Genomic DNA, 71,585 nt, shown 5'->3' with positions numbered 1-71,585 from the left:
CTACTAGCTGGCCTGAAACAGAGGCAAGATGCAGGTACAACAGAGACCCTGTCTAAGCTAAAACTAGGGTGGAGAGCAATAGAAGATGACTGAAGTTGACCTCTGACCTCCACACATGACAGCTCAGGTGAGCACACCAGCATGTAGGTGTTATACACATACCACCACCACCACCACCACCACCACCACCACCACCACCACCACCACCACTACACTCTGGCATTAAGCAGTGAAGGTTAAACTCTGTAACTACCTGCAAACCATTAAAAGTGTATACCTTGCCGGGCGGTGGTAGCACATGCCTTTAATCCCAGCACTCGGGAGGCAGAGGCAGGTGGATCTCTGTGAGTTCGAGACCAGCCTAGTCTAGAAGAGCTAGTTCCAGGACAGCCTCCAAAGCCACAGAGAAACCCTGTCTCGAAAAACCAAAAAAAAAAAAAAAAAAAAAAGTGTATACCTTACCCTATGTGTGTTTTATTTGCAAATTAACTATGAAAAAACAAACAATGGTGCCGAAATGGAGAAGGAGCACCGACAGACCTCAATAGAATGTTCTTTATCTCAGAAGCTGGGCTCTGTGCAGGAAGGCTCGCCTGCCTTTGTTCAGAATCTCAGGGTCTCCATTTAAGAACCGTCAGTCAGGAAGCTGGGAGAGCTGTGGGCGGAAGTGATTTGCAAAGGAATGGAGAGATCAAAGGAGGTACCGAGGTCAGAGATGGGGGGGCAGAGGTGGGGTGGGGAGTGGGTGTGAGGGGTATTTGTCCTTGATCAGCCCTTCTCTGTTGGGGAATATTATTTTAAAGTGGGTTATTTTTGTTTATGTTGCATTTGTTTAACTCTGTGAGGCTGGGTTACTGTGCCTGTCTAAAACACCTGACGGTCTAATAAAGAACTAACAGCCAATAGCAAGGCAGGAACGAGGACAGGTGGGGCTGGCAGGCAGAGTAGAAATTGAAGGAGAAACCAGGAAGGAGCAAACAATGAGAGAAGAAGGGGGGTGGCGGGGAGGGACTAGTCACCCAGTTATCTAGCCAGCCATGGAGTAAGAGTGAAAGTAAGACATACAGAAGTAAGAAGAAGAAAGAAGTCCAGAGGCAAAAGGTAGTTTGGATAATTTAAGTTAAGAAAAGCTGGCTAGAAACAAGCCAGGCTAAGACTGGACATTTGTAACTAAGAATAAAAGAATGAGCTTTCGTGTGTGATTTATTTGGGAACTGGGTGGTGGGACCCTCAAAAAGGCAAAAACAGTAAAACATCACACTACCACTATTCTCCCCAGCAGTTGTCTCCATCTGTGGGACCCCCCCCCCCTGCATTCCTTGCCTTACAGTTTCCTCAGGAGCAAGGTTGTTGAGAAGAATCAGGACCTTGCATTTCTTGAGAGTGCCAACTGTAGCTGGCTGCCCATTGCCGGTCATTTATCTTAAAAGGTAATGTTTTTAAAACCCTTTGGAAACACTGTTCAGTCGCTGAGACTTTGTATTCCCAACAACTGGCCTAGCATCCTGGGGGGAACTCATGGATCTAGAGCCTCACCTGGTCCAGGCCTTCTGCCTTTTCAGGCTTTCATTTCTCCTTGCTCCCTTTGGCCAAAGCTCTTTAATATTCTTTGAAGGTGCCATTTTTGCCCACACTTTGAATTGTTAGTGACAGGGAGAACACGGAAGGAAATGAGAGCATTTGGCAAGGTTTGAGAAATGTAGCCTCCTGAAAGGCATATTCGTCTTCTGGTTAGGCACCTGACCACTGACTGTCCTGGAGAACTGTATGTACCCCTGCTTTGCTGCTGCATCACAAACATGACCCACTTCAACTGTGCTCAGGGTCGGAAGCCAGAGAGGCCTTATGCCTGTGTAGGAGTCATCTCAGGGGTCAGGTGTTTGATGTGTCATGTGTTGAAATGTCCCCCAGCCTCCCCCTCATTATTAACATTTTCCTTGTTAAACAGACAGAATTCATCAAAGAGTCGAACTCTGCAGGAGTTTCTGTGTCTGGTGATAAAACACAAATATTTCTCTTTCCAACACCTCCTGAACTCTCAGTTATATATCTATGGCTGTCATTCTCCTACTCACAAAAATAAACCCGAGCCGTGTTAAGCTGCCCTTCCTCCCTTGGCTTTTTCAAGTCTGTGTCTGAAATAGCTGTGTTTGTTGTAGCAGCACGTGGTTACATTGTCTGCTGTGACGAATGGCCCCTTCCCCCCAAAGTGGCCATTGCACCTTGTGAGAATGTCATCCCTAGTCCTCTAATGGGGGAGAGTCTCTGTGGCCTAGGAGAGGGATGTCCAGGCTGTCCTGAACTATAGGACTGGGGGAAGGTTGTAAAATCAGACTGACTTCAATAGATTGGCCTGTCAACCACCCAGCCGTAGACAAGCTGTGGACCACTTGGCTTACATTTTTGGGGTGAATACTGAGATAATGTATGATCAGCCCTTTAATTAATAGTAACTCATTGCTATAAGCCTCTTTGCCTTGGCAAGCAGCTGGGTGGTTCTTGCCTACACTCAATGCCTGCTCTTTCTCACCTGCCACTGCCTCCTGCCATGACCTCATAGATGAGCTTACAAAGGGAAGTCCAGGGAGCTGGACCCATCCCATATCCTGCCTGAGTGTACTTCCTGAACCAGGCCCGTGGACTCCTCCTATCATCTTCTGTTCAATAAACAGTACACAAGTTTGTGCTCAGCCATGAGGCTTTGTGATGCTGTGGTAATATGAAAACAAAAAGACACACCAGGGCTATGGAAATTTCTCAGTCAGTATAGTTGATGCTCAGTCAGTATAGTGCCTTCCAAAGGAGCATAAGTACCTGAGTTTGGATTCTAAGGGCCCATGTAAGAAAGCTGGATACCTTGGCATGCACCCAGAATCCCAGAACTAGAATAGCTAAAGGCAAATGGATCCCTGAGGATTTCTGGCCAGTTGGCCTAGCCTCAGTGAGCTCCAGATTCAGTGAGAGATCATATCTTAAAAAGTAAGTTATACAGCCTGGTCTCCAGAGCAAGTGCCAGGATAGGCTCCAAAGCTACACAGAGAAACTCTGTCTAGAAAAACAAAACAAAACAAAATGTTGTAAAAGAGATTGAAGAAGACTACTAGTGTTGACCATGTTGACCACTGGCCTCTGCAAACAGGTAAACATGTATTCTCTGACCCCAAAGACATATTCCTTGTCTTCATATACATAATTTCCACAGGACACGAGACACCAAACAGATCTATGTAGTCTATGAGTTCAATAATACCATGGGTTAGAGGGAACATCTGAAGAGTTCTACATGAGGGAAGTTCTCTAGAAGGTAGACCAGTTGTCCACATGGATGGCCAGTTTTCTTCCAGGGGCTATCTGAAACTGGCCTCTGTGAGAGAAGAGAGGCACAAGATGGAGGCTGGAAGATGCCATCCTAAGGGTGGAGTCCCTAGGCTGTGAGGATTTATGGAATGTCACAAGAAGAGCATAGAGTGTAAAGTACAACAAAAGGCAGACCAATTGGGAAATGGCATCTGCATCAAAGGCAACTGTGATGTAGATACCCAACTCTGTTCCTATTTTGGTCTGCCTGGTACAGGGTAGCACAAGTCTAAGGTTACAGAGTGGGATTTACAGGAGAGTCACAGCAGTCATATTCCAAAGGGAGACCCTTGAGAAGTGACTGGGGGAGGCCTTTGCAAGGCCTAGCAAGAGCTAGCCTTGATTTCTCCATAGGTATCGATGGGGTTCCTGTGTTCTGAGAAGTGTCTTTGGCTCTGACATTTTAGAGCCCTGTAACCCTAACAACTGATTATTTTAAAGCCATCTCAACTTTGGGTCTGCATTTCCTGGCAGCTAAGAAGAAGGGAGGAATACACTGAGTTACATACTTTTTTTTTTCTGACAAAAGAATGCATACAAATCGATTCGCAAGAGCTCTGGCATTTTCCTGGAATGAAGCTTCTGCCAAAACTTCCTCTGAGTGTCCCTGTAAAAAGGACACTGGGTAATGGAATGGCCCGTGGCTTCCATCACAGTATTGCAAAAGAGTCGGAGACACTTGCTGTCCAAATAGGCAATGCTATTTGGCATTTACAAAGAGGCAGAGGCCACGGGGAAGATCGCAACTCAAGAGCAGTGTTACTGCTTGTGTTTTCCCTTAACAAGTACAGAAGAGACCAGCCAAAGTATCGCTTTGCCCACTGGGCTGGACCTCAGCAGAATCCTCTAGGGGTTCTTGTCACAGTCCATCAATGACCTGAGGATGGCTTGTGTTTTATTTTAAGACAATCAAATATACATATGCATACACACACACACACACACACACACACACACACACACACACACACACACAAACATATGGATATATGTGCATATGCCTATATTTGGGTTCCAGGGATTGAACTCAGGTGGGCAGACTTGTGTGTCAAGAACTTTTACTCACTGATCCATCTTGCTGGCCAATTTTTATGATTAAAGCCATTCAGTGTTGTAGAAAATCTGAACTGCAAAATAATTGGGGGGATGGATGAGGACTAACTGAGGGAAGATGATTCACCTGAATACCGGGGGCAGCATCTCATGGGTCAGAGCCCAGATAGAATAAAAGGGAAAAGTGAAGGCCAGGCAGAACCTTTACCCCTCGTCCCCATGATGTCATTGGAACTTCTCTGCTGCGTGTTCCCATCCCAGTGGGCCGAACGCTATGAAATGTGAGCCAAAATAATTTTTTCCGCCTTTAAACTGCTTTGTCAGTGTTGTGGCCACTGCCATGCAAAAGGAATGAATACAATGTGATGTTTTTACATGTATATGTCTGAGTGTGGTCATACATTCATTTTCTATGTCTTCTTTCCCTACCTGCCCTCTCTCTCTCTCTCTCTCTCTCTCTCTCTCTCTCTCTCTCTCTCTGTGTGTGTGTGTGTGTGTGTGTGTGTGTGTGTGTGATGTTGATCAGACAGTGTGTTCTCGCCTTCTGCCTTGTAGGGCAAGGGTCCCTCCTCCTAGCACTCAGAAGGAGTGAACCTGTTGGTACTGAGGATCATCTTAGACTTTCTGCCCTCAGAGCTGTGAGGAAGGACAGTTCTGGTTTGTTTGTTCGCTTTTTCATGTTTACTCTCCTGGTTCTCATGCATAGGTTGGCTCTATAGCTGAGAATGCCCCGGAATATCTGGTCCTCCTACTTCGACCTCCTGAGTGCAGGGATGGCAGATGTGTGCTGCTACATCCAGTTTATGAGGTGCTGGTGATGGAGCCCAGAGTTTCACTGACGCTAGGCAAACATTCTACCAATGAACTGCAGCCACAGCCTATAAACTCTTCTGTCATGAAACTATCCCAATCTGTGGGATTTGGGTAAAAGCAGACTTCATTACCTTCACTCTACCTTTTCACTTCAAGTTACCTTCACTCTACCTTTTCACTTCAAGTTTTAAAACTCAGGTTTATTTTACTTTTACTTATGTATACTCTGTGTATCTGCCATGTGTGTGCAGTTACCCTGAGAGGCCAGGATAGGACTTGGGTTCCTCTGGAGATGCAGTTAAGGGTTGCTATCAGCTGTTTGACATGTGTGCTGGGAACTGAACTTGGGTCCTCTGCTAGAGAAGCACATGCTCTTCTTAACCAACGAGCTATCTCTCCAGGCTCCAAAATTTATGTTATAATTTTGTGTGTACGTAAGTGTGCACACATGTGCCTGCACGAGTACATGTATGCATGCTTGCCTGCCTGCTTGTTGTGTGGGATTGCACATAAGTGTAGGTGTCTATGGAAGGCAAAACAGGACATCCGCTATTTTGGAGCTGGAGCTGCAGGCAATTGTGAGCCACCCGACTTGAGTGTGGGTGCTGGGACCCAAACATGGGTATGTGCTAGGTACTGAACCTGGGTTCTTTGAAAGAGCGACATGTGCTCCTAACTGCTGACCTAGGTCTCCAGTCTCTGCCTTTTCGTTTTTGATCTCCCAAACCCATCTCTTTATTTGCAAATCTCTAAGAGCCCAGTTCAGTGAGTTGGGTGTAGTCTCAGCTGGTACTGCTTGTGAGCACAGCCAACTGTTTTCTAGCTTACCGTTTAAAAAGAGTTCAGAACAATGCAGCTGGATGAGGTGGCTCCTGACTGCAATCCCAATCCTGAGGAGGCAAATGCAGGACAATCATTCATTTGAGGGCTTAGGCTACCCAGTGAGCTCCAGGTTAGCCTAGGCTGTAAGACACTGTCCTTCACAAAACAACAGGGCCAAGGAGATGGCTCATCAGATACAGGCACCTGCTGCTAAGCCTGATGACCTGAGTTTGATCAACAACTCCAACAGGGTGGGAGGAGACATCCAACTCCTGTGAGCTGTCCTCTAACCAGGGACATGCCTGTCCAGCATTTGCCTCCAGAGAGCTGAGGTTACAGGCAAGAAAAAGCCCTCTTCCCAAAAGAAACAAATGAACAAACAAAAAACCTTGAAAAAAGCAAAAAAACCAACCAAACAAACAAAAAAACAATCCTTCAGTTTCCTGCCTGAGCTGTGGAACAAGACTGTGGCTTGGAATCTTCCAGCAATTCTGTTTATAACAGCGTTTTTAGGTTACCAGGAATAAAAATATTCTGCTTCCTCCCACTTTCAGCAAACTTGGGTGGCAAAGATGACTTCAATTCTCCCAATTATGAGAGCTGCTAGGGGCTGGTCTTGCCCTCAAGATGGCTTTGATTGTGTTTCAGTTCTCTCTCTCTCTCTCTCTCTCTCTCCCATTTCTCTCTCTGTCTCTCACTCTCACTCTCTCTCTAACACACACACACACACACACACACACACACACACACACACACACACACACACACACACAGTGTGTGTGTGTGGCCAGGATCACTGGAATGACTGAGTCTAGGCAGACCTTGGCCAGATCTTGAACCAGAGCCCAGCATAGTATATTCCCATCTTCCTACCCAGAAGCCAAGAACCTTTGCACATGGTGCTGCTGTGGTTCTGGACTTGGTGTCTGGTGTTCGTTAGGCCCTGACAAATAGAATTAATGGCCCTCTGGTCAGAACAATAACTTTTACAGAATCCGATGTGGCTGAGTGGTTAGCAGGAAAGGCAGACAGCTAACACTCTCTGCATCCTCCTTCTCTGTCAAGGACAATGCCAATCACATGTGTTAACTTTCAGGGTCTCACGATGTAGCTCTGGGTGCCCTAGAATTCACTATGTAGACTGGCCTCTAACTCACAGAGATCCACCTGCCACTGTGTCATCTAGAGTGCTGGGATTAAAGTCCAGGGTGCTAGGATTAAAGGTGTGCACATTACACCTGGCAACATGGGTTAAGTTTTAAATCTCATATCTACACTGTAAGGTAAATAACATGGTGATCATTTTCAGATTTGGCTCTGAGAGGTTTAGAAATTTTACCAAGGTCACATGGTCAGGAAGCCCAAAGTCAAATACAGGCTTTTTAATTGCTAGACTAGCATTATTGCTTGAGTTTCTGTTTTGTTTTATTTATTTTGTTTTAGTGTCACATAGGCAATTTCAGAGACCATCTTACCCTGAACTCCTATCTCTCTGAAGGCTGGATCACCCTTGCACATAGGAGTAGGAACTGCCCCTGGGTTCAAATACCAGCTCAGATCTTAGGACAGGACAGTTGGCACAGCAGCTGGGCAAAAGGCTTACTGTCACAAGTGGGCTCAGAGCATTAAAAGACAAATGTGGGCACATTGAACATTTAAAGTGTTTATGAGCGCCTTCGGTAACCTGCACACAGGGCAGCACCCAGCTGCAGGTGCTCCACCCAGGGGTGTGGGCAAAACTTTTATAAGGTATTTGCAAAATCGAGGCAGAGATTTGATTGGTTCAGCTGACTGGTGCTCTCTGGTTGGTGGAGCTTAAGAAACATTTTATCGTCAGTGGGCGTGGGTGGGGTGGGGGATGGGGGATGTCTATTTGTTTCCGTAGGAACAAGGCCCGACTTCCTGTTGCTCTCTGTGACTGGTTTCTACCCTGCTTTCTTAGGAGAAATTCCTTGGTGGACATGCTTGCTTCCCAAGCTACTGGGATGGCTGTTGTTTCTTTCAGGGTTTGCTTCAACGGCAGATGGCTTGCTAGTCCAAGGTCATAATGTTTTGGGGTGACCTGAATTCGTGATGGGGAATATAAAACGGTGTGGCCAGTTGGCTAGACAATGTGAAGGTCATCTCAGTTCCCGGTCGCCTGTTGTTGGGCCTCACCTTCTCTATGTGCTTGGTCTTGCTTCTACCATGTTCTTCCCCAAGTCAGTTCCTTGGCCCTAATAAGCATGGAGCCTCTGATTCCCATCTCCTCCTCCTCCCCCAGGACACACAGTCTTTTTGAGCCTGGAAAAGCAGCCTTGCACCCCTAGACTCCCTCGTCTCCAAGCCATTCCAGCCTTGGCACAGCTCTGGCTTCTGAGTGTGCTGCCCTGCCATCTTAGTCCTTCTCCCTATGGCTTCTGAGTCACAACCCTGGGGCTGGTGAGGATGGATGACTGGTGCTGATGGATGGCTGGTGTTCTGGGATAGTCCCAAGTACAGTCCCAGTACACTGTCCATCCAGCAGCTCCCAGCACTTAAGGAAGCACAGGAACTTATTTAATCTAAAGACCTCACCACAAGGCAGTATGAGTTCATGGTTCTAGCTTCCCAATGGTTGCTTGCACCTGAAGGGAGTGGATGGAGTCCTGAGTGGATATGTATTGTTGACATGGCTTAGGGATTGACCAAATTGGAGTAGTAGGGAATGAAGAAATGAAAGGTACATATATAAAAAAGTTGGGATTGGCTGGGCCATGGCCTTGGATGGAGAGACACTATCAGTAGCCTGGAAACTGAGGGACCTCAGCACATTTTTGTATACATCTGAATCTGTATTGAGAAGGTGGCATGTTGTGTATAGCTGAACGATGAGGCAAGCCTAGCTAATCTCACTCTGTGTATATGTGTGTGTGTGTCTTTGTAGGGGAGCAAAGTCAGGTTGTAGTTATCCAGGAGGAGGAAGACTTGGTTGCTAGTTTTTATAAACACTGTCAATATCCACATATGGACCAGGAGAAGGTGTTGCCATTCTCATGGATCCGAGACATTGGGATCCCTGACATGGCCATGCCCATGTGGACAATACATATTCACTCAGAACTTCATCTGTTGGCCACATGTACCTCAAGGGTTGTAAACTCACCTGGCATCAAAAGCTCAGAATGAACTAGATGTAGTTGTGGGGCTTTCTGAAAACAAGTCTTGTCTGCTTTAGCAGAAGTGTTGCTACTGAGGAGATCTGAGAAGAGGGAAGATCCTGCTGGTGTTTTTGCTCAGCTGTGGGAAGTGGCTATATAAATTACACTTCTTGAGGGGGGTTGCTGGACAGATGGTTCAGTGGTTAAGAGCACTAGCTGCCCTTCTGGAGGACCGGTGTTTAATTCCCAGCACCCACATGGCAGCTCACAACTGTCTGTAACTTCAGTTCCAGGGGATCTGACACCCCACACCAAAGCACATAAAATAAAATTAAATAAGTTATTTTTAAAAATTATGCTTTTCAAGGGAGCACAGCATTTTTCCTGCCCTTGCTCTGTCTGCTGAAAGGAAGTATATCAGTTAGGACCCTACTTGGTCTCTGTCCTGTTGTTTATTTATTTATTTACTTACTTAATAAATACCTGGTCTCATGTAGCCTAAGCTGGTTCTAAATTCACTATGTAGCCAAGAGTGACCTTGAATTCATGATCTTGCTTCTTTCTCTTCTCAGGTGTTGGTGTTTATAGGTGTAAAGCACCTTGTCTGACTTATGTGATATTGGAGATCAAACCAGGTTTTTGCATGTTAGTCATTCTACCAACTGGTCTATATGCCTTGTCACTCTGTCCTGGAATTCTGCATCTATGTATCAGTTAGCATGTCTATGTGTGCTCCAGTTGCATTCTGTTGCTATGACAAACACCATGACCAAAAGCAACCTGGGAAGGGAAAGGTTTTTCAGCTTATAACTCCAGATAATTGTCCATCATTGAAGGAAGTTAGGCCAGGAACTCAGACAGCCTTCCATGGACGAAGGCTGCTTGCTGTGAGTGAGTACTCACAGGCTCATGCTTAGTTTGCTAGCTTTTTTTTCTTTTTTTCAATATACAACCAAGGATCATTCTACATCAATTAATAATCAAGATAATCCCCCACAGACATGCCCACAGAATGGCTTCAAACTCACAGAGGTCTTCCTGCCTCTGCCTCTGGATTAAAGGTGTGCTGAGACTAAAGATTATGTATAAATACATACATACATACGTACATACACACATATTAGCATATATATTTTACATTATCTTATATTATATTACATATATTGTCATATCAATAACACATAATATGTATTATCATGGTGATACATATGTCTTAACAGTCATATATATTATCTCTTAATTGCACAAATATGTGGAGAGATAGTAACATAAGAAATTTATATATCAGGCTGAGCGATGGTGGTGCATGCCTTTAATCCCAGCACTTTTGAGGCAGAGGCAGGTAGATCTTTGTGAGTTTGAGGCCAGTCTGGTCTATAGGGTGAGATCAGGACAGCCAGGGCTATACAAACCCTGTCTCAAAAAACAAAAACAAAAACAAAAACAAAACAAAACAAAAAACAAAAACAAAAACAAAGACCACAACAACAAAAGGAAAGTTATATATCAGAAAAATGGTGCTTGGGAGGTTGACTCGCCCAAAGCCACACTGCTTGAACATAGCAGAATTTAGGCTTGGATTCTAAGCATCAGGTTGGTCTTAAAGCTGCTTGTCTTCTCAGGGATATGCCTTACTTTCTAAGCAACATAGCAGAACAAAGCCGTAGGAATTCATATATTGTGTGATTCAGGAAGGCTACGAGAGGCTCATCCATGAGAGGCTCATAATGGCCAAGTCACTCAATAACACAGCAGGGTACCTGCTAACCTTCTGGTAGCCTAGACTGTGGTCCACACTGATAATCAGGAGTTAACGGGTTGGGAGACATCACTGGATAAATTCCCTCCTCCTTCGTTATTGTACTTACTGAATGCATGCACGGCTTCTACTGTGAACTTGAGGCTTAGCGTGCAAAGCATGGGTTGTGTGTGGGGAAGGAGCAACTGTAGAAGCTCTGCTTTGGGGTCTCTGGGAGTTAAGGTGCAGAAACAAAGGCATCCTAGTCAGGCAAGACCGCAGTGTGGGGTTCATGGGTATGTTGCAAGAAAAACGTTGAGAGCCTGGAGAGATGGCTCAGTAGTTGAGAGCACTGGCTGCTCTTCCAAGAGGACCCAAGTTTGATTCCCAGCACCTACATGGTGGCTCACAACTGTCTGTAACTCCAGTTCCAAGGGATCTTACACCCTCTTTTTGGAACCTGTGGGCACAGACTAGGCATACATGTGGGAACAGACATATGTACAGGCAAAACATTTATACATATAAAATTAAATTAGTTTTAAAAAGGAGGGGGAAGAGAAGGAGAAAGAGGAGGAAGAGGAGGAGGAGGAAGAGGAGGGGAAGACTGGATCTTCAGTCCCAGTGCTTAGCTTTCAGTCCCAATACCAGATCTTGACCAGTGAGACCCAGGAAGCCCCACTTGGCCCCTGACCCCCAGCCTCCTTGTTTCTTGGATAATTTCATAAAATCTGATTTGCTCCCCTCTGCATGGCAGCAATAGTGGTAATTGCTGTGTGACAGTCATAGGTACTGAGCAATCAATAACAATGGTTTGCCGTGGGTGTCGCATACCTGATTTCATGTTGACATTTCTCAAAATCCAACTCAATTGCTTCTATTATTAGGGCCCATGTTATAGGTGAGAAACCAAATAATGAAATAATGTGCTCCAAGTAGTCTTTCTGATCCCAGAGCCCAGACAGAACAGAACACTGACCCTCTATCTCAGTAGCACGTGCCTTTATTGCCACATGGTCTCTGTGGTGAAGAAGCTGGGATGGGGGAGGGATCTTTTGAGCCCAGCTGCTTCTACCTTCCCACTGTTGCCAAGGAAACTACCACTCCTGTGTAGTTGCCATGGAAACGATCCAACCTCTCTCTCTCTCTTCTCACCTTCACCATGGAGACAGCCAACCTGGAAGCCTCCTTGAGTGGGAGGAGGTAGAGCCTCCAGCCCCCCCACACCCCTTCCAGTGCTGGAAATTCCCGAGGAGCAGAGGCATGCAGCCTTGTTCTTGGGGCTGCACAGAAGTGCATTGTCAAAGGCAGGATGTCCCTGGGAATGCAGGTTGGAATTATTTTCAGAATTCATCCTAAAGTCAGCTATTGTCTACACCAAGGGAAATCCCCAGATGCCTGTGTCTCACAAATGCCAAAGGTGCAGACGGTGGGTCTTCTTTTTATTTAGCACTGTGTCCATCTGGCCAGGATGATAATGGCTTACCCCTCCCCTCTTCCCCTTAAGCATCCTAAGTGGCTCTCAGGCCTCCAGATGTCCCAGCTACTGAAGTTTGTGAATAAACATTAGGTTAAATCTATCTTATTTATTATTATTCTTTTAGATGGTGTCTCACTCATATAACCCAAGCTGGCCTTGGATTCATCATGAAGCCAAGGATGACCTTGAACTTCTGATCCTCCTGCTCTTATTTCCTGAGTGCTCAGATTACAGCATGTGCCACCAAGCCTGGTATTTTGCAGTGCTGGGGGATAGAACCCAGAACCTCATGCACTCAAAGCAAGCATTTTAACTACATCTCCAGGCCCCTCCCCACCCACCATCCAGACCTTTATTCTGAGAGATTCAGACAAAAAGTCTAAGGCCACTTTTAGTCTACTGCAGCAGGATGATGGGATGGTAATGAGTATGTCTGATAAAATCAGACCAACTCAGGTCAAGTTCTGACTCAGGACATGCAGCTATGGAGACAGGGGCACACTGATCTCCCTAAGCTAGTTCTTTCAGAAGCAAAGTTGGGTTAACAATAGTGTCTATTTCTTAAGATGCTTACAGAGTGGTTAAATGACCACTCAGCACATGGCAACACCAAAGAACTGTGGGCCGGTATTATCATGGTTTCCATTGTTTCATAAAAGAGGGAGATTTTAATAACATCAATGAAGCAAGATACAACCTTAGCCAAAATGGAGACTCTCAAATTGTATACACTTCACTTTTGGAAAAAAAAGCCACTATGATATTCTCATTGATATGATTTTTAAAGATTCGTCTGGAAGAGTAAAAGTACTCTTTCTCTGTGGCTTTGGAGACTGTCCTGGCACTTGCTCTTGTAGATCAGGCTGGTCTGGAACTCACAGAGATCCACCTGCCTCTGCCTCCCGAGTGCTGGGACTAAAGGTGTGCGCCACCACCGCCCGGCCTAGTGAAAGTACTCTTAACTGCTGAACCATGTCTCTGGCCCATTGTTATATTTTAAATATGTGTGTATACATATGTGGGTATGTGCAAAAGTGGACGCGAGTACCCTTGGAGGCCAGAAGAGGGTGTCAGGTCCCTGGAGCTGGAGTTACAGGGAATCGTGGGCCACCTGATGTGGATGCTGGGCACTGAACCCAGATCTTCTCCAAGGGCAGTATGTGTGCTTAACTGCTGAGTCATCTCTCTAGCCCCTTGTCCACATTTTTATCTTTATTGTCCTTGTCAACACTTCACCAGAGTCAACCTTTACGAGTCACACCCTGCACTGACATCCAGGTCCTCTTTGCTCTCAGAGGCAAGGCTTTTATGATTTTACTCTAACACTTTAAAAATACACTTTGTTTGCTGAATTAGGGATCGAATCTGTGGGTTTACACAGGCCAGGCGAGGCTTCTGTGAGTCTCAAGAGCCCTGATGTACAAAAGGAGTGTCCACAGGCCCAAGGCCAAAGATGAGTGGCCAGTCAGGCCCCTTGGCAGCAATCCTAAACCTGGGTGTGGTCTTGGCTATAAACAGCTAAGGCATTTCTTTTGCAGAGCTGGGCTGTTTCAGGAGCCCGGAAGTACAGACATGAAGTCCTTCCACAGTCTGCCCTTGCTCTTCTTGGTCACGTGGAAGCCACAGTAGTGTTTCTAGGATGTCCAGGCAGGTCTGGGATGCAGAACTCCTGGCTGCACTTGTCTCACACCCTTGAAGAAGCTGGCTGTTTGCATCCCTTGGTTCTGGTTCGAGTTTCTTTATCCCCACCTCCCTGTATGGGCTGTAGTCGAGCTGGATGCTCTTGGCAGAGGCTTGCTCATCAAGGCCTCTTTCTCACGAGATCTCTTTTTGCTTTCCCTGTGGGAACTTGTGGAGTAGGAGTGAATGGAGGATCTGCACACAGACTGGCAGTCTTGAAGCCTGGAAATACCAGAATTTCACAGAAAACAACCCAGACTCAGAGTGATGGCAACCTCATCCCAGCCCCTGACTTTTCTGTAAACTAGGGGCAATCTGCTCTGCCTTCCAATGTCACAATCCTTTGCCGGGAGTGGATCCAGGTTTAGTGAGGCCTGAAGTTTAGTCACTATGGAGGGTCCCTTAAGAGAAAGAAGAGATGGCTGAGCGGTTTCCAGAATCCACATGGCAGCTCATAACTGTCTGTAATTCCAGTTCCAGAGACCTGATTCCCTCACACAGACATGCATGCAAGTCAAACCCCAATGCACATAAAAATTAAAGAAAAAGTCCATTTAAAAGTGATTTGATTGGGAAGGGTGCTGGGCCTGCACATGTTAAGCTACCACTAGTCTACATCCTTATCTTGTTGCTTGGGGAATTCAACAACAAATTACAGTTACATCATAAAGAGAGATCAGTGAGATGGCTTGGCAGGCAAGCCTGAGGACCCACAGATGGTCAGATGTGGCAGCTCCTATCTGTAATCCCTGCACTCCTGCTGTGAGATTGGAAGAGGAGTCAGGAGAATCTCTTGGAAACTCTCAGGTCAGCTAGCCTGGAGTATCCAGAGTGGTCCTCTCTCAGAAACAAGGTGGAAGGCGAGAACTGATTCCAGAAGGTTGTTCTGTGACCTCCACATGCACTCTGATCTGACCTCTCTCACAATAGTAAATGCAAAACAATAAAAAGCCTAAAAAATACTACAAATAGCCGGGCAGTGGTGGCACATGCCTTTAGTCCCAGCACTTGGGAGGCAGAGACAGGCAGATCTTTGTGAGTTCGAGGACAGGCTGGTCTTCAAAGAGAGTTCCAGGACAGTCTCTAAATCTACAGAGAAACCCTGTCTCGAAAAACAACAACAAAAAACAAAAACAAAAACAAAACTACAAATATCACAAAATCTAAAATAAACAGTGTTTATAACAGTCTCACTTGATTATTTTTTAGAAGTAACTTTCAGATAATGATAATTATTATTGTTATTATTGAGATAAGATGTCACTGTATAACCCTGACTGGTCTAGAATTTGCTATGCAGACCGACCTCAGACTCCCAGAGATCCCCTGATACTGCCTCCTGAGTTCTGGGATTAAAGGTCTGTGCCAATATCAGGCTATTATTATTATTATTATTGTTATTATTATTTGTGTGTGTGTGTGTGTGTGAGAGAGAGAGAGAGAGAGAGAGAGAGAGAGAGAGAGAGAGAGAGTTTCCAAGAGATTCTCCTGACTCCTCTTCCAATCTCACAGCAGGAGTGCAGGGATTACAGATAGGAGCTGCCACATCTGACCATCTGTGGGTCCTCTGTGGATCACTGTGTTTCAGTGCCTATAGAAGCCAGAAGAAGACATTGGATCTCCTGGAACTGGCCTAACAGGCAGTGTGAACTGCCCTATGTGGGTGCTGGGAATTGAACCTGAGTCCTCTGGAAATGCATTGAGTAATTTTAACCTCTGAGCCATCTCTCTAGCATCCTTACTTTTGCCTACATTTTTGATCTGATGCTTACAACTGATAGACTCTTCATATGACAACAATGAGGTAAAAATTTATGTAGATAATTAAGTTAATTCAGTCTCTTCAGCAGTATGGCTGTTCAAATTTTGTTTTTTATTACTAAGAATTATTAAGGGTTTAGCTTGCTTGTTTATTTATTTACTTACATATTTAGAGACAGGGTCTCATGTATTCCAGGCTGGCCTCAAACCTTTACTCTTGAATTTCTGATCGTCCATCTTCTGCTTCATAAGTGGTGGGATTAGCTGGGAGTTTGGGGCCAGCCTGGTCCACAGAGCAGGTTCTGGAACAGCCAGGACTATTACACAGAGAAGCCGTGTCTCGAAAAACCCAATAATAATAATAATAATAATAATAATAATAATAAGTGGTGGGTTTATTTTTTTATTTTATTTTTATAGAAATGGGTTAATTTTTTAAAAGATTTTATTTATTTATTATGTATACAACATTCTGCTTCCATGTATATCTGCACACCAGAAGAGGGCGCCAGATCTCATAATGGATGGTTGTGAGCCACCATGTGGTTGCTGGGAATTGAACTCAAGACCTCTGGAAGAGCAGTCAGTGCTTAACCTTTGAGCCATCTCACCAGCCCAAGTGTTGGCTTTATAATCATGCACTACCCTGCTCAGTTTATAAGATACTAGGAATTGAACCCACAGTTTCATGAATGTTAGGCAAGCATTCCACCAACTGAACTACATCACAGACCTAGGGGATTTTGATTGTTTCTTTTTGGCCTTGTTTTTAATTTTTTTTTTTCTGAGACAGGGTTTCTTTGTGTAGTCTTGACTGTCCTGGACCTAGCTTTGTAGACCAGGCTGACCTCAGACTCACAGAGATCCACCTGCCAAGTGCTGGGATTAAGGGTGTGTGCCACCACTGCCCAGTTTTCTTTTTGTTTTTGAGATAGGATCTTGCTATATAGCCTTGGCTGGTTTGGCAAGTTGGGGGCTTTGGTTTGTTTGTTTTCTGTTTGGTGGTGCTGGAAATGGGAACCAGAGACCTGAAAATACCAGGTACTCTGCCACTGAACTACTCTTCCCCACCTCCTCCCCCCTAACCTCCCACTATCTGTCCCCACATAGCTCTGAGAGCTTTGATTATGTGTAGGAGAAACAAATTTTCTGTTTACAATTTCAATTTATTCTCATTATTGGAAGACTCTCCCATGAACATCTGACTTGTTGCTTCACTTTAGACTCTACTTTAGTCATCTCAGCGTGACATTCAAGTCCTGCACTGTCTGTATGCCTAGTGAGAGGGTGTGACTGATCTCAGGAAGGTTGCAGAAGCCCTTCTTTCTGTAGGATGACTAGTGATGACTAGTGATGAAATCAGTCACTACATCCCACTGACCCAAGGAAATGAATCCCAAAGCCCACTCCTAACATTTTCAGGAGTTTAAATGTTTTTATTTTGAAAATACATTTCTATTATTTTTTAATCCATGTATATGTGTGTTAAGTGTGTACAGGTGCTTGTGTAAACCAACAGACCCCTTGGAGCAGAGTTACAGGCAGTTGCAAGCTGCCTGATGTGGGTGCTGGGAATTGAACTCAGATTCTCTGGAGAGCGGTACATGCTCTTAGCCACTGAGCCATCTCTCCAGTTTAAATGTTTAAAATAAACACTTGAGAGTCATCAGTCAAGTGAAGATACTGTTACATAATGTTCCACCCACCTATCTTGACACCCTGAAAGGCCAGATTCAAATTTAGAATTCTCGGAATCCTCAGAATTTCCTGCGAGGATGTGTCAAACAAGAAAGCTGGCTTCTCACTGTGGCTCTCTGCTGCCTCTTTCTCTTGGAGCAGACATCACGTTTGCACCCACAAGTGGCCTCATACACTCTGGGTCTGGATCTAACTACAGTTCTCTCTCTGGCCCGGTTGTCAGGTCAAGGGGTTTGCACACCAGAATATGAGCTAGTCTCTGGGACAAGATTAAGCAATGGCTCCCAAGGAACCTGTTAACAACTGGCACTATTGATGTCACTGCTAAGGAATTCCAGGTCACATGGACCATGGTATCATGTCACGGTCTTTGAAAAGCAGATACGGAAGCAGAGCGAGGGCTGCAAGGAGGATGTTGGTTCACTGGGAAGTGATATTTGTGAAAGGTCAAGAGGTCAGTAAAAGTCTCCAGACAGCCAAGCCGGTGTGACACCTGCCAAAGATCAAATGCAGAGAGCAGAAATGGATACTGCAGTTCCCCATTGCCGTGCAGGACCAGTGAACTAACTCATGGTCAGCCTGGCAGGCTGTTGCAGAGCACAGACTGCCTGTCCTAGGAGTCCTGCAGGATCAGAAGTGTTGCTAGGGCTCAGTCAAAGCTGAACTGCTTAGATGTTGCTGCAGGGACCCACAGGGCCTCAGCCTCAGTCTCCTGACTGTGGTCCTTGTAGCAGAGCAGCAGCTCTTGGTCCACAAAGGTGGTGTGAACTTGGTGAGTGGGGGTGATGTGGTTAACCTACCTGAGCTTCTGTCTCTGTGGCCATCTGTTTGTTTGTGATGCCAGTTTCAGGGCTCATTCTGCAATGGGAAATCTGTTTTACCTACATGGTTATTTAATAGCCTGTCATGACTAATGCTTCCTGCTAATATTAATGCAGGATAAAAACACATCAGTTCTCTGTACCCAATTTCATATACTCCAGTTATGAATATGTCCCTTTCTCAGACCCACTGCCCAATGTCTCCATCCTTTTATCTTCTGGGCTGGCCAGTATGTCAGGATATTTACCACTACCGTGTGGTCATATTCTTCTCACCTCTGGTAAATGACTCTCCCTTCTCTCTCTCTCTCTCTCTCTCTCTCTCTCTCTCTCTCTCTCTCTCTCTCTCTCTCTGTCTCTCTCTCTCACACACACACACACAGTGCATGCCTAGGGCACTGCTTGAATGGCCACTATTGTGAGGACTTCTTACCACGGTCATGAATGGCACATCCAGGGTGTTACTGTAAGGCAATTATCCTGCAGCTTCAGCTTGCAGCCACAGGCAAAGCCAACCCTTTTTGCAAATCAAATCCAGGCTCTTCCTCATCCTTCATCCAGTCTTCTGTGACTTTCTGCTTTTCTCCCCCCAATGGATGGCCATGGAAACGCTTCAATGAAGGAGGCATTCTGGCACAACTGTGGGCATGTCATGTCATATTAGTTACTTTTGTAGTGGTGCTAATAAAATACCCAAGAAAAGCAACTTAAGGAAGGAAGTGTTTATTTTGATTCACAGTTGGAGGATGTAGTCCATCATGGTGGGGGAAGGCGGTTGGTCACACCACATCATCGTTCACAGTCAGGAAGCAGAGAGAGATGAGCACTGTGCCAGCTCACTTTCTTCCTTTTATGTAGTCTGGGGCCTCAGCCCATCAAACACTTCTCTCTACAATAGGTCTTCTGGCCACAGCTAATCCAGTTCCAAAATTCCTCCCTGATTCCAGTTCCATTCAAGCTGATGGTATTAACCGTCACATACAGGTTTTTGGACACCTGTTCAGATAGCTTTCCTGATGCATCTCTTTTGGTTATTTATCCAGGTCACGGGACAATCCATGGATAACTCTTCCCTTTCTACCAGGGCCCAAAAACACAGCAGGAGCAATTTGGTAAAATGCATGCCTTCTCCCTACCACTAACACCTCCATTACTACAGGATCATCTAATTTACATGGTCCAAGCAGGGGGGCTGCTCCACAGCCTGAGTCTGATACAGACCCTGTCCTGCCCTGGGCCACTCAAACTTAGCAGACTTTCATGTCACCTTGAATCATATTCTAGCTGTGGGGCCCAGGATACCTGGGGAACATGGTGATTCCTTGGTGATGGGAGCTATAACATGCATCAATTCAGTTGTCTTCGGAGCTGCTCCCCAGCATGCTCCTGGCCACTGTTCCCATCAGAACTTTATTGATACTCTGGTTTCTAAATCTCCAAGAGCAGATATACATTATCCAGTCCTCCAGGCTACATACCCTTTTCTCATCCTGCCAAATTACAAAAAAGCATCGGTGCAACAGATGGGTGATATGTGGGGGCACACATCTGTAATCCCAATACTCAGGAGGGTGAGCAGGAGGACTGTCTATGTTGGAGGTCAGCTGGGGCTCTGTAGGGATTTCCATGCCAGCCTGGGCTGCATAGCGAGAGACCCTGTTTCAAAAACAAAACAACAAACAAACTAATGAAATGGATTAGTACTATGCTCCCTGACGCTTCTGATCCAGATTTCCCCACTGTCTTATGACAGAGATTAAATGAGCCCCAGAGTCCCAGGGTGGAACTATTAATGTATATTATTGTCCATTCCATATGAATGCAAAATGTCTCTGATCCTTTCTGATTAGCATGAACAAGAAGGCACTCATTAAATCAAAGGTCACATACCTGAGCTGAGATACAGGCTCTTGCAAAGCCACTGTGGGGTCATCTTTGGCTAAAAAGTTTGTGGTTGCCCATAGTCTTTCTCTAGGTTCCTTCTGGCTGCTTTGGAGGCCAGATGGGACAGTTAAATGGAGATACGATAAATCACCCTTGAGTTACTTAAGGGCACAGATGGAACATTCTTACCCCATCCCTGGGACGTGTGCTGCTTTTGTTTTATATTCCCTTGGCTCAGGCTCAGGATGGAGACTGGATCAAAGGCTTTCTTGTTTTTTTCCTGCTCTGATCGCCTTTACCCCACAGGCCATCATCAACCTATTTAGGAGTTTCTTCAAGGTCAGCCACATCACTTAGTACCAGTCTTCTTCTGCATCCCCTTTGCTGTTTTTTTTAAGCCTGAGTTGTTGCTTTACTCCTGTGTGTCCCCTCCCACATCCACTGCTACCATCATGTGCTCCACTCCCACCTTCATTACATTATGGGAAACAGACAAATGAATTCTCTAGAGCACTGAAAGAGAAGAGAGCCTAGAGAGGTCATGTAGTAAGGCAGGCCATCATGACTTTGACCCAGTGACAAGAATCTAGATGACAGCTGGGCGTTGGTAGTGCACCCGGGAGGCAGAGGCAGGCAGATCTCTGTGAGTTCAAGGCCAACCTGATCTACAAAGTGAGGTCCAAAACAACCTCCAAAGCAATACAGAGAAACCCTGTCTTGGAAAAAAAAAAAAAGAATCTAGATGACAACCTTGAGAGATACTGGTGTTGAAGTGGAAATAAAAGCAAATGGTGACATTGCCCCAATGGAAGCCCTGTGAACGCCCATGAAACCCCTGGGAAAACCTAGCGTTCTTGTTGTCTCGGGCAAAAACCACAGTGGATGAAGACCCTGAGTTTAATCCCTGGTCCTAACCCAAACAACAAAACAAAACACATTTAATATGTGGGTGGAGATAAGGTTTCTGTCTAAACCACTCAGCAATGTGAAGGTTCTATATAGAAATGAAATAAAATTCTAGAAAAACAAGGCTTCATTTTTCATGTGCCAGAGTTGGGCAGCTGAGATTCTGTAACCATGGCACAGGATGAGGGCAAAGGTGACAGGAAACCACCATGTAAACTCCCTGATGTGGTCTCTGCCATGAAATGAGTGCAAGATAGATCATTGTTGGATACCTTCCATTTCCTCTGGTCTGCTCTTGGAGCTTACGCACAAGCTCCTGGCTGTGGGAAGCTGACCTCACTGATTCAAAGCAACTGGCTTCCAGTTACTTTCAGCTAATGGGAGGCACCAACAGGAAGTGGGAGGGGTGAGAGGAAGGAAACTAACTGTTCCTTGCTCTTCTCCCAGCTCCTCCCCTAGTGGTCCTGGCCTATAGGCAGCACTCTAACAGGGAGTGGGTCTAGACCCTGTCCTCTCTTTTGGCTCCCCCAGGCACGTGGGTAGCAAGGGCTTTTTCCTGTTTCTTCTGGCCGACCCATCACTGCCCCTGCATGGGTGCCCTTAACTCTAGCCGCACTTTTGTAGAGTTCCTTCATCACTCTCCTGGAGATGACAGTAATGGCTGTGATGGTGATGGTATTGGTGGTGGGTATGACAGTTGTGGGTATGGTGGCTGTGGTGTGGATGTGGTGATCAATCTCCTCTTTATAGAGTGCCATGGTTGCCTGCTGGGGTGCTCATGGCACAATTGTTCCTCGTATTTACTTAGTTTGAAAATCCAGCCTGCTTTTCCTGCTGACCCCTACATAGCCAAAAACCCTTTTCTGAGTCTTGCTTTCTTCATTCCATGTCCATGAATACCCAGTGTGAAAATCAAAGGAGTGAATATTTATGAAAAAAACTCTGGGAAAAAACACACACTAATGACTCCACTACTCGCATTATTAAAAGCAACAACAGTAATAAGATTCTCCCAGGTTCATAGATCCCTCAGCCCCAGCCCTACCCCCACCAACAACATCACAGCAGTGACTCAGTCTTTGCTCATTGGCAAAACCATTGTTTTTTGTGCGTTTTTTACTCCCGAGAAGTCCTGCACCACTGTAAGACGAAGCTATGTGATCAGACATAGCACAAAATCCTCAGAGGTATTGCTACCATGCTCTGATAAATGCCACAGAGACACTTGTCTGCTGCAGTCCCTCTCAACAGCCTTTGTCATGCATGGGTCTTTTGCACTGTTTGCAGCACAGGGGACAGCTGAGAACCAGCCTGTAACCATGTGTGTTAGTTAGGGTTTTTTGCTTGTTTTTAAATGATTTGTTTATTTTTAATTTATGTGTATGTCTTAGGGTTGCTGTTGCTATGATGAAATACCACAACCAAAAGCAACTTGGGGAGGAAACTGTTTATTTGGCTTATGCTTCCACATCACTGTTTATCATCAAAAGAAGTCAGGACAGAAACTCACACAGGGTAGGATCTAGAATCACTTGGGCACTAGGTCTCTGTTAAGGATTAGCTTGATTATGCTAATTGATTGAGGTTGGAAGATCCACCCACTGTGGGTGGTGCCATTCTCTATGAGAATCTGGCCTGTATAAATGGAGAAAGGGACCTGAGCAGTAGCAGGCATTCATCACTCTCTGCTTCCTGTTGTGGATGTGGTGTGAAGACCTGCTTCAAAATCCTGCTCTATAGACTTCCCTGGCAGTCAGAAAGAAGCCCTTTCTCCCTTGAGTTTGTTTGTCAGAGTATTTTATCACAGCGACTGGAAAGGAGACCAAGACAAACATATACAGTCTAGTTTAGAAATCTAACCCCTCATTAATGACACCATACCTACGGGAAAGTCTCGAGATGTGGTTGACATTTTAAACATGGGCCAACTGCACACTGGGAAATGGCTGAATCAACTATAATCAGACATGTGGTATCGAGCATCGGGGCTAGATAGATTGGAAGCTGTGTAGGGTTTGGAGTGGGGTGGGCAGAGGAAAGGAACGTAGGTGGAACAACAGTGTGGGAATGCTAGGAAAGTTCTGGAACTGCCTGACTGTTGGTGGTGGTCACCAGATGGGTCATAAATGAAAACCTCCCTGAAGCTTTCACTCTTGAGAACCCCTGGGCCGAGCTTCACTTTCTGTCCATCTCTCTTCTCAGGACTCCTGCCACCGACTTAAGTTATGGGAAAGGAGCATGGGACTACGGCCTTCCGGAAGCTTCCAAATTTAAACCAACCCAGCAGACATGAGACAGAACCGCCTATAGAGAATTGTATTATAGCCAAGTGCCAGAGTATATATTTATCTGTGCCTGAGATTCCCATCTCTTTTTAAAGAAAGAACCACACACTTGGGGGGGGGAAATGAAGTGGAAAAAAATGTACTATTGAACAAATATTCAGGATGATTGCTCAGAGTGTATGAAACGATGAGCTGGGTTGAGTTCAAAACAAAAAAAAAGCTGCCCGTGGTGAATTGTCAGCCTGCTATATTTGGGGGTCCAAATCCAGGGCCCCGCCAACTGAGTTCACATAGTCTTACTGTTTTCCCATTTCTATTTATAATTCCGTACACATTCATACACAAAAAATGCAGGGGACATTGGACTTCACTTTAAAATGACTAGAATGTTCTGAATGTATCAGGTTACAGCACTCAGGAGCCTTTTTGTCGCCTGCGATTAGCCTCCTTTACTGGAGAAGGGATTAATCATGTGTGGGGGGGTGGGGTAGCAGGATCCTTTGGGAATTTGGAAGTATGTAAACAACTTTTCTTTATTTCCTTTTTAAAATGTCACTCGGGGCTGGAGAGATGGCTCGTTTGCTGAAGTGCTTTTTATACAGTCATGAAGACCCAAGTTCAGTACGAGAACCCACATAAAAGGACTGGGCTTGGTGCAAGGTTGTCATCCCAGCATTGGAGGGACAGAGACAAGGGGATGCCTAGGATCACTGAGTAGCAGACTAGTCCAATCAGCAAGTTCCTGGCCAGTAAGAAACCCCGTCACAAAAACCAAGGCAGACAGAGCCTGAGGAACAATGTCTGTGGTTGACCTCTGGCTTCCACTTGTATGAACACACACATGCACTTGACCTCACCTTGACACGTGAAAGAACACATACACCACACACACACACACACACACACACACACACACACACACACACACACACTGTGATTTACTCCAACAAAACTTGATTGAACATTGGCCACGTGGAAGCTCCATTTGAAACCTAGATATGATGACAAAAGGCTCGTCTCCTAAGGGACTGAATGGTCTCCTGAGCGAAGTACAGATACTAAAACAAAATAACCTGACAGGGAGGATCAGAGTCTTAGTGGAGGAGCTGGCCAATGCATTCAGCACATGAAGAGGGAGGGGGCAAGATGGATGTTCAGTTGTTGCATCTCAACATCTATTCTGTCCAACTGTGCCTGTTTATTTAGGGACCACTTGGTGCTAGAGCAATAGGTTCTCCCTCCCAGCTGGTTTGGGTGTTCAGAGCACTGTGTCCCTTCTGAGCACAGATGATTGATTCAAAAGTGACTGTACCTTCCAAGCAGTACTAATTGGAGTGAAGATCAAGGTTTCTGACGTGGGGGCAATGAGGGTGGGGAGCCATTTGTTAATGAGGTAAAACAGGCTTCCAATGTGCAGAGTGTGAATGAAGACATAGCAGCTAGTCCCTGAGCCATCAGACAATCCCTTACCTAACTTTTCTGCTTCTTGTTCTTTTGGGCCATGACTCAAGAAACCCTCCTATTGTTTGAGTTGGCTCTTTCAGTACTTCTAACCCAAAGCGTCTTTGCTCATGTAGATGGTTAACATTATTAACTTGACAGGATCTAGAATCATCCGGGAGACAAGGCTCTGGGTGTGTTTGGGAGGTAATTCCTAGATCGGGTTAGCTAAGTGGGAAGACCCACCCTAAATATGGGTAACTCCATTTTATGGGCTGGGGACCCAGACTGCATTAAAAAGGAGAAGGCCACCTTAAATGAAATTATGACATGAGCACTCCATGGTGTGGTTAAAGAGAAGGTTTTTGTTATAGAGATGAGGGTGAGTACAGCCAGAGGCATCTGGAAGAATCCAGAGCAGGGAGAGAAAGAAGACTAAACATGGCCATGAGAGGAGAGGCTGGGAAGGGAGTGAGAAAAGAAGATAAGAGAGAGCAAAGAGGAGAGCGGGCCAAGAGAGGGGACCACAAGCCAAGAGAGTACGTGGCCAAATGGCAGGGTTATATAGGAATGGAAGTCTGGAAGAAGGGAAGCCCATGAGCTGGAGTTCAGGGTAGGGACCGGGTGTGAAGAGCTGAGAGGAGCCACAGGCACTGAATGAGCCTGGAGGCCAGCAGACACTCAGCATGCTAATAGGTACCTCAGCCATTTTTTTTTTTTTTTTTTTTTTTTTTTTTTTTTTTTTTAGACCTGATACAGGTGAGTACCAGTGTTCATATCTCTCCATTTCCCGACTGTGGACAGAGTGAGACCCAGTGGCTTCACACTCCTGCCTCCATGACTGTACCCTCCAACTATAAGGCAAAACAAACTCTCCTGGCTTAACTTGTTTTTGTCAGGAATGTTGTAGCAGCCATGGGAAAGGTATTCATTTCAGAGATACAGAATGGAGCCAAGTATACTTCCTGCAGAAGGTAGTGTGGCATCTAAAACCTGAAAGTGAATAAGATGTGGACCTGAGAAATAAGGACAGGGATGTCCTTGGGGCTGAAGCCTATTGCAGCTCAGCTCTAGAAAGACTGGGTTGGGTCAGGTCAGGCTGAGTGGTGGAGAATACCCAGGGAAGGCGGTACTAAGTGAGTGTCTGTATTTGGGGTGCAATGGGTGTGAGTGAATGTATGTGGGTGTACTGGGTGTTGAGACGTTTGCCTCAGATTTCCTCTCAGGTCCAGGAGTTCATTCTGTGTGTCATATTTGCTGTTCAGAGGTCTATGTGCCAAGGTGTGGCTCAACTGTGAGAAAAAGCCAGGATGTTCAGGTGAGAATTAAGCTAGTCTCTGAGGACTGTCATAATGAATTACCACAAACTAGTTGACTTAGAACAAACATTTATAGCTGAGCCGGGCAGTGGTGGTGCATGCCTTTAATCCCAGCACTTGGGAGGCAGATCTCTGTTAGTCGGAGGCCAGCCTGGTCTACAGAGTGAGTTCCAGGACAGTCAGGACTATCTAGAGAAACCCTGTCTCAAAAACAAAACAAAACAACAGCAAAACAACAACAAAAACAAAACCTCCAAGCCAGACACGGGAAGCCATAGTGTGAGCAAGGCTAGCTTCCCTCTCAGTACTCCTAAGGCTGGCACAGGATGACTCTGAGAACCAGGTATCTTGGACCACATAGTGAGACTTTATCTCAAAATAAAATTTTAAAAGAGCCAAGATTGTGTCTCAGTAGAAGCATACTTGCCTAGCTCATGTGAGGCCGTGAGCAACACCCCAACTTTAGGAAGGAACAATAGCTAACTGGTACCCTACAATTTGTACCAGTCCCCCACTGAGGCCTTGGGCAGGCATTGATTCACACTCATTCTACCTCTGAACCACACACAGCCCTTCCCTGTTTTGTACGTGTACTGTCTGTGTGTTTGCACATGTGTGCATGTTGTGTGGAGGCCAGAGGTTGATGTTGGGGGTTCTTCCTTGGTCTCTCCTACCTTTTCATTTTAATATTATGGTTTTTTTGGACAGGTGTTTTTGACTGCATGTATATCTGCATGCCATGTACATATCTGGTGTCAGAGGAGGCCAAAAGAGGTTTCCTGGAACTGGAGTCACAGATGGTTGTAAAAGGCGAAAGATTTATACGATCTGAAAAGAAACCAGAGTATAAGTCACAGATAGTTGTGAGTTACTATATGGGTGCTCAGAATTGAACCTGGGTCCTCTGAAAGAGGAGCCAGTGCTCTTAACTGCTGAAGCATCTCTCCAGCCCCTCTACCTTATTTTTTGAGACCTGGCCTCTTAGTTAAACTGGAACTTCCCAATTGACCTGAGTGGCTGGCTAATGATCTCCAGGGGTCCTCCTGCTGTCTCTGGCTTTTTATGTGGATTTTCAGGCTCTGACCCCAGGTCATCATGCTTGCTGTGAGCCAGGTACTCTACAGCATAGGGCATCCCTACAGTCCTGAGACTCACTGTCTTAATAAGAGGAATAACTGACGTACTTGCTCAGAGTTTCTCCTTTGAGTCTGGGCTTTGAACTTGACATTTGACTTGGTAAGGCTTTGGAAGCGAAGAAGATAAGGGGCAGGACTGCTTCTCTTTGAGGTCAAAGTGAAGCAGGATGCTTGGGGAGGGCCAGAGCTGAGACACAGGGGTACTTTTTTTTTTTTTTTTTAACACCCAACCCGTGTTTTCTTGCTCTTTTGTTGGCGTAGAAGGAAAAATATCAAAAGCAGCATGAAAGTTCAGCAAACCACCTTTAGTGCCTGGCAAGCAGAGAAAGCCAAGTTAAAACAGACACAGAGAAACTCCATGCACAGGAAGTCCGAAGCCCTAGATAGACCCCTGAATTTACAAGTTTTGCTTTCAACTATTTTTAGCAATATAGTATTGGGAAAGATTTGAGCCCAAAGGAGACTAGTGTGGTGCCTTCTGGGCATTTGTTTCTGGGGTGAGCAACGGCCTGGCAGTGGTGGGGCACATGAAAAGCAAAGGCTTGGAAGGGAGACAGGGTCCAATTTGTCAGTCTAAGCAAATTAGTGACTCAGCTGTTGACAAGGGCCCAGGAGAAGCCTTTTAGATGAGTCATCATAGATCATTCTCGAAAAGCAAACGTTTCAACTTTGCAACTCAAAAGCCATGTTGGGACCTGATTTCTGTTGGAGATTGACTTTTTAGCCCAGGCTAACACCTATCTCGCTATGTAGCTGTGGATAACCTTGAGGCATATACCACCATACCTGATTTATGTAGTGCTTGGGCATAAACTCAGGGTGCCAGCTAGACTATCAACTGGGTTGTATCACCATGACTTTATAAGGTTCTAGAAACTACCCCAAATCTATTACCTTCCTCCCAAGTGATAGTACATTTGTGTCTGCTGTTCTGTGTGTATTCCTGGTGGTTGGATTTTAAGAAAACTACTTAATTGTTGGATTGTTTTTCTAGGATTTTTTTTTTTGTTATTTTTCTCTGTGCCTCAGTGTGTGCATCCCTACAGAGGCCAGGAGATGTCATTGGATCCTCCAGGGTGACAGGTTCACTGCCTGATTTGGGTTCTGGGAGTTGAACTGGAGTCCTCTCAAAGAGTAGCAAGCACTTCTAACTTCTGAAATATCTCTCCAGCCCCAGGAGTTGGATCTGGATTCTTGTTTTAAGCTAGTGTGCCCTTTTATTTTGAGTGCTAAGACTAGTGACATTTAGGGCTGTCACCGAGAGTGCTTTGTTAATTCTTGTAATTTTGATACTTGTTTTAGTCCATTAAAAAAGATAGCTGTGAATCCTTCTCCAAATGAGTTCTTTGGTGCACAGATCAGAGAACAATAGTGGGGAGTTGATCATTGTTTCCATCACGGAGGTCCCAGGGAATCAAACTCAGGCCAGCATGACTGGCAGCTCTGCCAACTTTGGTAGTTTGAATGTAATTGGCCCCCATAAACACATAAAGAGTGGTACTATCAGGAGGTGTGGCCTTGTTGGAGGAAGTGTGTCACTGTGAAGGTGGGCTTTGAGGTCTCCTATGCTCCAGCTATGACTAGTGTCTCAGACCACTTCCTGTTGCCTTTGGCTCCTTCTCCAGCACCATGTTCCACCATGATGATAATGGACTAAACCTCTGAAACTGTAAGTCAGTCCCAATTAAATGTTTTCCTTTATAAGAGTTGCCACAGTCATGGTGTCTCTTCACAGCAATAGAAACCCTAACTAAGACACCAACTGAGCCATTTCATTGGCCCTCCAAATGTCTAGATTCATAGCTCAGATTGGAAGAATGGAGCTCAGTGTGTTATGATGGATCTTGAGGAAACAGGCTGCCAGTGATGGCAGCAGGAAGAGGTGGGCAAGCCCTAGAGCTACAGTGTTGAGTGGTGATTGTCCCAGCATGGTCTTAGTATCATGATCCATATTTTTCTGTTCACCTGTCAGCAGGAACAAAGGAGCCTCAGGCAAAAGGAGGAATTAGAATCAGTGGGCCAGGCAAGCAGTTCCAAGAGGTTTGGGAATGGATTAAAGGTTGGAATATGCCTATGATTCCGTAAGGACGCTGTGAAAACAAGAGAATGACTACCTGCCGATGTCCATGGCTTAACCCAAATGGCACACATTTATCTACATGCAGACTTCCCTCAAAAAGCTGTGGGGCAGCCGGGCGTTGGTAGCACACACCTTTAATCCCAGCACTCGGGAGGCAGAGGCAGGTGGATCTCTGTGAGGCCAACCTGGTCTCCAGAGCGAGTGCCAGGATAGGCTCCAAAGCTACACAGAGAAACCCTGTCTCAAAAACAAAACAAAACAAAACAAAACAAAACAAGCTGTGGGTCAGGGCTAGAGAGACAACTCAGGGGTTCAGACCACTTGCTCTTGCAGAGGACCCAGGACTGATAACCAGCACCCACTATGACACCAGTTCCAGGAAATCCCACCCTCTCTTCTGACCTCTGCAGGGACCAGGATTGCACATGGTGCATAGACATATGGGCAGACAAAATATCCATATACATAAAATAAAATAAATAGTCATCCACTGGGGAATGAATCGTCCTTGGTGCTCAAGTTTCTTTTACTAGATGGCATAAGATTCACTTATAAACTACAATCATTCTTCCATATACTTTACGTCTGTTAGTATTCAGGAATCTGCACTGGCCTGTCCTTGGGGTTCTGACAGGATATGCCCTCAGCCAGCCACTAAGAGCACCACCTGTGCACATTCACTGTGTTCCCTTTTAAAAGGGTCCTGCCCACCTCCCATCCTTCTCTTTCTTTCTTTCCCCCTGTCTGTCTGTTCCCTTCCTCTCTCTTTTCTCTCTCTCCCCCTTTTCCTCTCTCCTGCTGTTCCATCCCTGGAAGCTGGTCTTCCCCCCTCCCCTCTTTCAATCCCTTTCAATAATAATAATAATAATAATAATAATAATAATAATAAACCCTCTGCTTTGAACCCTGTCTCATGGCATCTTTCTCTCCCATGCTGATTTTCTTAAATTACAACAGCATCATGTCCAGGTTATTTATAGTCCCTAACACCTAATGTTATATATTACAGTTATTATGAGGCCTTTTCTAGCTTAACGATAAGAAAAAAAATCTATATAGAGAGAGCACAATCAAAAATGCCCTCTGCCAGCTCCCTCCCTACCTCCCACTTCAATTTTCAATTCAAGATGGGTTGAATCCTTTGATGTAGAAAACAGAGTAACTGACACGATATTCTCCTTTTAAGTATACAGGAAAAAATTGCTTTCTTCCTCTTTATGCTCAATTTCCTGTGAATCCTCTTCCTTTGCTGGTGGGGGACACAGGTGACATGTACTTTGGGAAGCCAAGCAACCTTGATTTCCTGCATGTTTCCTGAACTCATCAGCGCTTTGGGATTATATGTCAACATTTCATACTGGACTGATCTGCTACTTTGATTCTCTCCACTGCTGAATTTGGTTCTACTGAAACTAAACCCACTTTCTGACAGTCAGCCAGAAGATTTTGAGATTCCAGAACCGAAGAAATGAGTTGCTGGTCAAGAACCAGCTGTATTAACCTTGGCTTAGGACATCCATGGCCATTAAGGGGCTCGAGGGCAGGTGAACATACTCACCTGTCCATTCCTTCCCTCGAGCATTTTCACTGGTGTAATAACACGAGAAGTTTGCTTTCTGCTGCTCTGATAAACACCATGACCAATTTGGGGAAGGAAGGGCTTATTTCATTTACAGGTTACAGCCTATCATTAAGGGAAGCTAATGCAAGAGCTCAAGGCAGAAACCTGGAGGCAGGAGCTGATGCAGAGGCCATGAAGAAATGCTTCTTACTTGCTTGCTCCCCAAGGCTTGCTCAGTTTGCTTTCTTATAGAACCCAGGACCACCAGCCCAGGGATGACTCCACCCTCAAAGGGCTGGGCTCTTCCCCATCAACCACTAATTAAGAAAATTCCCTGTAGGCTTGCCTGCGATCTGAGTTTATGAAAGCATTTTCTTAATTGAGATTCCCTCCTCTCAAATGGCTTTAACTGGAGTCAAGTTAACATAAAACTGTGGTGATAGATTGTGATCTAACAAATAAAGCTTGCCTGAAGATCAGAGTGCAAAGCTAACCATACTACTTAGCCATAAAGGCCAGGCAGTGGTGGCATACACTTTTTAATCACAGCACTTGGGAGACAGAGGCAGATGGATATCTGTTAGTTCAAGGCCACCTTGAGCTACACGAAATGATCCACTCCAAAAGAGAAACAGTGCTCACACAAAGATGATCTCAGCACTTGGGATCCCATGCCTTTAATCCCAGAATCAGAGAGGAATAGAAGGTCAGGAGAAGACAGAGCTCATCGCCATATTAAGTTTGGTGGACAGCAGTGCAGTCTCAGTGAGTCTGAAGAGCAGAGCTGTCGGGAGCAGTCTGAAGTTCGGTGGATTGCCTGAGCATTGATAGAGGTGAGAACTCTAGTGGCTGGCCGCTTTGCTTCTCTGATCATCAGCTTTAACCCCAATATCTGTGTCTGGGTTTTGATTATTTGTGCTACATGAAACTGTCCTGCACAGCAGGGCACAGGCAAGCTGCTCACCTCATGGTGAACCAAACCTTCAAAGTCATATTCCGGGACCTCCTCCCTGAACCAGGCTATACTTCCTACATTGTTCCTTCACTCCTCAACAATACCATGAAATTATGAATTAATCCATGGGTTAATCTATTGATGAAATCAGAGCCCTCAGGATTCAATGACTCCCCAAAGTCCATCATTTGGCAGCCAAGTCTTTAACACAAGGAGAGCCTCCATGGGACATTGTAGTTTCAAGCCAAGACACCCAGCTCCAGCAATGTAAATAAAGGGCCAGGAGGACAATTTGTATTTTCTTTAGTATTTGGAGATCTAAACAAGAAAGACTACATTGTGTGGTGTGTGCTCATTTGCATGAAGCAAAGTTCTGAGCTTCTCTCAGCAAGCCCAGTTTCCATGTGGGGATGAGAACCAGCATGTGCTCTTCCAGGAAGAGGCTTGACACTATTTCTTTAACATTTAAATAATTTGGAGCCTTGGTCATGTCTTTAGACGTGGTTGAAAGGGCTGTCCAAATCTGTAATGAGGAGAAAAATGGTCCCAGAGTTAGATAAAGTCCTGTCTTATACAGACTGTATAAACCCAATTTGATCACTTAAGATTTTGAGTCCTAAGATCTGATAGGGGATGTTCTTCTGTACATATGTTTCTCTTATTGGTTGATGAATAAAACACTGTTGGTCAATAAGGCAGGGAGATAGGCGGGTCTAGGAGAAGAGGAGAATTCTGGAAAATGTAGACAGAAACAGTCGCCACGTATGCTGCCAAAGAAGTAACAGGTCCTGACCCTTCTCCGGTACGATAAGACCACAAGGAAATACTTAGATAGATTAATAGGAATGGCTTAATAATTATGACAGAGCTAGCCAATAAGAAGCCCTAGTCATCGGTGAACAGATTTGTAACTACTATAGCCATCTGTGTGTTTGAGGCCAAATGGCTTCAGGAAGCTACAGCAACAAGAAACATTGAATATCCAGCATGGTGGCCCACACCTTTAATCCCAGCACTTGGGAGGTAGAGTCAGGCGGATCTCTGTGAGTTTGAGGCCAGCCTGGTCTACAGAGTGAGTTCCAGAACAGCCAACGCTACACAGAAAAACCCTGTTTCAAAAACCAAAAACTTGAAAAAAAAAAAGAGAATCTTTTAATTTCTTTGGATTAAGAAAACATCTTGGCTGATTAAAAAATTCAGTGACCTCATAATACCCTCTACTTGAAGAAATAGCCATTTCTGGGCTTGGGTTTGCTGAGAGTATCCAGAATGGATGCCTGCCATCAGCGCCCGCTACAGGGCTTGGCCCTTCCTGGACATTCCTGGAGGTCCACTGTGAAATGCATTCTGGAGAGACTCTGCCGGTAGTTTGCAGAAGACATGCTGTGACTGCCTAGAAGTGATGCACCATTCTGCCAGGGACTGCCAGTCCTGAGGACTGAAGCTGCACATCTGGCACATCCATGGCAGTAGTTCAAAGAAACAGAGTCAAGCAGGGACTCTTGAGGCCTCACAGCCAGTGCTGGCTAGTGTTGATTGTCAACTTGACAAAGTGATCTACAATGACCCAGTGAGATGGGTCTCTGGACATGTCTGTGGGTGGTTATTTTGACTATGTTAATTTATATGGGAAGAACCATCTTAACTGTGAATGGAACCATCCCTGGGCAAGGGGATCCTGGACTGTATAGGAAAAAGTTAACTGAGCACTTGCAAGCATTTGTCCCTCTCTTTCCTTCCTTCCCTCCCTCCCTCCCTTCCTTCATCCTTCCTCACCCTCTCTTTTTTTCTGTCAGGGTCTTTCTATGTAGTCCTGGCTGGTCTAGAACTCACCATGCAGACCTGGATGGTCTTGAGCTCAGAGAGATCCACTTGCCTCTGCCTCCAGTGTGTTGGGGTTAAAGGCGTGCGCCACCACACCCAGCTCTCCCCCATTTTCTGATTGTGGGTTTGATGTGACAGGTGCTTCGAGCCCCTCCTGCTTTGACTTCCTCAGCATGATGGACAGACTGTACCTTGATCTGTGATCTACAATAAACCCTTTCTCTCCCAAATTGCTTTATCACAGCAACAGGAAAGGAAACCAGTGTATTCCCGGCATGAAAATATTAAAAAATATGATTTTCCTCTTCTCTGTGAGTTGTGTAGCCCTTCATCATAGGTGAAATCACCTCGACACAAGCCCTGTGCTAAAATCATGGGTGTCCTTGTCAAAGTCTGTCTAATAAATTTTGCACTGTCCCATTGTTCTTTTTTTCTCATGTCTATTTAATGTGTGTATGTGTGTGAGACAGAGAGACAGAGACATACACAGAGACACACAGAGATAGATAGATAGAGATAGAGAGAGAGAGAGAAAGAGAGAGAGAAAGTGAGCAAGTGAATGTTTACTAGTACCATGTTACACATGTTGAGGTCAAAGGATATGGTGTTTTGAAAGAAAATGGTTCCTATAGGAGTGGCTCTATTAGGAGGTGTGGTTTTGTTGGAGTAGGTGTGGCCTTGTTGGAAGAAGTGTGTCACTGTTGGGGGGGGCTTTGGGGGGAGCAAAGGTCTTCTATGCTCAAGCTGCTCCCAGTGTGGAACACAGACTCCTCCTTCGGATCAAGAAGGATCCTCAGCTCCTTCTCTAGCACCATGTCTGCCTGCATGCCGCCATGTCCCACTATGGATAATGGGCTAAACCTCTGAAACCATAAGCCAGCCCAATTAAATGTTTTCCTTTATAAGAATCACTGTGGTAATGGTGTCCCTTCACAGCAATAGAAACCCTAAGACAGTGGACAATTTGGGGTTTCCCCCTTCTACCATGTAGGTTATGGGGGTCGAATTCAGTTTGTCAGGCTTAACAGCAAACACCTTTTATTGCTGAGCCATCTCACTGACCTGACTTGCCCTGAGTTTTATATGCTATTGAACTCATCCATTCAATAAACATTGTGACACACATGATGATGTGGTACAGTCTCTGCATAACAGAGGTTGTTTTAGGCTTCCTAGATAAAGCTAGAGACCAAGCAGACTGAGACCATATCTCCATGAACCTTAAGAAGCAGAGTGATGAGAAATAAAGCAAGTTTCAATGCAGGGCTATTTCTCAAGTCCCGTAAAAATAGAGTTTTAAAAAGTGATGAAGTTGGGGAGTAGCTCAGTAGATGAAGTGCCCACTACACAAGTATAAGGATTTGAGTTCAGTCCCTAATACCATGCAAAAGCCAGGTACAATTTCCACTAGTAATCACAGTGCTGAGAAGGTGGGGGCAGGTAGATCAGATCTGGGGGCTTGCAAAATATCTAACATAGCTGTGCCTTGGAGCCCCATCTCAGTGGGAGACTCTCTCAATATACAAGGTGGAGACATCCTGAGGAATGATACCTGAGGTCCAGGAGGACCTCTGCAGGACAACTTACATGGACGCCCACACACATGCACATGTACTCATGTAACTGCCCTATATATACTTGTGCAACTGTATAACACACTTATATTGTGTGTGTGTGTGTGTATCTCAAAGTCATTAAAGGTAAAATAACATTGATTTTAGAATTTTGCCCTTGGTGTATCCAGTATTTTCATTTGCACAGCAGCACAAAATGAAAACACCAGACATTTTATGTAAGACAGAATTCAAGTCTACATTGGGGCATTTTATTTTTCCTTTTATACATTCAGCTCATCTATGGGAAATGCTGATGGAAGGAATGCTGTCAATGTTTGTATAGCCCAGGTTGTGGTTACATGAGGGTGTAGCACATGACCCTCACAGGAAAGGGAGGGCCATTAGGAAACAGAAACTCTCCCTTTCAGACTTGTCCATTTTATGCAGCCGTGACAGAAATTTCTAGAAGAGAGTGCTGATATCACTGCCAAGTTGTAGCTGCATAAACATATGTCAAACAAGCTGTTTTTCAGGAGACAGCTCATACCCTGGTGTCACTGTGCACAGTGAGCTACTAAAGATACCACAGGGCTCAGTGTTGACGTCAAGCGGATATGAGACACTCCGCAGCTGATTGCTCCGAGTCCCAAATTGGAAACATGAGCTTGCCCACAGAAGATAGCCCAACTCCTCTTGACAAACGAATCCTCAAATGCTCCTCACGGTCATTTGTTTGGAAGAGCTCTGTGACTCTTTATTGCCCCAGCTGCTGTGTTAGGTAGCTTCTCAGAGGAGGATGAAAAAACAAAAACAGGAATGAGATCCCTGCAACCTGACAAAGGACAGAATCAAGAGGAACCTTTCCTAACGCTGGCCCCAAAGAAAAGGGACAAGCGGGTCCACTGCTGGCAGAGACGGTTCCCAAAACAGCAGCCACGTTTTCAGTAAAGTGGCTGTGCTGGGTTATTTTTAGAACAAAATGTAATGAATGGCATATGCATAACATGACCTCTGGGACTCATGCTAATGTCTGCCCTTCTTTAGCCTTTGTCCCAATTTCTCTAACTTTTAAAAACACAGACCCATATTGCGTATTTTCACAAGGTTCTGAGAGTCCTACTTAAGATGCTGTGAAGTATTAGTAAGTAAAAAATGCCACATTTCAACCACTAGTGATGACTTTGTACATTTTAGGTGGCAGATTCTTTTTTATTTTGTGGTGTCAGGGATTAAACCTAAGACACACCCCCCTTAGTTTGAATGTATTTGGCCCTGCGTAATCCCATAATCTCACAGGGAGTGACACTATTAGGAGGTGTGGCTTTGTTGGAGTGGGTGTGGCCTTGTTGGAGGAAGTGTGTCACTAAGGAGGCAGGCTTTGAGGTCTCATATAATCAGGATACCGCCTACTGTGTCAGTGGACTTCCTGTTGCCTCTGAGTCAAGATGTAAGCACTCTCAGCTCCAGCACCACATCTGCCTGCTGGACACCATGCTTCCCGCCATGATGATAACTGAACCGCTGAAACTGTAAGCCAGCCACCTTAATTAAATCTTTTTTTTTTCTTTATAGGAGTTGCCATGGTTATGGTGTCTCTTCACAGCAATAGTAAACCCCAAGACCTCCCCTTGTCCTAATGAGCTAAACCCTAGGCCCTGTGGCAGATTAGTTTCTGTGATTCACTCAAAATATTGAAAATCAAATACCCCAGTTAAATATTAATAGAACGTTTCCAATCCTGAAATCAAGATGTGGTTCTCCACCTGTGGGTTGTGACCATGGGAAAACACATATTTCTGATGGTCTTGGGAAATGAGACACCTCTCAGCATCAAAATTCCAGTTATGAAGTAGCAACAAAAATAAATTTACGGTTGGGGGTTCCTAAGACCATCAGAAATGTGTGTTTTCTGATGGTCATGCCCCACAGGTTGAGAACCGCTGGTATAAAGGGTTATTCCAGGAGGACTGGAGAGATGGCTCAGCAGTTAGGAGTGCTTACCATGTAATCATAAAGACTAGACTTTGGATCCCAGGCCCAGGACTAAGGTAACCAGGTGGGTGTCTCACAAATGCCTATAATACAAGTTCCAAAGGGGGCAGAAGTGAGAGGAGTTCTGGGGCTTCTTAGCTTCTAGCCATAGCAAGGAAAATGTGAGCCCCAGGTTCAGGGAGGGACCCTGCCTCAAAGAAATGTGTGGACAGTGATGAGGACACCTGATGCCCTCTTGTGGCTTCTGTATGTGCACAAGGGCACTTGTGCATCCCTCACACATGTGTAGACACTCACTCAGGCACACACACACACACACACACACACACTAAAATATCTTGCTGTTGAAATGATTCAGCTATTAAGGCTCCTGTCACCAAGCCTGATAAACTGAATTCAGTCCCTGGAACCGAGAACCAATTCCCACAAGTTGTCCTCTGACATATTTTACACAACACACACACACAAATAAACAAATGGAAAATAGATCTCTCAAGAATTTTTCTATTATCTATCATCTATCTATCTATCTATCTATCTATCTACAAATTATATATATAAAATCTTACTGAACATTTAACACAGACTGTCAGGAGTTTATAGATGCAATACCGTAGTGTTATCAGTGACAAAACTAAGCTCAGAAACCAGTCCTTGGCTGAGGTGCCCCTCTTCTTGTCATGGGTCCTTATCATATATCCTGGCTAAAAGATGGAAGAAGTGGTCACTGGTCATTGAAATGGGCTAGACAGCAGAGGTATCCCAATTAGAAAGATAATGTTCATCCCAACTCCTGAAGGATGTCTGAAAATCAAGACTTCCTCTATGGTGATAGAGCCTCAAATCATATAACCTGACTAGATGTCACCTTTGTTTTCAAAGAGCATGTGGGCTCATGTATCACTCAGTCTGTTTGGAAGTCCACACTGTGCCTTCCCCAGCCATGGAGCCCTGGGAAATACCTTGTTCACACTCCAGAGTCTTGGCCTCTTCATGTCTACAGTGAGAACGGTGGTACTTACCTGACAAAGTGGGAAGATGGAACCATGGCTGTTCAGTGGCTGCCACAGAACAAGGCGCTGATCTGTGTGGGTGGTGATTGTAAGTAGATATGGCTTTAACATCTGTGGAATGTATGATTGTGTTGTAGCCTGGAACTGCCACAAGTACCTGCCCAAACAGGATATATTAACCTCAATCCAGCTTTCCTTCTCTTGCCTTTCTTTTTCTGCTTCAGAAGATCGTACCCATGGCCTCACACGTGCTAGACAAGCACTGTCTCAACAAGCCACAATCCCAGCCCCAGTTTAACTTTCTGCATCACAATCTGGCTGTGCCTCAGAGAAGCGGTGCAACCAAGACTTGATTCTAGATAATTATAAATTTGTTTTGAAGACAGACAAATAGATTTTCTAAGTCGGCTGTGAAATGGAGCCTGTCTGCAGACAGCTAAGTGGTGTGAGCGTAGTTTTGGCTGATGGTGGAAGACCTAAAAGACTTTTGTCATGTCCTGGATACAGTACTTGGCTCCTTCAGGAAACTGGCAAGTGATGCCTTGCTTTCACATCAAGTCAGAGTCACGGCATTTGTTTTCATTCATTAGCTCTGTGATTGAATAAGCCGTGACACGGTTCGATGGAAATGCATTTAGCTGGGCTTAGCAGAGCAACATTTTAATATCCCTTTGAAGACTGATTTTTTTTTCACTAAGAGCAAATAACTTTTCATTTATCCTAATATGATCACCTCAGTCAACCAGAAGTTATTTAGGAAACAGCCAGGCTGTATGTCACTTTATAAAATAGGGAAATTGAATGTCTGACTGTAAGGGCTGTTGAGTGGTGCCTGCCCCAGCTGCTCTCCAGAGCTCTGAAGTCCTGGATTCCTGGTCTTTCTCCGCTTGTGGTTAGGGAGAAGACAGAAGAAAACTTTCATTTACGAAGGGACTCTGAAAGCTGAAAGCGTATCCTGATCATCTGCTAGCCTGCTGTAGTCAGCAGTTAAACAAGTGTGAAGGAGACTAGAGGGCCAGGCCAGGAAAAGGAGGAATGTAGATAAGGGATGCTGACTCTGAATGGCTTGACATGTCCATCTCCATAAATGATATCTTCATCCATGAGGTGGCCATGTGCAATGGGGAAAGATCATGAGCTGGGCAGATGAAGGCACTGATTGCCTCCTCCTCCTCCTTTCTTTTTTGAGACAGGATCTCATGTATCTTGCCGGGCTTGAACTAACAATGCAGCCCAGGATGACAATGAACTTTAGTAAGTGTGTGTAGTGTGAGTGTAGCTATATGCACAGTGCCACAAGTACATGAGTGGAGGTCAAATGACAACATTGGCTATAGGTTCGTCCTCAACTTCTTCCTGTTAGAGGCAAAGTCTTCTGCCATGCGCCACTGTGTGTGCCAGGTCTGCTGGCCTGCAAGCTGCTGGGGAGTCTCCTGACTCTGGCTCTCATCTTGCCATAAGCACACTGGGATTATGGATGCACACTGCTCCATCTCTTTATTATATGGGTTCTGGGGATCTGAGCTCTGGCCATGTACCCGGCCCAACCATCACATTGTGATCCTTTTGTCTTGACCTCTCAGATGCTGGGATGACAGGCTGGCTCCACCATACTGTTTATATGGTGCCAAGGATCAAGCCTAGGGCATTTCGCTTGTTAGGCAAGAGTTCAATTGTGCTACAACCCCAACTTCCTGAAGAATACCTTTTTACACTGTCTTTTTCTCATCTATTTTTATGCTTTTACTTTGGAATCCACACTACCTACAAATTCCATCCAGCTTATTTATTTACTTATTTATTTATTATTGTGTCCATCCTTGCCACACATGTGCATTCCATGGTCCCTATGTGGAGACCAAAGAACTTACAAGAGTCACTTCTCTCTTTCTGGTGTGTGGGGCCTGGGTATGGAACTCGGGTTATCATGCTTGGCAGCAAGTGACTTTCCCCACTGAACCATCTCTCTGGATCCCACTTGTATTTATTTAGTCAACTGTGAAGAAATATTGTTGGACATGGCCATTTTAAAAATTGATAATTATACACCAAGTTCTTGTGAGAGTAAGAAGAATAATGTCTCGAAGGGAAGTATGAGGCCCCACATGACTGAGAACCTGAAAGAGGGTTGCATTAGAAATGAGGGAAAATAGCAGGGTGTTGGTGGCACACGCCTTTAATCCCAGCACTTGGGCGGCAGAGGCAGGTGGATCTCTGTGTGTTCAAGGCCAGCCTGGTCTACAAGAGTTAGTTCCAGCACAGCCTCCAAAGCCACAGGGAAACCCTGCCTCGGAAAAAAAAAAAAAGAAAGAAAGAAAGAAAGAAAGAAAGAAAGAATAGAAAAAGAAAACGAAGGAAACTTCTGGGTAATGGTGGGGCACACACACCTTTGATCCCAGCACTTGGGAGCCAGGGGCAGGCGGATCTCCAAATTTGAAGCCAGCCTGGTCTACAGAGCTAGTTCCAGGACAGCCAAGGCTACACAGAGAAACCCTGTCTAGGGAAAAAAAAATGAGGGAAACGTTCAGTTTATTTATTTTTTTTTCCTGGTTAAATCTTTTATTTTGCTGGAATTGTAGAGCCACGGGTAGTTTTGCGAAGGAATACAGAGAGAGCCTGTGTGCCCTTTACCTAATTTTCTCATTGGAAACAGTCAGAAAATTCCAGTGCAGCCTCCCAGCCGGGATGCTGACTGTGTAGCAGCTGAGACACAGGATGTTCCCATCATCATGAAGGTCTGGTGGTGCTCATTCAAAAACAGCCCATTTCCTATGCTCCCTCCTCTTGTCCCTCTGTCCTGGCACAGAAGAACAGTCTGTGCTGTGAGTCCATGGTCCTGCTCTTTCAAGAATGGAGGTTCATGCCTGTAACTTCAACACTTAGGAGGTTGAGGCAGGAGGATTGCCTCTTAGTTTAGAGCCAGCCTGGGCTACTTAGTTAGACCCTGTCTCAAAAAGTACCAGGCTGGTGAGATGGTTCAGCAGGTAAAGGTACTTACCGTCCAAGCCTGGCAACCTGAGTCCAATTCCTGAGGCCCACCTAAAGGTGGAAGAAGAAAACCCTGACTCCTCCCCTGACTCCACCCCCACACATACCCACATTCATTCATCACCATCCCCCACATGCAATAATAAACACAAGCAAGCAAAAGACAAAAACAAAAACATGACATCACAGCTGTGTTAGTAACAATGTGTAAAGACATTGAAGTGACAAAGTGTGAAGATAACTGGGACCTGTTATGCATGAGGTGACTACCACAGACACACACCCCACTCCCACCCTCACCCCACCCCCGCTTCCTCTCCTCTCTCCCTCTCTCCTACCCCTATTCCCATTGTGGATTCTGCTTTACTACATCAAGAATTGGACCTGGAGCAGAGCTCAGAAATCTGCACCTTTTAGCATAAGAGAAGCAGAGACACACTGAAAGGAGACTGGCTAACTCCTGGGGAGAATAAAACCCAATTAAAAAGATGAGTGAGACAACCTTTGGGCTTCAAACTCAATTCTCATCTTATGAATACATTAGCCATAAGCAACCACAGACACTTAGAAGTCATTCCACATACCTCTGAGAAAACCTGAAATCATCCCTTCCCCCTTAACCTTATTGTCTTCTTTAGATTTCTGCTGCCTAGTTCAGCCTTCCAGCTGCCCTCAGGGGCTAGCCACACATGCACAGAGTATTAGAATACAGAGTCTAACGGGTGGATGGTTGTTTGCCTTCCACCTACACAGCATGATAGGTGCCATGCTTCCTGACTGGAATGCTACCAAAATGCATGGGCACACTTCCCAGCCCCGAACCACAGGCATGGCCACTGCTTTTGTGTGCACTGTGGTCCTGCGTTGAGACACGTCCTGCTTAAAGATTGGTGGGTTTTCGTTCTTGCCACAGAGATTCGGGACAGTGTAAACAGCTGATGTTGCTACCTTTGTAGACACCACTGCCCAGTGGTGCAGGGTAGGAGAATGAGGTTTGAGGCATGTGGGCATGTCCGCTGATTCAGGGCGGACGGTGACCCTGCAGATGATATCATTATTGCCAAGTCCTGTACCAATTGTCACCGAGGGGAATGAGATGAGGCAGGGGGCCACATTCCCAGAGAGAATGGTAAGCGTTTGTCAGTTCAGGATATTTGACAAAACACACTATGGGAACAAAATCTCTCAGAAACAATTCATGTCTATGTCAACTTGGACTCAGAAGTCAACTCAGGATTCCAGAATAAGAACTGCAAAGGAATCTTATCATTTAAATCAATCATTTCTACTTGTAAGATGTGTCTGTGGCAGTGAGCCAGGGACAGAGCCGACTGCCACTCCATGGAGCCATCTTGAGTGGGAAGGGAATGCCAAATATTTTCTACAGTCTCCCTGGTCCAAGTTCACCCATTTACTTCCTGACCCATGATCTTGGGACTGAGGCTCTGCAACCCACACCCCCTATACTTCCCTTGCTGACTGCAGGGTGGGAGACTAGCTCATCAGTAGAATGGGACGCATGCGGTGGGATTCTCTTTCCAGTTCCAGCCCCCATCAGTCTTCCTGTGGCGATAGAAGACAATGACAGTTCCTTTCCAGAGTGTCCAGGCAGCTACAGCAGCAGCTATGGTATCCCTTGGAAGTGCTGAACTGTGGTCCCCTTAGTGACAAGCACATTGGGCATGTCAGACTCATCAGGCTTGAGCACCAGCTAGATGAAGGAGTCTCTTCCTAGTGGAGGGCCAAGGTCTTATGTGGCTTCTACTTCTGGGGTTTAGAAACAGCAGGATGCAGACTCTCCTCTGATGCTAGCTTATGATGATAGCCTTGCTGCAGACACTTCTGGATTTATGAAGGTGTTACCTCAACGTTCCTTTTTGGCTACCATGGCCTTCCAGCTTCTGAGTAATTCATTTCTTGTATCAACTTGCCTCTGTGGTTTACCATGGAAGGTTACTTGGTACCAAGGATGGGCTTATCTACAACCCTTAGCTCATGTATGTTTTACTAAGACATCTAAGATGATACTTCCTGTTCAACAGGGCCAATGTCATGGACCCATCTGACAGTCTGTGCAGTGGGTTGTGGAAGACGGAAAATGGCTCATAGGCAGATGTCTTACTTTCTCGTTGCTTACATTCTCATAAAATACAGGCACAAGCAACTTTAGGGGAAAAATGGTTTATTTTGGTTTACAGTTTCCTGAGGGTTATGGTCTACAGTGGTAGAGCAGGCATGGCAGCAGGAGCAGGAAGATGGCTGGACACATCACATCCACAATCAGCAGACATCATGAATAGTAAGGGTGGGTATAAATCCCCAAGGGTCATCTTTAGTGACCAGTAACTTCCTCTAGCAAGGTTCCACCTCCCAAGTTCCACAACCTTCCCAAACAGCGCCACCAGCTGGGGGGAAGGTGTTGAAACATGAGAGCCTGTGGGAAACATTTCACAAACCACAGCAGTACACTGGGTGTGTGCTTGTGTGTCTGAAGGTACACATGCATGTGCATTGTAGAGGGCAGAGGCCAGCTTCAGATGGCATGTCTCAGGTGCTGTCCACCTTAATTTTGAAATCAGGTCTTTAACTGGCATGGAACCTGATGAACGATCTAAGCTTGCTAGCCAGCAAGCCCCAGGGATCCCCATCTCCACTTCACCAGCAATAGGGTTACAAGTGCTTACCACTGTATCTAGCCTTTTTATATGGGTCCTGGGGACCAAACTTGGGTCTTCATGCTTGCAAGAAGCTGAACTATCTCATCAGCCTGATAGCCACTCATATTTTCTCTTTCCCCCTTTGTGTGTAGGTCACAGGATAACCAATGGTGTTACACCTTAGGAACTGTGCACTTTGTTTTGTGAGGCAGGCTCTCATTGGCTAGGGGCTTACTGATTGACTATGCTGGCTGGTCAGTGAGTCCTAGGGAACCCATCACAAGGCTTTTTACAAGGGTACTGAGGATCAAATAAAATGGTTTCTCATTAACCAAACTGGTATCTGAAAATGCCTGTTGAAAACCCACGCTAAAAAAAAAGGGGGGGGTGCTGGAGAGATGGCTCAGGGGTTAAGAGCACTGACTGTTCTTCCAGAGGTTCTGAGTTCAATTCCCAGCAACCATATGGTGGCTCACAACCATCTGTAACGTGATCTGATGCCCTCTTCTGGCACTTACCGTATACATGATAAATAAATAAATCTTAGAAAGAAAGAAAGAAAGAAAGAAAGAAAGAAAGAAAGAAAGAAAGAAAGCAAACCCACGCTAAAGCTGTGGTGGTGTATACCTTTAATCCCAGCACTTGGGAGGCGGAGGCAGGCGATCTCTGTGAGTTTGAGGCCAGCCTGGTCTACAGAGCAAGTTCTAGGACAGGCTCAAAAGCTACACAGAGAAACTATGTCTCGAGAAACAAACAAAAACCCAAAACAAAACAAAACAAAAAAAGAAAGAAAAAGAAAATCCGTGCTAAACAGGGTGTAGTGGTGCCTTTCTTTAATCCCAGCACTTGGGAGACAGAGGCAGGCAGATCTCTGAGTTCAAGTCCATCGTGTCTAGAGTCAGTTCCAGGACAGCCAGGGCTACACAAAGAAATTGTCTTGAAAAATTAAAAAGAAAATCCAGGCCATGTTATTTCCTAGCAGTATCTACTCAGGTAAAAGAAAATACTGCCTGAATAATTAGTTCCTCACTAGATGGCAATCACCACCACACATTCTTGAGTTGGATTCCATTCATACTACCCAAGGGCAAATAGATCCAGTCACATGTTACTGAATGACCACTATTTCAACCCTGTTGTTGATCAGAACCAACTGACAACAGTTCTAGGTCTGACGAGGATATTCTGACTGGATTATCCTTTACTCTGGGCTGCAGAAAGCTGCTGTCCACTCATATATTAGTCCCCACAATGGGTTAGATTATACTGCAGCTAAATATTTGACAAATTCCATGCCTTGTGAGGACTGGCAGGATCTGTTCCATGAAGTTGTTCAAGGTCAATTGTGGCTCTTTCTGTCTGTTGGATGCATGGTCTGCAACCTGTAACTACCTCATAGTCAGCTGTCTGAAACTATTTGCAGACTCTCCTAGTCCTTGGGAGGGGAGAACCAGAGCTCGCTAACTGTTATAATCAGCATTACATCCTGTATATATCCCTCCCCTCTTAGGAGCAGAACTTCTGGTTGTTAGTGGGGCACATGTGCCCACCTAGAGACTTTATTCTAAGTCTGTGGTTAAGAAGTGGTCAATGCTCTCTGGAGATATGGCTCAGCGGTTAAGAACACATGGTTGCTCTTCCAGGGGTCCCGAGTTCAATTCCCAGCAACTACATGATGGCTTACAACCATCCGCAATGAAATCTGGTGTTCTCTTCTGGACTGAAGGCATACATGCAAGCATAACACTGTATATATAATAAATAAATCTTAAAAAAAAAAAAGTGGTCAATGCACCAGATGAGCTCCTTCCCTCTCCTGGTTTTTATACATGAACCACCTGCCAGTGCACTTTACAAGCTCAGCTCTTCCCAGGGCCTTGATCTCTACACACACTTGCCAGAACTTTCCCTCCCATCAAAAGTATAACTGTTACCCACTTGGCTATTCTTCTTGGGTTCCCTGTCTTGTCAAATCATTCCACTAAGTAGTCCAATGAGGAAACAGAATAGCTTCTAAGCCAGTGGTTCTCAACCTGTGGGTCACCACCCCTTTGGGGGCATTGAACAATCCTCACAGGGTCACCTAAGACCATCGGAAAACAGATATTTACATTGTATTTCATCACAGTAGCAAAATTAGTTATGAAGTAGCAATGGAAATAAGTTTATGGTTGGGAGGCCGCCACAACATGAGGAACTGTGTAAAAGGGTGGCAGTGTTAGGAAGGTTGTGCTAAATCCTTTCTTTGGCTAATTAAAAAAACAAACAAACAAACAAAAAAACCAAAACCCTTTTATACATAAGAAAGGAAGGGGTGTCTGGAGGCCAAACATACTGATTACCAGTAGTTTCTAGGAATCTTGAAATATACCAGCAGAGACTGTGTGAATCAAAAGTACCAGGCCGTATTATTTTTAATACTTTAATTTTGGATTCCCTACTTTAATTTTTATTTTTTTTTGTACACATGGTCATTATTTCAAGTTGCTTCAAATCTTTTGTAAAACAAGAGAGGTTTAACATACCAATGATGTTCCCCAGACTCCTGTCCAACAATAAGCCCGGTTCCATCGGCCCCATGTTGCACTCACCCACGCGCTAGTTCGATAGACATTGATTGGGCACTTATTATGGACTAGGTGTGGTGCGAGGTGCTGAGCGTGACTACGAAAAGGTTTCTCATGGAGCTCACAGTCTAGTGGTAAACAGAGGCACAGAGAGGTAAATGACTTATCCACTGAGGTAGAAACAGCTAGGTGCTTGGGAAGGCTGGGTGAGAGCATGAGGGTGGGCAGGGTATGATGCATGGGAGCTAAGACCCTCTGACAGAGCAGCGCGGCTGCACACAGAAACACATTATAAAATCTGCTTGCACAAAGCGTTGACAATGCTTTTACTTTCACCAGGACCAAACTCACGGTGTGGCGAACTGATCCGTTGCCAGAGGGCATTTCTATACTTGTCCCCAACACCTTGAGGCACACCACCAATCTACTGGGAAGTAGTGACTCTGTAGGCAGCTTAAAATCAAGAAGTATCCAACTCCTATTGTAGCATTGGGAACTGTATTAAAATACTTTAAGTATGTGAACCTAAATATACAGCATTGTCTGTGAAATGTCTACATGTAAAACTTTAGAAAACTCCCCTCACCCCCATCCAGAGGGTTCTAATAAGTTATTGATGCTGAAGAAGTAGAGAGCTGTCATTTTCTCTATATACATTATTTTGGCTGATCTAGGGCAGAAGTGTCACTCAGACATATTTCATAAGCAATCTAAACATGATACAGATATGTACAAAGGCGCCACATTTGGTCCTGTGTGTACACCTCACCAGTGCACTACACCTAACCGTGAATGTGAGCCAGTGTAAGGCAATTCTTCTGAGAAGCAAAAACACCATCCATCAGGGAAGGGCAGAGTCCACGACCATGGCCAACTGTCTGTTCTCCTGATATCCTCTGTGATAAAATCATCTCAGGAGGGAAGAGGTCCGTCTCACTGACAAAAGGCAGCGAAGAATTAGCAATAGCTAATTTTGAACGTGGAAACCATCCAGGGACCTAAGCAGGAAGCTACTCAGGGACACTACTGGCCTTCACGCTGCTACGAATCTAGAGTAAGAGAACGAGACCACGCCACGAAGACTTATTGCTGAGGATCAAACTGGTACATAATTCATCCACGCAGGAGGCTCCAAAAACCTTCACCACTTGGCATTGCTGTCAGTCGCTCACTTTGAGTGGCTCTGACTGAGGAGACTTGTCTTCTGAAACGAAACATACAAAGAAACTGAGTGAAGGCTGGAACAGCAGCCAGGTACAGGATTCAACAATTTCAAGAAACGAAGTCGTCTGGTCAAGAACCTTCTCTCGCACCAGTGGTCGGAATGATCTTTTTAGGCTCACAGAACAAATGAGAACTCCAATCCAGTGTTGGAAAGCACCTATCAGACAGCACTGACAGCTTCCTCTGGCCAGAGTGTACCAGCTGGTGCCCCAACACAATTGACTTTCATGCTCTTAGTCATAGAATTTTTGGAGGCAGGCTCTCACTGTGTAGCTGAGGCCGACCTGCAATATGGATCTATCTGCTTTAGCTTCCTCGGGCTGATGTTATAGGAGTACACTGACACACTCAGCTCAGAGGCTGGAGAGGGCTCAGCGGTGAAGAGCTCTACTGCTCGTCCCCAAAACCAGGGTTCCTTTCTAGCAACCATGCTTGCTGGCTCACAAGTGCCTGTAATTCCAGCTCCAGGGGATCCAATGCCTCTGAGGGCACCTATATTCATGTGCATGCACCCACACATGCACACACACACACTCACACACACACATACACACACGTGCACAATTAGAAATAAACACAAATCATAAAAAACCTTGAAGCTGTGTATTTAAGTTACATCTAAGATGCTGGAACCCTAATGCTCCTCGGATCACAAAATGGGCGTGTTTACCTTTCGAGGGGCATTCTGGGTGTCTGTTTTTAGATGGAGAGGCCCCTACCCCATCGGCTGTTTTACCACTTGAGTGGGTCTGTTCAACTTCACACAGATACACGTCAATGGGTCCTTTGGTACTTCGGATATGAACTGTGATAGAATCCTAGCAAGAGACACACAGACTGCCAACGTGAACATGCGCATCAATTAACTGCAGTTTTTCAATTAACTTAAATTCTTGTAGCTTCCTTTCTACCGTGCATTTGAGATAAACATGTTCTCAACTGTCACTGCACTCTAAACTACTGGCCAATTTACAGTGAAGACCTCTACTTAATCATTCCAGTAGCAACGGTCTTGGAGGTACAGAATGGACAGCTGAGGTCTTGGAAACCCCTCCCCCTTCTCCTCCTCTGGCAGCAGGGAGTTCTGGAGTACCCAACCGTATTCGTACACGGTGTTTCCAAACCAGTGTAGAGGTACTGAGGTCACAGGAAGGCTAGTTTTTTTGTCCAGTGAAAAGATGGAAGAGGAAAAGATGAGATCAAAACATGCCTCATGGAATTTGAAATGTCATACACAAAGAGAAACACTAGATTAAATGACTATTATCCTCTGGCTTCAGTTCTATTTACCCAGGAGCAAATTCCAATGGTTTTCCCATAAGAAATTAAAAATGTGGTTGCTTGTATTTAGAGACTAAATATGTAAGGGGCATTTGCAGTTATGGTTCCTTGTCTTTCCCATTGGGAACTGGCCCAGAGCTCCTCAAGTGCACCCTTTCCACATCCACATGGATAGGCCAGTCTAGATGTCACCGTCGCTCCAGCTCTTTTGCTCTCTGGGATCTCATCCAAACAAGCTGGCTGACAGCTTGTCAGACAGGTGAGATAGGCCAACCACCTTCATGCTCGGAGGCTGCAATGCCAGGGCAGGTTTAAATGGAAACCTTTTAACATCAAATAATTCAAGAAAACAATGTTGCTCCTGACTGGCAGTCAGCAGAAAAGACTTCAAACTCCACCAGCCACTAAGTCACTCTGTAAAGAGGAACCCTGAGGAACTAAGAGATGGCTCACAGGTTCAGGGTGTGCTCTCCTCCTGTGGAGGATCAGCATTCGGATGCTAGCACCTATGTCAGGGTGACCACAACCACCCGGAACTCCAGCTCCAGGGTCCAACGCCAGCCAAGGCCTCCAGGGGGCATTTGCACTGAGGTGCACATACCCATTCACATACACAGAAGTTTTCAAAAAAATTTTAAAAGGAGGACAGAGGAGATGGTACCTGTTTCTGACTTTTCAGGCCACGCTGTGCCACAACTACTTGACTCTGCCATGGTGGCATGAAAGCCAATGGGTGATATCTAAACAGATGGCCTTGCTCCAACAAAACAATTTACAAGAACAAGTAGGAAGCTAGAACGAGTTGAAGGCCACTATGCCAGCTCTGTACTAAGCACACAATCCCCACTAGAGCCACACATAGTCAGTCTACTGATCGAGGACACTGCTGAGAACAACCAGCCTGGAGGACCTCAATTGCAGAGCTCTGAATGGGACCGAGAGAGGCTCTGTGTGTGTTCAACAGTTCAGAGTGATTTAGCAATTCCGGGCAAGCAGCTCAGAGCACTGGGAGATCAAACCCTGCTAATTCCTGTAGGACGGATTACCATGCTCCAAAGAAAAGCTGTCCTGCAAGAATAGTGGCTAAAGAGTTTCAGAGTCTGCAGAATAACTAACTCATCCTAAATATGTTACTTGGACACTTGTCTAAATCCAAATCAAACTAGGGAATGTCACCAGGGTACAATCTGAACAGGATCGAGGGAAAAGTGGTGCTCCTTCATGACTGATGATACACTGTCAGGTGACAGGGTTTTATGTGAACTGCTGGGGACAAAAGAAAGGAAGGCAGTGGGAATAATCTTTGCCATCACGACAGTGATATGATGGCTGGTGATGAGCAGCATGGGAGCTACCCGGCTGGCTGTCAGAATGCCTAGAAGGGCCACCAGCTTTGCTTTGGACTCCATCCTCATCAAGGGACCTTCTGGTGACAATGACTCTCAACACAAACCTTCCTGGAGCAGTTGGCAGCAGATAGGAAGACTGGCCTTACACAGAGGTTCTATATCTGTGACTCGGTGGTCTAGCTCACTCTTAGTCTTTGGTGAGTTGGTAGCAAGCTAGCTCCCCGGAGCTCTGGCCATACCAGCTATTACTTTTGGAACTTGAAGACCAAGGCAAAGCCAATGAAGCAATTTCTTTTGTAGTCGGACAGCAGCAGCATGGCTGCAAGCCAAACTCTGCCCTATGCCTGGTCCTGCTGGTCACCGTGTGGGCTCCTGAAGCACACCTGCTTCTGTGTGCTTGGCTCTCTCCTCTCTGAGAAGGTTACAAGGACTGCCTCACTCATGGTTAAGCTAACAGGTACATAGCTTGGCAAGGGCATAGGACACAAGTGACTGCAGTGGTCACGGACTTGGCAGCTAACCCACGCCCCTCTTTAAATCCTTCCTGTAGTGAAGCACTACCTACTTCTCTGGGAGCTGGGACGTCCAGTCTGGTTTCCTCTGGAGCTTTCACAGCAATAACAATCTGCTCATGGAAGGCTTGGATGCTGTGGATATCCTGATAGGTTACGTATGCTAGTGTGAAACCTGGTCAAGGATCTGACAAAACTGACATGTCATCACCCCCAACCCTGCCCCTGGTTTTTTTTTTTTTTTTTGAGGCAAAGTCTCATTATGTAAGAGTGCTGGGAAAAAGGCTTATGCCACCAAGCCTGGCAAGATCACTATCTCTTACATGAATGCAGGTACAAGAATAGCTTAGCTTTTATGGGATACAAACCTATAATGAAGAGAAACAGAAAAAAAACCAAAACTTCAGGGTAATTATTACTTCAAAAAGAATTCTTAAGATTTTATGGTGTTTTATAATATTTGTAACAAAGAACTCTTTTAAACCAAATACTGACTGGAGCAATTTTTGGAGAAAGAGATTAATAAAGCCCCCAAAACTGAACATAAACACAACTCACAAAGATAACTATCTCCTGTCCTTGGAGTGGAGTGAGGTGGTGGGTGGATATCCCAAATCCCCAGTAGATGCCCAAAGTCATGGACCAATACCAAACCCTATGTATAGCACGTATTTCCCTACACATACACTTCTGAAGTGTGGTTGAATTTATACACTGGGCAAAGTAAGAAATCAATAATAATAAGGGAGTATAACTATAGCATATAGCATACTGAAAGTTATTACTTCTAGAATTTTCATGTGATATTTTTTAGATCATACCTGATTGTGGGCAACAGAAATTACAGAAAGCAAAACCACAAACAAGGGGAAAGCACTATGCTCAAATCCCCACCTATGCTATATTCAGTGTGAATTCTCATTCACTATTAAGAGTTTAGTGTTGGCTCTTACTATGGGAACCTGAGAAAAAAGCATTCACGATTTGGATAAAAATACTCCAGAAGGCAGGAAAAGAAAAAAAAAGTCCATAAAGCAGGAAGAACCCACAGAGGAAGCTTTCAGCGCGATCATGCACCTGTGATCTCCTTCTAAGCACATTTCTGTCACCGAACGCCTTTCAACTCTTTCTACGATGTTGCCAGATACTTTACATTCACTCGGTCCAGTTGCTCTGGCTTTCTTCCTTTTAGACTACAGACTCTCCGGTTAGCTGGCACAGCGAGCCTTGGCTTTGATTTTCTAAGCTCTGTCCTGTAGTAATAGGATTTGACTGCCATGGAGAGTGGAGGGAGCAGGAATTACTGACACTCACAGAGGGCACAGAAAACTGTAGACAGCAGAACAGTGGCGGGGGAGGGGAGGTACCAAGGACCAGGTTCTCCCAGTTCCTGCTCTACAGGCTTCCTGCATGGACTGATAAGCAAAGACACTACTGCAGTGGCTAGTTCACAAATTGGGGAAAGCCTGATTTCTACAAAAGCTGACAAACATTTTACCATTCAGGAAAGAGATTACAAAAAATAAAACACAAACAAACAAACAAAACACTCCTTAATTTTAACATGCAAGGGCAAACTGGGTATGTCACTGCCAACCATTGTCATGCAGACTTGACCCAGGAGCACAGAGAGGCTACAATTAACACGGATTGCTCTTGTGTGTTCGAGGCTACAGTACTTTTAAGGGCCTAATTTTATATCTAGGCATGAAACTTAATCGCCCAATCTCTCCCTAAGACATTATCTACTCTGGAAGCAGAAGTTCTTCTACACAGGTATGGGTGGAAGGATATCTTTCATTCTCTTTGTCGTCCGTTAACTCCAATAGCTGCTGGGCACAATCTTTAATCAACTCGTCCAAGGCGTCTTCCATCGCCGACAGGTCCGAGAGCTCGGCCTGCAGCTTCTTCTGTTGTGGTGCCGCTCCGAAGTTGTTCAGGTCGGATCCTCTGCAGATGAAAACAGACACGAGGTCAGCAGCTGCCAGGAGAGGAGCAAAGCTGTCTGTGGAGGGAGAGCAGGCTAAGTGGGAGCATCTGCATTTCCTTTTACACCATCTGTGTGGTTATGCCCGTCCTTTCTTTTCTTGGGACAGTTTCTCTAGGTAGCCTTGACTGGCTTTGAGCAAAGATAGCCACCTGCCTCTGCCTCCCGAGTGCTGGGATTAAGGTTCGGAATGACTGATACAGTACCCTGAAGGAGAACGTTCTCATCAGAGTTGCCTGTATTTTGTTCTAAAACAGTGTCCTTCAAGAAGCCCTTTCCTCTACCATTCATTTAGTCACTGATCATCTTTGGGTTTTACTACCTATTGTATTTCTCATTTACTCCCATGCTGGAATTCTTTTTCCTAAGTACACAGCTTTTTTTTTTTTTTTTTTTTTCCTGTGCATACACTCTCTGTCTGTGTCTTATCTTCAGGCTTTCTTTCTACGAGACCCTTCCCAATCATGTCAACTCTTTAGCAACTGCCTTTTGAGCATGAAGTGTGTTTTTACACTCAGGGTGGTGTGTCATCTCACCAGCACCGCAGTCATGCAGTAGACATGCTGACATCTGCTCTGCTCCAGAAAGAGTCAGGAGGGACTGGGTTCCTGGCTGAGTACTATATGGCCTCGTGGGAATCATGTCTTCCGTTATTAATTCACACTAAGGAAATACACTTAAAAATAATCCCCTTTTTAAAATCCCATGTTTCATTCTTATGATCTTATAGGGATAATTAATTAATTAATTAACCACCTTATTCCATTTAACTTTACACACCATCTGAATGTTTACACTTAGACCTCAGTAGTCCCATACATTTAAGTACACTGAGATAACAAGAAAACCTTATGGAATCTTTGCCTAAAAGACCTCATTTTCTATTCCCAAAGGCTGCTGCTGCTGGACAGACGTTAATGAAAAGGGTAAGGACAGACATAAACTCACATCCATCGAATGTGGTTCTTGGACTTCTTTTCCACCAGCTCGATGCCATCCAAAACGTTGGTGATGTCATACACGCGCCGTTTCCGAACTCCCAGTTTTGTGGCAACCTTGTTTAGATCGAGAATGCCCCCAGGGGCAGATCTGACAAGATCCATAAACTTTCGAGTTAAGTACACCAGCGACACATCAAAACGGGGCCTCTTCACTTTCAAAGCTTCTGCAAAGGAGAGCACAGTGCCACATGAGCCGACATTTCTTGGACAGCCGCTTATTCCCTAAGGATCGGAGCAGACAGCCATGGAAACCCCTGCTGGTTTCTATGGAAACATTTCTCTAACTGGATGAAAGGCAAATGGTCAGCTGGTCTGAGCAAAGGCATCAGGTTTCAATAAAGGCTGGTGAGTTTCCACTAATAACCATTTTTTACAAGTCCACATCCCTCCAAGAAATTTCTGTAACCATCGCTGAACTACTTCTCAGAAAGAGGATTAGAAATGATTTTGAAATCAGATGCCTTCATTTCACACATAATCTGCCAACACACATCTGGACGTCAATATCTAGTTTTTGTTCATTCTTCTTTGGTGTGTTAAGGAATGAGCCTGGCTTCACAGAGGCCAGGCAAGCACCTTACCACTGAGCAACATCCTTCACTCAGATGTATAGTTTTTTCTGTTAATTTTAAAAAATATTTACTTATTAAAAATATCTACTATATCTTATGTACTTACTCTCTGCTCATATGTATAGTTTTAATATTAAAAATATTTACTTATTGGGGCTGGAGGGATGGCTCAGAGGTTAAGAGCACTGGCTGCTCTTCCAGAGGTCCTGAGTTCAATTCCCAGCAACCGCATGATGGCTCACAACCATCTGTTATGAGATATGGTGCCCTCTTCTGGTGTGCAGATATACATGGAAGCAGAATGTTGTATACATAACAAATAAATAAAGTCTTTAAAAAATATTTATCTTATGTGTATGAGTGCTTTGCCTGCATGTGTGTGTACCAAGTGTGTGTCTATTGCCCACTAAGATCAGAAAAGGGCATGGGATCCCCTGGAACTGGAGTTGCAGTGGTTGTGAGCCACTGTGTAGGTGTTGGGGTCCTCTGGAAGAGCAATACGCTCTTTTAACTACTAAGCCATCTCTCCAGGCACTTAAACGTATAGCTTTTAAAAGCAAAATAGGAAAATAGCATTCTGCAATATGCTCTTTCAATATCGTGATCATGATGTATGAACAAATTTATTTCATTCATTATTCCTTTTTGTTGTTTTTTAAGACAGGGTTTCTCTGTGTAGCCCTGGCTGTCTTGAAACTTGCTCTGTAGACCAGGCTGGCCTCGAACTCAGAGATCTGCCTTTGCCTCCTGAGTGTTGGGATCAAAGGTGTGCACACTGTGTCCAGGTGTGCTACATTACTCTAAATGGCTGCATATTTAAGTGCATGGAGAAGTGCTGAGCTATCCCAGGGCTTGGGAACATGATATCGGATGATGCTCACAAGACATGCCAGACTTCATTATTCTCATTTTATACTCACTCACTGGCTAGACATTTATTGGGTACATTTTGTCCTATTAGTGTAAGCTGAGCACATTCCCAGGATGTCAGCCACTTTATAAAGAACAAAACTAATTGAACATCTCTAACAAGGGCTGCTGTGGGGACAGCTCCCCAAGCAAGAGCACTGCATGGGCCTGATAAGGAGCTCTGCCATAAACAGTGGTATGTTGAATGGTATTCAAAGTCACTGGAGAACATGGTGTGCCATCTTTACTGGAGTGAAGAACTGGGGATACTCCTACAGGAGGATGCTGGGAGCAGCACAGAAAGATGAAGCCTAGTGCTCCCCACTCCAAGGAGGGACAAAGCAGCATCTGAGAACTAGGCACACACCAGGCTAGAGGGTAAGAGGCATGAGAGCCCTGACTGGGCTTGGGAGAGCCAGACTGGCAGCTGGAGACAGCAGTCCACTCAGACAGGATGAAGCTATATGTATGGTACCAGACGCCAACTTTGGGTGGGCTGCTTAACCTTTCTGGGTCTCAGCCTACTCATGCATGATGGATGACAATCCACGGCTGTATTTTGAAGCTTGGTCACTCATGCAGAGATGTCATTGTCAGCTAGTGTGGGACAGTTGAAAGAAACACCTCAAGAGTCAAGCTGACCTAACTTGCTGACCGGCCACAGGGGAGATGGTGGCAGATGCTGAAGGAAACAAAAGACGGTTTGTAGGATCTACATCTCGGCATCTGTAAATGAAAGGAGTGCCCGTGATAAGAACCAAATCAAGAGGAAGTCAATGAAGGGGACATCGATCACAAAGATCATCCGATACCCTAAACATGAATTGGTGACAGAGTAAAACCAGGAAGAGTGAAGGGGCCACAGAGAACCATGTGGACACAAGCCTATGGTGACATGTACAGTACTGCCACTGCACTGTGGGAGGGGTAAAGATGCCACTCCTCCCACCTACCTTAATTTCAACCACCAGGGTACCCTTCACTGTCACTTTAGTTCTGTTTTGTGACCTTATGAACCCTCAAAAACAACCATGTTGCCAGGCTACAGAGAAAAACCCTATCTCAAAAAACAAAATAAAAAACCAACCAGACAAACTAACCATGTTGACTGTGTGACATTCAAACTATAAACCCAAACCTACTTAGGAGTCAACTTACTTCTCATGGACACATACTGCACATTTTCTTCTAGATTGATCCTTATTTTTGATGGCTGGAAAAAAGAAAACATAAACTTAGCATTTTACAAACAGCAATGCAAATGAATTAATTTTGTTCTATGATACAATTATCCATCCCCCCCACCCCCATCCCCAGACAGAGTTTCTCTGTGTAACAGCCCTGGTTGCCCCAGATCTTGCTTTGTAGACCAGGCTGGCCTCAAACTCAGAGATCCGCCTGCCTCTGCCTCCTGAGTGCTGGGATTAAAGGCGTGCGCCACCATGCCTGGCCATGATACAGTTTTGTTTTGTTTTGTTTTAAGGCCTTTTTTCCACCTGAAGTCATGAGGGCAAGAAAAAAGGAGTCTTTCAAACTGCATCTGGGAGGGGTAAAGATGCCACTCCTCTCACCTACCTCAATTTCAACCACCAGGGTACCCTTCGCTGTCTCTTTAGTTCTATTCTGTGACCTTATGAACCCTCAAAAACAACCATGTTGCCAGGCTACAGAGAGAAACCCTATCTCTAAGGACCCACCCAGACTAGGCCTCTCAGGCTGCACATATTTCAGTGTGAATAAAGGAAGGATGGTGGAAGACAGGACACTTAAGTGGGAAACAATTCCTGACAGCAGCAGGCGCTGGGGAGAAGATGGTAAAGACAGATGGTTAGGACCTAAAAGGCTCAGACAGGTGGACTCTGTGATACACCAGCCAAGGCTCACCCCCCTAGCCCCACCATTTAAGTGGCCCCCAAAATATGCTGTCAGCCCCATTAATGAACAATCAGAAGCCTTTAAAAAATAACAAGCAGTACAAGTTATGAATACAGAGATAAAAATATAGTTAATTCCGAAAACAACCAGGCAAACCGGTGGCGGTCCTAGTGTCAGTCTCCCCTTTCTGCCAGGTACTCGGAGACTACTGAAGCTTCATAAACTGGAACGATGATCTGCAATACATTGAGGACTTGTTTTTGCTCCCTGCCTGAGGACATGCTATGGCCATGTGGGAGTGGCCCAGTTTTGTAGCTGGAAAGATGACCAACCTCATCAAGACCATGCTGAAGTCTTGTTTTAACCAGCAGAGACCCACCAAAGACTTCTGGACAAGACCACAACACAATCTTGCTCATGGTCTAGAACTGTGGCACAGATGGGACAACAAGCTGGCTAAAGGGTCAGGGGTGGGACAGCCAGAGGCCAGGTGGGCAACAGAGAAGCAGCTCATATCAGAGTTATAGAGCCTCTGCAGATGATTCTTGTCACCTCTGACAAGATGACAACATCTGGTAGCAGGTTAACTTGAGATGACATCATGCCACAAAACCAGTTTAGGACAGTCTAGGATTGAAATGGGCAGGTGGCCTGTTGGGTGTGCAACCCCAAAGTTGGACACTTCTCCCATGGGTGGGGACCAGCTCTCAACACTGCTGGCAGTGGCATCCAACATCAGAACTCTGAAGCAGGCCCTGTGAAAGCCGACCACAGATGAGTGTGACCAACTGTCACTGCTATTTTTACACGTGACTGTTCTCCAAACACAGGATGAGACAGGGGCTGGCTACTGGAACAAGGGATCTGTTTTCCTCTTACATTTATGTATCTTGTGTGTGGATGTGTCAGGCTGTACATGTGGAGGTCAGAGGATAACTTTGTGGAGTTAGTCAGTTCTCTCCTTCCACCATATGGTTCTCTGGGCTTGAATTTGTGCTGTCAAGCTTGGCAGGAAGTGCCATAACCTTGGCAGGAAGTGCTATCTTGCTGGCCTGCAAGGCTTTTGGAGAAAGGGTCCCACATAGCCCAGGCTAGCCTCAAAACTCAACCTGTCCCTAAAGATGGCTTTGAATTTGTGATTCTCCTGCCTTCATCTCTTGAGTGCTAGGACTGCTGATCTGTACCCCAATGCCTGTTTATTTGGTCCTGGGGCTTGAACTGGGGTTCCATACATGCTAAGTAAACAGTTTGCTAACTGAGCCTCGAATCCCAGCCTCCTCACACTGATATACTGATGTGAAAAGCGTATCAACAAGTATGCAGAAGTGTTAATAGCACTCATCACTGCCTGCTGCAGAAGGTTCCTTTCCTAACCTAGACTGGTGGGGCCAAGCTCTGCACAGACAGCTTCCCTATTGGCTGCCCATTTGCTTTAGAGGGGAGGCAGTTCTGCCTCCACAGGTTGGTACAGGGACAGCACTGCAATGAGACATAAGGAAGGATGTCCTCCCCCTACCCGAACTCTGCCTGCAGTGACAAAGGAAACAGGTCCCAATCCCATCATTTGTTTTCTTCCTGTGCATGAAATTCCTCCTTTTTCTGAAACAGTTTCTTGCTATCATGCCCTGGCTATACTAGAACTCCCTATGTAACTCAGGCTGCTTTTAAACATGCCATCCCCCTGCTTCAGCCTCCTGAAGGGCTAGAAGCACATGAGTGTGCTGCTCACCATGCCTGGCTAACACTCCGTGGAGCTACCGACCCATTTTGCTGCTACACGAACCGAGGGCAGATACCCCTCCCCTCCCCAAGTGAATACTTCTAGAGACTTCAGGGCTTCCAAAGAACACTCAGCAGTGATGAGTGAGTTACACACTGACATGTTCTAAGCTGCTTCCCTGCTGCTCCATCCCCACGTTTAGAAGCCCCCGTGTCTACATCTGGGAGCACACAGGGCAACATTACCATCCCCTGGCCCCATTCCCTTTATATCTACAGCTTTTATGTGGTTTTGGAATCTACTCGGTTTGGAGGGTTGGGGTAAGGACAGGACAGGATCTCAGTGTACAGCCCTGTCTGGCCTGGAACTTGTTATGTAGCCCAGGTAGGCCTTTAATTTACCATCCTTCGGCCTCTGCCTCCCAAGGACTGGCATTACAGAGCAGGGCCACCACGCCTGGCTGTAAGTTTTAAAGGTGGGGGAGAAAAGTGACATGTAGAAACTCATGTCCTAGGCCCTGTCTCCAAAATGGTTAATTGTCTCTATGCAGGGTTTCTCTGTACCAGCTCCCTGCGTGGGAGCAATACTCCTTCAGGAGCTCAGAGAACATAGATCTCTCCAAGGTGACTGTGTTCACGTCACCCATCCAGATCTTCCTTATCTTCTAACACACAAAACAACTTCACCTCCACCCAGTGTTATTTTCTCCCTGTTCCAAAGCCCAGACCAGGCTTAAGCCATTTATCCTGGCAACTAACACCCAGCAAGACATGTAACTGCTCTGCACAATGGCTTATTAAATTCTGGCAGTTTTTAAAGTCAATTTAAAATGACTGACATGTTAAGTCACTATTTTATAGGCAAGAAAATACAGAGTCCCCACTCTATTAACTTGTTTAACCTTTTTTGTGCATGGCCACATCTTCACGATAGCATGAAATGGACAGAAATACACAAGCCTTGCAGAGGATGGAACAGTGAGGACAGAATGCTCTGGGGCACATAGAAGGTGACTAACAGAACAGACTAGAGGCCAAGGAAGGGCTAAAGACACTTAAAGACAAGTTACCCATGAATCTAGATTTCAGATACCCCCATGACAATATGGAAATGTATGCAAGGGTGTCAGCTTGAGAAGATGAGGCTGAGGATGGAGCACAGAACCACAGAAGAATAATTTAAGAAGACAAATCTCTGTGAGGCCAGCCTGGTCTGCAGAGCGAGTTCCAGGACAGCTAGGGCTGTTACACAGAGAAACCCTGTCTTGAAAAATCAAAAAGAAAAGAAAAACCTGGAGCTAGATTATATTAGGAGGGTTCTACCCTGTCCTGGGAGTACTAGGGAACAGAAAAGGATTCCTTTGGTGGAATGAGATCAGAAACACACTTTCAAGAGAGACCATCCCTTATAGGTGAAATACACACCAACAGTAAGGGGCAGCAACAGTGGCAGGAAACCGGCCAAGGTGGCACTGTAGCACTGAATAGTAGCTGATTAGTAGCTAATTAGTTCAGAGACTGGGGCGGGGGGGGGGGGGTGGGATTCTGGAAAAGATAAAAGGCACCACAGATGGCCAGTGTGCTGGCTTGGGCAGTAGGGTAGGTGGGGTGTGAGAAAGAGGTCATTTTCCTAGGCAAGGGGGACCATGAATAAAGCTGGCTTTCGATGTAAGAATCTGATGTCTGGAGACACAGCTCAGCAGTTAAAAAGTGCTTGCTGCTCTTCCAGAGGCCTGAGTTCAGTTCCCACCATCCACATGCCAGCTCATAACCACTTGTTAACTCCATTCAGCCCCACATGATCTAAACCTTCTCCTGGCCTCTGTGTGCACCAAGACACACTGACATCCACACAGACATAATTTTTTTCTTAAGTTTTAGATCTAAGTAGGGACATCTAACATACAGTTGGAAAGCTCTGAGAAAGATGTGTGGATTGCGGAGTTACCTTGAGGTGGTTGAAATCACCAGACTGGATAAGAATATCTAAGACTTCAGAGGATATATCTTCTGATGCATTTCGAAAAGTTAAGTCGTTGGTATGTGTGTGCCTGTATTTGCTTTTTTCCAGTGTGAGCAGTTAGAGTATCTCTATAAAATTCTCAAGAAACCACCATGGTGACAGGTCACAAGTCGTGAGTAGTGAGTGAGTGATCACCTACAAGAACAGAGTGGCACCCACGTGTCTGAAAAGGAAAGAGAAGGGGGCAAGGGGCCCCATCGTGGCTGTCAAAAACACAACAGAGTAAGTGGGTAGTTGTTACACAAGGTGTGAAACCGACACTAGAATGGATAAAATCGACAGAGCTCTTATTTAAAACGTTACAGAATGCTTAAGACCCAACTCCCCAGCACAGTGCAAGATGAAGTAGACACTGAGCAGAAACCACTTTTTTAAAACAAGGGAAAGAAATTAGGGAAAGGCTGTCACTTGCAGTCATTCCTAGATTCCTCCAGATCTCTCATTACCTAGCCCCAGGCCAGTCACACAACTTCTGAGTCTGTTCTGACAACAAACTCTAAGAATAACAATCTCAAGGTTAGTGTGAGGAGTCAGACAACAATCATGAACTATCTGGCACGGGACTGGCTGGCCTTGGAGAGAAAACAGTGATCAGGAGGAACGGACAAAGAATGGATCCAGCAGGGGCCCTGAGAACGGTGGGAAGCCCAGAATGGAGGGAACTGTCGCTCTTTCATTTTTCCTGTCAAACCGCACAGATGGGCGGGCGAGATCGCTCAGTTGGTGAAGGTACTTGCCGCCAAGCTTTACAAACTCAATCCTAGTTCCACCCGGCGAACCACAAAGGTGGAAGCAAGGAACAGACTTCCTCAAGTTGCCTTCTCATCTCTACACGCGCCTCGCGGAATCCACGCGCCCGCCCTCCCGCAAAGTAAATTGCAATGGAAATAATGCAAGAAGCACAGGGCGGTTCGAGGATGGGGAGCTACAAGGAGAGACCCGGGTCACCCAAGCGACAGGGTGCAGAGGGCCCGGCGCAAAGAGCGCGCCTCGCGTCAAGTGACCCCCGTGGGTCCTGGCCCGCGCTCACCAGTAGGCTTTCCACGTTGATGGGGTCCCGGCAGCGGCGGCGAACCGTCTCCTGCGCCGGGTCCACCAGCAGGCTGGGCAGTCTCCGCGCCGGCCGCTGCTGACTCATGCTGCCCCGCGCCCCTCGCGCCCCACGCGCCCTCCCGCCTTCCCGGGCGGCTCGGCACGCGCGTCCCGGCTCCGCGTCCCCTCCGGCGCCGCCCCCGGCCGCCCGCTCCACCCACGGAGCGCCGCGGCTCCACCCACGGATCGCCGCGGTCCCACTTTTCCAGCGATGCGCTCAGGCGCGGAGGGTACCGGGGTGACCGCGGAGGAACTCAGGATCCCGGGCCGGCCATCTTCCCGCATGCGCAGTGCTCCGGCCCTTGCACATGCGCATCGTCCTCCGTGGAGCTCTCCCGCGCCCTCGGTTCCTCGCCTGCTGCTAGCTGGCGGCCCGGTATCCCGGAGGATGGATCCTCGGAGGGGATGGAGAGGGAGAAGAAAGAGGCGGAGCAGAGATTCCGGGGGACCGGAACAGGCGTTCCTGAATCCCCTCACCCGCGGTCTGCAGGTTCTCAGCGCCCGGGACATTGGGTGATTGACTATCGGGCCCCCACTAAGCATCAAGCGATAACACATGCTCTTAAACAAGCCACCCTGGAGGGAACGGAAAGCGCATGCTTCTAAGCCCAGTGCCATAGAGGCTAATACAGGGAGATCATGTGCTTGAATTCGAAACCCACTGTGGTAGACTTTGTCTCAAAACAACAAAGCCCCTCCATCCCTCACCCGCTGTTTTAAAGATTTTATTTATTTAATTTGTATACAACATTCTGCTTCCATGTATATCTGCACACCAGAAGAGGGCACCAGATCTCAAAATGGATGGTTGTGAGCCACCATGTGGTTGCTGGGAATTGAACTCAGAACTCTGGAATAGCAGCCGGTGCTCTTAACCTCTGAGCCATCTCTCCAGACCCCTGAATCAATTTTTGATTCCTTATTGTTATCAAGTATTGAACTGTGATCAAGATGATACTGTTTTGCCGGGCATTGGTGGTGCACGCCTTTAATCCCAGCACTCGGGAGGCAGAGGCAGGAGGATCTCTGTGAGTTCGAGACCAGCCTGGTCTACAAGAGCCAGTTCCAGGACAGTCTCCAAAGCCACAGAGAAACCCTGTCTCGGAAAAAAAAAAAAAAAAAAAAGATACTGTTTTGAATATGACAGATTGGATCTCAAATCCCAGTGGAGGACAGATAAAACATTTTAACTGAGGGCCTGGCTGCCCTTCCAGAGGACCCTAGTTCAATTCCCACCACAGGCCCCAGGTAAGCTCATGGTATACAGTCATACACGCAGGCAAAACATACATACAAACTAAACTTTAAAAAAAAATTTAAGGGCTGGAGAGATGGCTGAGGGGTCAAGAGCATTGACTGTTCTTCCAGAGGTCCTGAGTTCAATTCCCAGTGGTTCACAACCATCTGTAATGGGATCTGGTGCCCTCTTCTGGCATGCACATAAATAAATAAATAAGTCTTAAAAAATTTTTTTTAAACCTGGAGCCATAAGGTTTGTTTTCAAATCATAAGGTCTTAAGCCAGTTGCTAAAACCTTCCTGTGCCTTAGTTTCTGAATTTGTAAAGTGGGGAGTTCCTAGTACATAAAGTTGCTATGGAGATCAAACATCTTGAGGGGTAATTTTCTGAAACAGAGATGGGTAGCTTTTTGTTTGCTGGAGACAGGGTCTCTCTCTGTATTTCTTGCTACCCTGGAACTCCCTGGAACTCAGAATTCTTCCTGACTCTGACTGCCATTAAAGGCATGCACCACCACATCTGTCGAGACATATATACTTTTTAAAAGATTTATTCAAATAATTTATTAACATATTTTAAAAATAATTTATTTATTTTTACTTTATTGCATTCGTGTTTTGCCTGCATGCATGTCTGTGAGAGGGTGTCGAGTTCCCCAGAACTGGAGTTACAGACAGTTGTGAGCTGCTATGTGGGTGCTAGGAATTGAACCTCAGTCTTCTGGAAGAGCAGTCAGTGCTCTTAACCACTGAGTCACCTCTCCAGCCCCAATTCATTTATTTTTATGTGTATGCGTGTAGGTATGTGCACAGGAGTGCAATGCCTGTGGAGGCTTGAAGCTTTGGGTTCCCCCTGAGCTCATTTGAGAGTCTCTGAACCTGGATGTTCTGGCCCTCTTGGAAGGGCAGTAAGTGCTCTTAACTACAGAGCCGTGTCTCCAGCCCCTATGTGTTTGAATGAAAGGGTGACACAGTGTGGAAATTCTGGGCTGGAGGGCCATGCCTAAGCTGCAGGAGTGAGACCTAGGGCTTTGTGAGGGCAGAAAGGGCCTTCGGGAAAGTTAGCTCCTACTAGATTTTCCACTTTGGGGGTCAGAGGTCTTCTGCAGTCTGGATCTCCTGTGTTTAGCCTGGAGCATGACAGGTAGCAAGTGCTCATTAAATGCTTGCCAAAGATTGGTAGAGATAAAATTCAGCCTTGGAGAAGTTATCTCTGGGAGAAGAAGAATACCTTTTTGTTCAGAGTGAAGAGTTTCTCAGCGTCACTAGGAGAGCCTTTACCAAAAGGAGTTCTGCAGAGTTCCAGTGCTGGGGAACAGGCACAGCTAGTTTTAAGGTCCCATTTATTCATCCTCTGCTGTATGGCTACATACCTTTGTTCATGTAAATCTCATATCAGATCTGAAGGGTATGGCCAAGTGTGGTGGTGTATGCTCAGACTCACAGCACTCTGGATGCTGAGGCAAGACCACCAGAAGTTTGAGGCCAGCCTGGGTCACATAATGAGTGACCACATCTTTTAAAAAATAATTCATCTAACTTTATTTTTATGTGCGTTGGTGTGAAGGCATCAGATCCCCTGGAAATGGAGTTACAGACAATTGTGAGCTGCCATGTGGGTGCTAGGAATTGAGCAGCCAGTGCTCTTAACCGCTGAGCCATCTCTTCAGCCCTGTGAGCAACCATGTCTAAAAAAATAACCACCCCCCCAAAAAAAAAGGAAAGAAAAGAAAAACTTCCACTGTCAGCAAAATCCTGTAGGACAGTTTTCTTTCCAATTTACAGATCAGAAAATCAAAGATCAGTGAGATTACAAAACTTACCCAAGGGAGCTAGCTAGCTAGTGGTAGAAACATGATTTGATTCATACTGGGTAATTTATTTTGGTATTTGGGCCCTCAAGCAGCTTGTTGAAGAGTGACCATAATTTCTGTTGTCAAAAGGAGTTAGGCCAGGGATGGAGGGGTGTGACAGGTGACAGGTGATAGGCATTCCAGGCCAATGAAAGAGCTTGTGTACTCATGGGGGCGGGGCAGTGGTTCAGTCTTCCCACAGTCACATAAAAAGCCCGGACATGCTGACTGTGGTGGCACATGCCTTTAATTCTATCATTCAGGAGGCAGAGTCAGGCGGATTTTTGTGAGTTCCAGCATGGTCTACAAGAGCTAGTTCCGGTACAGATTCCAAAGCTACACAGAGAAACCCTGATGGGGGATGTTCTTCTGTATATATGTTTCTCTTATTGCTTGATAAATAAAACACTGTTTGGCCGTTAGCCAGTAGAGTCAGGAAGATAGGCAGGACTAGGAGAGGAGGAGAATTCTGGGAAAGGTAGGCAGAGAGGCACTGTAAGAGGAGACACCATGGAGGGACCAGGAGTATAGGGTGTGACAGATGTTCTCTGGTAAGATAAGGCCATATAGAAATATACAGATTTATAGAAATGGGTTAATATTTAAGACAGAGTGGGGGCTGGAGAGATGGTTCAGAGGTTAAGAGCACTAACTGCTCTTCCAGGGGTCCTGAGTTCAATTCCCAGCAACCACATGGTGGCTCACAACCATCTGTTATGAGATCTGGTGCCCTCTTCTGGTGTGCAGATATACATGGAAGCAGAATGTTATATACATAATAAATAAATAAAATCTTAAAAATATATTTAAGACAGCTAGCCAATAAGAAGCCCTAGCCATCAGTCAAGAGTTTATAAATTAATATAGCCTCCGTGTGTTTATTTGTGGCTGAAGCAGCGGGACCTGGTGGGACAAGAAACCTCTAGCAACAAAACCCTGCCTCGAAAAACAAAACAAAACAAAAAGCCCAGACATGTGGCTGTACCCTTAGGGCCAAGTCATTCCTGCATTGTTTGAGCATCTTTTAGGTCAGGGGCTGAAAGTACACCTAACTCCAACAGGGCCTTGTCCTTAGTACTAGGAGCTTCCAGGGTGGCGAAGATATATGAGCAGAAAGCATAAGAAATTGAACATGCCTAACACACCATGGCAACTCAAGAGAGGAGGGAAACATAATGACCGACTTTGGGATGAGTCCATGCGTCACACTGCAAAGCGGAGATATCAAGAACAGTGAGTGAAGATGCAGACTCTGAGACATTAGATGATTCGCTAAAGGGTTTGTGGAGATTCAACAGAGCTTTAGCCACTGGATCCTTTGTGCTGGTCACTAGGGACTGAATGTTCATATTCCCTTCTGAAATTCATGTGCTTGGAACTGATGCCCAGTGAACTGGTTACTAGATGTAGCCTTTGGGAGGCAACTAGGCCAAACCTCTCAAAAGTTGGAATGTCCTTATAAAGGACATTAACGGGGCCATGGATGAAGATTAATCGGTAGAGTGTGTGCCCAGTGTGCACACCTTGATTACATTTCCATCTCCATGCAAACCAAATGTGGTAGCACACTTTTAATCTCAGGCAGTTGGGAGGTGGAAGCAGAAAGGTCAGGGATTCAGGGTCATCCACGGCTAAGTAGTGATTTTGAGGCTAGCCTGGGATAGCTAAGACCTGGAGGGGGTCAGAGAGAGGGAGGGAGGGAGGGAGACAGAGAGACAGAATGAGAACTCAAGAGAGCCTGCTTATTTCTTATTTCTTCTGCCTCATTGAATCATGGGTCTCAGCATTGCCATTACCCAGTTGGGATTTTGCTAGAAATGCCAGTTAAATGGTCCTATCTAGAAACCACATTAGAAACTCAGAGGGGTTGAGTGTACTCTGTAAGGCACTGGCTGGGTCCTGGTCTGATCCTTACTGACCAAATAAAAAAACTGGCTCTGCAAGCCCCCAGTCCCCTAAGTTGATTCTTTCTTAAATCAAAGCTGAGTTAACTTTTCTGATGTGATATTTCGGGTTGAAGAATTAGAACAAACATGGATGGTGTCCTGGCTGGTTTTATGTCAACTTGACACAAGCTAGAGTCATCTGAAAGGAGGGGGCCTCAATTGAGAAAATGCCTCCATAAGCTCCAACTCTGGGGCATTTTCTTAATTAGTGATTGATGGGGGAGGGCCCCACCCATTGTGGGTGGTGCCATCCCTGGGCTAGTGGCCTTGGGTTCTATAAGAACAAGCCAGTAAGCAGCACACTCCTCCGTGGCTTCTGCGTCAGCTCCTGCCTCCCGGTTCCTGCCCTGCTTGCATTCCTGTCCTGACTTCCTTTGGTGATGATGTGGATGCATAAGTCAAGTAAACCCTTTCCTCCCCAAGTAGCATTTGGCCATGGTGTTTCATCACAGCAATGATCACCCTGAATAGGACACAATTGGATGCATTCAAGAAGCAGGCATGTTGTAATGGACATAGTGTCCTTTGGAGACAGGGAAAGCGAATGATGTTGAGAGTAACAAGGCAGTCACCCACTCTGAGAGTCAGTCCTGTTTTCTGGTAGCTGCTGTTATAATTAAAGAGGTCCTTAAATATTGCTTCATGCTTCAGAGTGAGCCGTTTCTGTGCACATGGAGAATGTTCTTATTCAAACCTTTATATCCTTCCTTCCCCTTCTTCCCTTCCTGCTCCCCTCCTCCTCTTCTTCTTGTTCCTCTCCCCCTTCTCTCCTTCCTCCCTTCCACCTCCCCTTCTTCCTGTTTCTCTCCACTTTCCCTCCCTCCTCCCCTTCCTCCTCCTCCTCTTCTTCCCCATTTTCCATTACTGCTCCCCTCCTCCCCTTCCTCCTCCTCCTCTTCCCCATTTTCCACTACTGCTCCCCCTCCTCCCCTTCCTCCTCTTCTTCCCCATTTTCCATTACTGCTCCCCCTCCTCCCCTTCCTGTTCCTTTCCCCTTCCTCCCTCTTCTCCTTCCTCCTTTCCTTCTTCTTTCCTGTTTTCCCTTCCTGCTCCTCCACCTCCCCTTTTTTCTGTTCCTCTCTCCTTCCCATCCCTCCTCCTCCCATTCCTCCATTACTGCTCCCCCTCCTCCCCTTCTTCCTATTTCTCTCCCTTTCACCCCTCTCTCTCCCCATCTTCCCGTTCATCTTCTTCCTGCTCCTCCTCCCCACTCCTGGTCTTTAAAACACAGATGGTCCTTGAACTCCCTATGTAGCCCAGTTCTTTTTGTTTGTTTGTTTTTTGCTTTTTGCTTTTTGTAGACAGGGTTTCTCTGTGTAGCTTTGGAGTCTATCCTGGCACTCACTCTGGAGACCAGGCTGGCCTCTGCCTCCCGAGTGCTGGGATTAAAGGCGTGTGCCAACAATGCCCAGCTGGAAGTCCAGTTCTGAGGTGCAACTGTCCCTAGTTCTGCCACCAGATTTTGAAGGATAGTGTTTTTGTTTGTTTGTTTGTTTTGTTTTGTTTTGTTGTTTTTCTTTCTGTTCCATTTGCTCTAGTTTGTCTGGTGTTGTTCTGTTGATCGCTAAATGTGCCCCATTTAACTGCTAATCTTCCGAACACTGCCTCTGGGATTTATGCTGGCTTTGCCTCTGATTCCTTCACATAAGCTGTCTGTCCATCTAATGCACACTGCTGTGGGCCTGCCGTGTTCAGAGGGAATGCACTGTGAAGTTCCTTGGCTCTCCACCAGGAGGAGCAATGCCACCTTAGGAGTCCAGTCTCTGCCCCACCCCTCTCTGTGTATGTGTGTGTATGTGTGTTTGAATGGGATATATCCCTTGAAAGATGGCTGTGAGGTGGAAAGGATTCAGTTAGATTTGGACTTTAAGTTTTAAATGAGGAATTGCCACATCAGACCACTGATACACTGTAATAGACTTTCATGTGTCCAGGCTGGCCTTAAAACTTGCTGTGCAGCGCAGGATGGTGTGCTGGTTTAATACAATTCTGGGGACTGAACTCAGCCCTTGATGCATGCTGGATAAGCACCCTACCAACTGAGATACAGCCCCAGACTTACTCTAGATAAAGGTGGAGTTTAGAATTCATATCTCTTGCCAATAAACTATCACATGCAGAAACAAATCAAAGCCTACTGCTGTGGGTGGTGTGTTCCTTTCCCGGCTCTCATCAGTCACATCAGTAGCTGAGAATGTGGCCTTCTTTAGACAGGGAATATTTACAAAGAATTAACATCAAATGAGGTTGTTAGAGTGGAACCTAATCCAGTATGTCTAGTGTCACTATAAGAAGAAATTGGGACACGGAGGGGCACAGAGGAAAGACATTGTGAAGAAACGGGGAGCCAACAAGACGGGCTTGAGCAGTTTTTTTCTGGAAGCCGAGAGAAGGCCCCAACCTGCTCACACTTTGACTTGAGATCCCTTTTAGTCCCCACTGTGAGTCAGTAAGTCTGGGGGCCCTTTGTTATGACAGCCTTAGTGGATATTCACCCTTACATCTTGAGATCATTTAAGGAAACTGGGTATAAGCATTTCCCTCTGGGGGAGAAGCACTCTCGCCCTAGAGAGTGCCATTTAACTACATAAATGGGATACAATTTACTTACATCAGAGAACAAACTTCAAGGACCCTCAAGCCATTTAAAAGCCTTCTTTGCATAGAAACAAGTGACAGGAGACTCGTGCACGATTCTAAACTGCTTGACAGGCACAATTGGAGGTTTCAAAAGCAGCATTCACTTGCACTGCTTAAATAACTGCCACAGCTAGAAACGGATGAATATTTTGCTTTCATTATTTTTAAGAGTATTGACTAATTGTGTGTGTGTATTTGTGTGTGTATGTGTGCCCAGATATACAAATGCATAGATATTAGAGAATGAATTTGTATTTGGTGAAGTGGGGGTAAAAAACGTGTGAATGGCAGAGAGTAAAATGTATGAGAGGAGCTGGGAGTGCAGCAAACACACGCTAAAGGGGAGCGTGTCATCAAGTGGAGAAATGTTTGAGTCACAGATATATGGGAAGTGCCTGTGTGTGTGTGTGTGTGTGTGTGTGTGTGTGTGTGTGTGTGTGTGTGTGTGTGTAAGGAAATGATGTGGAGAGTCATGGGTGTGTGTGGGAAAGAGCCACATGGGCTTTACATCCATGCACATGTACACCCTAAATGTATGTAGGGAAATCGAACCACACATGAATAGACTTGTAAGGAAGAAATGTATGGGAGGGTGGGTCTGAATGAGGCCGAGAGGAACGTGAGACTGAATGGGTGTGTGGCTATTTAAAGGATAATGCTGGGCAAAGAGACAAAGGTGCCCAGAAGCCATGTCTAATTGCTTGGCTGACCTCACGGCCTCTGGGGAAAAGACCTCAGATCCTTGAATGGGCTCGGAGACTGACAGTTCCTTGGTAAGTTTCAGGTCAACCATCACAGGTTTTGGTTTGGCCCCATTCTTATCGATAACATTTAAATCAGGTTGATCCAGTTCACTTAAGAATATATTTTGAAATTAATTCTTTTTCTATTTTCAAGTTTTGGTTCAAGTTCAAGAAAGACATAAAATCAGCCGGTCACGTTCAGTTCCAGGAAAAGCAATTGAAAGCATTTTTCTTTGTGTTGGTGTTTAAGTTAATGAACTAGGAACAGGGAAATGATTCATTAGGCTACAAAACAACCATCCCCTTTTCTAGTGAGCCCCACGTTGTTTCCTAATTAATTCTTAATTGTAAGAGTCTATGCATTTCTACAATTCGTTACAGATTCTCAAAGTTAGGGTTCAGTGTTTTCCCCAAAGTCATTATAAAAACCAGTAAAGGTTTGCAGGAAGCGTCCATGTGTTTATGCGTATAGGGAATTGTTGGACATACACAGAGAGAAAGACACATAAGGAAGAAATGTCTGTGAGCATGGGAGAAGAAAGGAGAGAGAAGTCTGTGTGTAAGGGAGTGGTTCCCCCACTCCCAGTGCAATACATGGTCATATTAAATTTAATGTTGAGCCCAATTGTACTTTTGTCTTTGTTGAAAGTGATTGTCTTTGTGTGTGTGTGTGGGGGGGGGGATGGCCTTCTGAATGAGAGAAAGGGACTTGGCGTCTCTTTCCTCTACAGCAAGCTGACTGCAGCAGGTGGGCCTGATCGGCTTTGTTAGGTTCTTATACAGCCATGAGCTAAGTCAGGTGCTATTTATTTAATTACTTATTTGTTTCTTTACTTTGTAGCACTGGGGCTAGAACTCAGGGCCCTGTTCTTGTCAGGCAAGTGTTCTTCCACTGAACCATCCCAGCCTCTTTCAAAGTTTAAAGGGTTACATTTTAAATACTTATAAGAGAACTTGGCCTCAATTATGCTGGGAAAACTTAAAATACTCTTTGCCTTTATAAAGTTTGCTGACTTTCAGCCTGTATTTTGTTTGGCAGATAAGCAGTCAAACAGTAAGGTTGCTTTCAGGCAAATAACTCTCCTGCCCACGGATCATGCTGTCTAATTAAGCATG

General features: G+C 45.5%; 1 protein-coding gene and 1 long non-coding RNA gene across 5 annotated transcripts; one reads left to right on the top strand and one right to left on the bottom strand.

Moving 5' to 3' along the window:
• Window positions 1–36,757: 36,757 nt before the first annotated feature.
• On the top strand, window positions 36,758–54,528 carry LOC103163910. Of its 2 annotated transcripts, none has more exons than XR_003486989.2 (3): window positions 36,758–36,817; window positions 38,163–38,381; window positions 53,752–54,528. It is a non-coding gene; the product is annotated as an uncharacterized LOC103163910 (long non-coding RNA). The 2 variants fall into 2 exon arrangements; XR_004770680.1 differs by lacking the exon at window positions 36,758–36,817 and adding an exon at window positions 36,828–37,344.
• Window positions 46,347–62,408, bottom strand: E2f6 (E2F transcription factor 6). Of its 3 annotated transcripts, XM_027424667.2 has the most exons (8): window positions 61,988–62,353; window positions 60,883–61,120; window positions 56,499–56,553; window positions 53,807–54,023; window positions 52,666–52,821; window positions 50,925–51,039; window positions 48,400–48,547; window positions 46,347–47,709 (listed from the first exon to the last, which is right to left on the bottom strand). In XM_027424667.2, exons 3-8 carry the CDS (start codon window positions 56,503–56,505, stop codon window positions 47,666–47,668), a joined length of 687 nt encoding a protein of 228 aa, XP_027280468.1. In that variant the 5' UTR covers window positions 56,506–56,553; window positions 60,883–61,120; window positions 61,988–62,353; the 3' UTR covers window positions 46,347–47,665. The 3 variants fall into 3 exon arrangements, with proteins under 3 accessions (XP_027280468.1, XP_027280466.1, XP_027280467.1); XM_027424665.2 differs by lacking the exon at window positions 60,883–61,120 and having other exon boundaries at window positions 62,284–62,408; XM_027424666.1 differs by lacking the exon at window positions 60,883–61,120 and having other exon boundaries at window positions 61,988–62,359.
• Between the last annotated feature and the right edge of the window lie 9,177 nt (window positions 62,409–71,585).

Source organism: Cricetulus griseus, chromosome 7, assembly GCF_003668045.3.
Source record: "Cricetulus griseus strain 17A/GY chromosome 7, alternate assembly CriGri-PICRH-1.0, whole genome shotgun sequence".
NCBI lineage: Eukaryota > Metazoa > Chordata > Mammalia > Rodentia > Cricetidae > Cricetulus > Cricetulus griseus.
Note: the sequence above shows the minus strand (reverse complement) of the source record. Positions and strands in the feature narration are given on the sequence as shown.

What these genes read in the sequence shown, in the direction of transcription:
- E2f6 (XM_027424666.1), bottom strand. Translation starts at nt 62,095, where the DNA reads ATGAGTCAGCAGCGGCCGGCGCGGAGACTGCCCAGCCTGCTGGTGGAC. An exon ending in TCAACGTGGAAAGCCTACTG is followed by an intron (nt 56,554 to 61,987) that starts GTGAGCGCGGGC and finishes TCTTTTTTCCAG; the next exon opens with CCATCAAAAATAAGGATCAA. An exon ending in CCCAGAATGCCCCTCGAAAG is followed by an intron (nt 47,710 to 48,399) that starts GTAAACACGCCC and finishes GTTTCGTTTCAG; the next exon opens with AAGACAAGTCTCCTCAGTCA.